The sequence below is a fragment of the Vigna umbellata genome, chromosome 5 (genome assembly GCF_029865625.1).
Source record: "Vigna umbellata cultivar VRB3 chromosome 5, Vumbellata_1.0, whole genome shotgun sequence".
In the NCBI taxonomy this organism is placed as follows: domain Eukaryota; kingdom Viridiplantae; phylum Streptophyta; class Magnoliopsida; order Fabales; family Fabaceae; genus Vigna; species Vigna umbellata.
This window is the reverse complement of record NC_142169.1, coordinates 42,909,796-42,981,884: the sequence shown is the minus strand read 5'-3', so window position 1 is coordinate 42,981,884 and position 72,089 is coordinate 42,909,796. Positions and strand designations below refer to the sequence as shown.

The 72,089-nt window shown below is 36.5% G+C and overlaps 1 protein-coding gene across 1 annotated transcript; it reads left to right on the top strand.

Moving 5' to 3' along the window:
• The first annotated feature begins 26,003 nt into the window (after positions 1–26,003).
• LOC124839321 (uncharacterized) lies at positions 26,004–31,356 on the top strand. The gene is made up of 8 exons (XM_047315091.2): positions 26,004–26,349; positions 27,342–27,449; positions 27,548–28,210; positions 29,211–29,287; positions 29,501–29,977; positions 30,078–30,161; positions 30,313–30,401; positions 30,995–31,356. The coding sequence occupies exons 1-8, from the start codon at positions 26,343–26,345 to the stop codon at positions 31,062–31,064; spliced, it is 1,575 nt and encodes a 524-aa protein (XP_047171047.1). The 5' UTR covers positions 26,004–26,342; the 3' UTR covers positions 31,065–31,356.
• Positions 31,357–72,089: the final 40,733 nt, after the last annotated feature.

The following is a 72,089-nucleotide window of genomic DNA, read 5'->3' as shown; positions in this document are numbered from 1 at the left end:
CATCATACAATGCATAAGCACAGATTCCCACCACAACAGTAAACTTAAACACTACTTGATCATGCGAAACTCTAATCATGGAGAGATTAAATTGGTACACTTACTACGTAATATATATACATACATATATGGCATAGTGCATCCTCATCAAATCTTATCTAGAGAAATTGTATCACCCAAACTTACACTAATGGCATAACATATGCTTACGAATTTATACATCACAACATACATCACGTCTAAACCAAGCAACAGGGAGCACTAACATAGAGAAAGCATAGACTACAACGGAAAGACAATCACAAAAACACAAAACCATGGTTAGCTTCCCTTACCTTCATTAATCCTAGCTTCCTTTCCTTGCTCAAGATTCACAGCCTAAACTTTTACCGCTTCCAAGCTCACGTTCTTGCCACCAAGAAAAATCACTCTTTTGATTTTCCAGCCACTATCTCACAGTGCACACACTACTTTTCTATCTGTTTCTAAACTTTGTAACCAAAATTATCTTTAATCTCTCTTAGTCTCTCCACTTTAATAACCCACGGATCCACTAACCCTATTTGTTTGTCCTCCTGTACCTTTCTTTTTGGTAAAGTTGTTTGTAAAACCACTAAAAAAAACAAACTAACTCTTCTCTGTACAACACCTTAATCCCTTAAAGAAAATGAGCCCCACGCTAACAAACATTAAAAAATGAACAACAAAATAAAATAATTTCCAACCTACGTTCCATAGGAAAAGGTTGAAATAAATTAATAAAACAAATAAATAATTTATTCATTAAGCAAGATTAAAACACAACCACTAGACCAACAGGTAACTATCACCAACAGGACTACAAGACCTTTACGAAAACACGTTTTTACATTAATTTTAAAGATAAGTCAAGACACAATATTATATTTATGCTCTAAAATTTTGAGTGTTGAAGTTGGAACATATTTTAGAGTGTTGAAGTTGGAACATATTTTAGCTATAGGAGTGGTGGTAGGGACAATGGGTATTTATGTGGCAACAGTTGTTATCAGTGTTGGGTATTGAGGGTACCAATAACCTAACATATTACAACGTTAAAATTATTTTATTATTTAATTACTTTTTAAATTTTTTATAAAATAATTATAATTGTATAATATTTATGACATTTTTGTTCTTTAAATAAAATAAAATTATAAAGTAGTTTTCATTTAATATTGTAAAAATGTGTAACAGCAGGGTCTAGGTTTTGTAGTTGGTTATCACGCCAGTCTCACACACTAGAGATCCCTATTTCGTACCTGGGTTCAGAGAATTTAATTAATTTAACTTATACAGTTTGGAATGAAGAAGAAAATTTAGAGTGTTGAAGTTGGAACATATTTTAGCTATAGGAGTGGTGGTAGGGAGAATGGGTATTGATGTGGCAACAATGGTTATCAGTGATGGGTATTGAGAGTACCAATAACCAATAAAGAACATTAACATCATATCAAGCTGTCTAATGACAATCACCATAACATTGAACATTAAGATCATACAAAGATAAAAGCACAAATTATTAAGAAGGGAAAACCCCACAATAAACAGATTAATGAACACATCTTACTGGAGTCCTAAAAATCAGACCAGACACAGCACAACCACACCATACATGCAAGGAACAAAGAAAACAACACAGGGGAAAACTCAGGAGTAAACATACCTTGCTTCAACTTCTGATAGATCTTTTGCTTCATTGTACAACACTTTAAGCCTTCCCAATGAGGTACCCCACACTTCTCAACCACTTCAACACCTGTATCAAAGTCAAAATAAAATTTCAACAAAAAAATAAACACATATCATAGCACAATGGATGATTCCTTATAGATTTCAAAAAAAAAAAAAAACACATATCATCTAATTATGATTCTCAAAAATGGAAGTAGCACCCTAAATGAAATATGTTGTGGATGATTCCTTATAGATTTCTAAATATGTGAGTTAATAGTAATATTGAAAGGTGATGTTCAGAACAAATTGAGGTTAATGATGAGTAAAGGTGAAATCAAAAGGTGGTGAAATTTTGCTCAAGTTAAGATGTCACTCCTACGTCTTCTGTTTAGCCTATAAGATCAGGTAAAGCAGTCTAAATTGGTCTGATAGATGTGGGTTGCTCAAGTCCCTAAATATTAGGTCTGTCAAATTATTTTTTCTCATCAAACACAAGCTGAGTTTCATTGTGGGGGGTGTTTGATGTCAAAGGAGGATAGTAGGTTTCATGTCTCACTGAGAAGAAAGAAAGAGATTGGATTCAGTTTTTCATTTCTTGTGAGGCAGACATCTATTGATTCTGGCATACTAATCAAGTGGACAAAGGGTTTTGCAGTCTCTGGAACTATATGCATTTATCTACCTTTCCTGAGTGTAGAGCCACTGTCCAATTTCTATTATTTAACTTGGTGTGCATTTATTAACATAAAAACTTCAAATAAACTAATATAATAATTGCCTTGCCACTATATTTAAAAACTAATGATAAATTTTAATACAAGGGCATTGGGCATTATGAGGGGCAATGTAAGTTGTGTCATTTAATCAGAGCCACTAGCCACAGTTTTATGTTTTGTTATACTTAAATGGTGACTTAAATATATTAACCCAACTATGGGATGGCTGAAACATCAAACTACTTACACAGGCTGGAAGAGATGTCTAAGCCTTTCAAATGAGGCATCTTAGTTGTTACATGCTGTAGCATTGAACCAAAAGTTTAGATTCATTTAACTTAGTTTTTTGATTGGGAGTAATGAGGTGCTGAATGAATTTAAAAGTTCAATTGATGATTTGCTTCAGTTGGACAAAATTGATAAATGCATAATCAAAAAATATCAAGGATTCTTATAGCTCACAAGAAATAAATCCAATGAGGAAGGGGAACTGTTCAAGGATTTCATAAGAGGAGTGACACTAAGCTAGGGAGGTCTGAACAACCTCAAAGACTTCCAAAGGGAAAGCATGAAAACTATCACAAATATGGGTCACCTTCTCATTTCTAATGTGACCCCTAGCTCCCATGTACCTAGCTTTACCATTGCTTAAGCCCAATTCATATACTACATCAAAAGAGGATACTTGTTGGACATAGCAGATGTATTAACTGAGGAGATTTCAAAGTTTCATCTTCTGAACCTAATGGCTTGGCCTGGAGACAGACCCTTTCAAATGGGGGAATCTAGTGTAGTTATAGTGGTAGAAGAGAAACCACAACCATAACAACTAACACCACCACAAAAAAACATGGTAAAATCCAACACCAGTACCTCAACAACAACAACAATAGCCATAATAGGACACCTCTTGAGAGCATACTTAATTTGTTAGCACTACTCTACAAGAAAAAGTTCCTTATAATGAAGGAACGAAGGAAGGAAGATCTGAAGGAAGCAAACTAGAGTCTTTTGAACCAAAGGAATTCTTTGACTTTACACCAGAAAATTCTAAACCAAATCAAATTAACATATTACACCAGGTTCATATTCAAAAAGGCTATAATACAAGGCAGCCAACTCTAGCAATGCAGAATAGCCACATATTCATGTCCATATATTACACTAACATGTATCATAGCATTCACAACTTCACATACTTAATACAGTCAACAATACTTAAATATTAACATTATATATAGTTTATATATATATATATATATATATATATATATATATATATATACACACACATAGCGAAGTACATTGCATACCGAACCGAGCAAGAGAGGAAATTAAAAACACCTTTTTATAGTTCCTTCGGCCTTCGCAGCACCAAGTTCTATGTCTCAGCATAAACCGCAACACAGCAGCCTCAATCGATGCCTAGTCAAAATCCAACTACGTCTTGCCAGACGAACCAAAAATAGGGAAATGAAAATAAAATTAACACATATTAGGGTTCAATTTTAAAGATTTTTAGGCATTATAGATTACCATAAACATGAGGGAAGAGAAGAATCACTTACCACATTTAAGGCTTGACAAAATAGGGGTGGAGTCGACCGACAGCTGTAGATAAGAGAGGTTCGAGAGGAGAGGTGACTGAAGGTTCGAGACGGAGATCACGATTACCCCACAACGGCACCACGACTGGAACACCACGATTGGAGGCAGGGACTCCTACGGTTCGAGCGATGAAGATGATGGTTCGAGATTAAGCCTATGATTGATGACAATCGCTTGATGACAAGAATGGCCAAAGAAGAACCAAATTTACTAAGCATTAGGGTTTGATTTACTTACCTGATTAAGTTACTCAACGCCCAACTACGACACCGCACCCAACAATGAGCCCCAACCACAGTGTTTGATGAAGGATTGATGAAGGTCACAATAATAGACAGAGAGAGACGAGGAAGAATCAAAGCACGATCTACACCCACACCGAAGAGGACTCCAAAGACCAGCTTCCACTTAATCAGAAATATATTTTTTTAAAATAATTATTTCCTTGATCCGTATATAATATTCGCAGATAACACCTGGTTCTAACTACAAACGGATAATACAACTTATATACGGATCCCATCCTTGGGTAATTTTCCCGCTATCACGCGCCAACCTTATATACGGAATTTATATACGGAACATCCATATATAAATAACCGTATATAATATCCGTATATAACATTTTTTCTAAATTTCGTATATAAATTTCGTATATAAATTTCGTATATAAATTTCGTATATAATATATGCCTTATATATGGATTTAAATCCGTATATAAACTTCTGTATATAAATCTATTATTTCTTGTAGTGTGAGCACCCTACCTAGGGCGGTGAGCGCCAATCTTCATGTAACGTTTCACGACTGGACACCCTTTCTCGGGCGCTGAGCGCTACTCCTCTCGCAAGCTCGCTTGGGAGCCCTAAGTAGGGCGCTGAGCGTTGGCGACGTTGGCCCATGATCCAATTCAGTTGTATATAAGGACTTGGACGTCCGTCCTAGAGGGAGGATCTTTTTGATAGAAGGGACACAAATTCATACTTTTCCAACTCTCTGGAGGCAAAAGTGGATGCAGAAGCTCTCCTATTCGGTTTTTAGGGTTTATCTTTCATTCTCATTCCATTGTTCATCTAGTTTCTCCATGACATGGGGGAACTAAATTCAATTTGTTGTTGAGGGATGATGTAACCTTGTGAACTCTCATGTATTTGATTGGTTTTAATTGATATATGCTTCTTTCATCAATTGTTACATATTTTCTCCTTTGCTCTATGCTTGTTATGTTTTGATCATTCATGGCATGATTTTATGGTCTTCTTTGTTATTGGGAAATACCTAGAAACCACGATTTGGAGAATTTCTCCCAAAAGCAATACTCCTAGGGATGGGGATAAGAGGTTTGGTCGTCTTAAGCTTCTAATCGTAATGCAGAATTAATTATTAGGGATGCAAGGGATTGTGGTCTAGTAATTAAGGATAGGCTTTCTTCACCGAGGGATCGGGTTTTAAGTAATTTAGAAAGTGACGGTAACAATTGAATGAAGAAGATGAATTCTTATATGCATGAGAGTAAACTAGGTGAAATCTAAACCCCAACAACATGCTCATCTCATAATTACTATATCATTCATTCACTCTTGTGTTTTAGCCTCAATTGATCAATTTGCATTCATATTTACTTTTGTTGCATTTGCATTTAAAAACCAACAAAATATCTTTTCAGTCTTAATTAGTTAAGTAATTACACAATTATCTAGTGCCGTGAGTCTCTTGGGAAACGATACTTGGTCTTACCAATTATTATTACTTGGTACGATTCGATACACTTGCCGAGGTTTTAACAAGAGGGATGCTTTAGTTTGCTCTTTTCTCCCTTTCTCTCATGTGACAAGCACAAGCAGATATTACAATGAAGCTTGAGAGACTTTCTCTTATGTTTCACTCTTTCATTCTCTCTTCTTTCTTTAAGTGGATATTCTGAGAAGCTTGAGAGTGTTCTTCTCTTCTTGAGCTCTTCTCTTTCTCCTTTTCTTTGATAGGAGTAATTTAACATTGATATCTCAAAGAGATTTCCTTGCTCAATGGATGATGAGATATCTTCATATCTTCATATTTTCTCTCTTCTTCATCATCATCTCCTTCTTTCTTTTGATCTTCTATTTATACACCTTGTAAATATAACTATTGTGACGATGCTTGTCTTTGGCAGTGTGACCGTTTGACGAAGCTTGGCTTGAGATTTGTTCCTTTCTGGCTATTTGTGTAGGTTTCAGTCATAGGATGTTGTCTTTTATCAAAGTTGTTGTTCTTTCAGAACCTTTATGAAAAGTAATTTTGACTTGTCTTTTGGCACAACTTTTGATAGTCTGATCAGTGCTTCTTTTTGTCTTTTTCTCCAACGTTCATTTTGATATCTATAAAATGACCGATCGTAGTGATTGTCCTACATAAGGTAAAAACATGTATGGTAGTTTTATTTATCTTTTAATGTGTTTATCTTCTGTTTTATGTTTTCTTGTGTGTTGGTATTGTTTGAGTGTATTTTAGTGTTTTACTTCTTTGATGTTTGGATTAGACATGGTTTTATAATTTTTGTTTCCTAGGAGAAAACATTCCGTGAATTTCTTTCCTGTTACCTTCTTCTAATTGGACTTGATTTGCAATTAGTTGATCGTATATCGCTTTTGTTGTGTTTGAACGTTCAACATTTAATGTCATTTAATGCTTGCTCAGAAGAACAAAGTGCTTTTGATACCTAGCATGATATATACTTCATGTTAATATGAGGTATTTGTTAAGCTCATGGTATCGTCTTCATCAAGTAAACGCTTGTTTAGATTTTGTCTTTGCTGAGATAACGTTTAACATGTTAAGCTTTTCATATATTTTAATAGTTTAGTCTTTTAAAGGTTTTTTCAGAGATATTATCTCAATCCATTTTTGTTTTCGAGAGACACTCAATACCTACTCAAGGTATTACAAGCATTGAGCGTTTAACTCAATCTTTCTTGGACGCTTTTAGATAAGACATTGTCTGGCCATGCGTCTAGGTGTTTTAGCCTAGATGTTTTTCTATTCCTAAGTGTTTTCCTTAATGTTTTTCTTTTTCTAAGACTCTAGTATTTTCCTAAATGTTTTTCTATGTTTGGGGTTCAGGTTCTAGCTTGTGTGTGTTTTGGGATTTTGGCTCTAAGTCTTGTGTTTTCATCCTAGGTTATTTTCTCATGTTAAGTTTCTTAGTCTAGTTTTTATGTTGTTTAAACCTTTTATTTAAGATCTTTTTCTTTGTGAAATTGTGATTTCACTAGACCTTCTTGGTTCATGGCTTGGTGTTTTTCTATCTTAGTTTAGGGTTTCCTAGTTTAGAGTTGGTTTCTCTAACCTAGATGTTCTTTCCTAATGATTCATGATTTTTTTTTATCTTAGGACTTATCTTCTAGCCTAGGTCTTTTCTACCTAGCGTTAGACTAAAGTCTGGTTTCCTAATTTAGGTTGGGTTTTCTATTTGAGGTTGGTTTCCTAACTTACGTTGAGCTTTCTACCTAAAGGTTTCTTAATTTAGGTTGGAGTTTTCTATCTAAGGTTGGTTTCCTAACTTACGTTGAACTTTCTATCTAAAGGTTTCCTAATTTAGGTTGGGATTTTCTATCGGAGTGTTTTGTTTCTCTAACCTAGATGTTCTTACACTAGTTGGTTTAGATGTTTTTCTAGTTTAGAGTTGATTATTCATACATAGAGACTTCTTAGTTAGTCTTCTTTGTTTATGTTGTTTAGTTAAACTTCAAAACTAAAGTTAGGGTTTCTAATAGACGAGCTTGTCTTGTAGTGAGCTTGTCGTGCCTTGACATTTCTCTTTTGATGCTTCAGGTCGAGAGCATTTGGCCTTTAGCACAATTGGAAGGGCAACCACATTAGGAGAAACAAAAACTTTCTCAACAGTAGACGTTCTTAGCTATGCTGCAAGCTTCCTAGCCTCATAGTCACGCCTTCCTTGTCTAGCCATGAGCTCATTATGAATTCTAGCAAGAGCTTTGTGAAAACTTTTCACTTCCAATGACTCTTTCAAGGCTTTATTCATGTGGGGGGGGGGGTTCATTCTATTCTTCCTTTCTCAAGATATTTTCCTTGGATCGAAAGGAGGGACACTTTCAAGCCTCTACAACTCTAGATGCATGTGCTTTAGGTTGGTTATCCTGAACTTCATGCCTCGTTGGTGATAACGGTTGAAAATACTGCTATTTGTGATGTAATTTTGATACTAAATGCACCCTTTTCTGCTTAGAAACTTGCATGGAATCATGTTTTTCTTTTAAGTTGCGTGAATAAGAGAGTTGAGATTGAATTTGATGATTTTATGACTAATTCTCCTTGTTTTGGTAGAAAATGAGATAATATGGAAAGCAAGGATGAAGTGTCATGGAGATGGAGCTTAGAAAGGCCTGGGAAAGCACCAGAAGGGAGGAGTGCTCGAAGCTTGGGCACCCGTTTTGGAGGCTTGAGCGCAGGAAACCACCGCTCACCGCTCAAAGCCCGAGCGCCCTAAGTGGGGAGCTTGAGCGCCCTAAGTGGGGTGCTTGAGCACCAGTGACACGGGCCTGGGCTGTGTTTCTGTTCTGTCTTCGCCCTATTTAAAGGACCAACACGTCCTATGTTTTGTATCTCTGGCTAAAGTAGCACAACAACACAATCTTCCACTCTCTGAAGGAGGATTTGGATGTGGAAGCTTCCATCCTCTACTTTTATGGTTTTGCTATCTCATGCTTTTCCATTATTCATCTAGTTTCATCATGTCTATGGTGAACTAAACTCTATTTGTTGTTGGGGATGATGTAACCTCTTGAACTCTCATGTATTTGAATTGATTCTCAATAGCATATGTTTTTTCATTAATTGTTAGAGTAATTCATCTGTGCTTATTACTGCTTTGTTTAACTCATTCATAGCATGATGTATGAATTGCATGAGTGCCAGGAGGTTCCTTACAATTTAGGTTCTTGTTGAATTCTCCCAAGAGTAATATTTCTCAAGGATGAGGGTATGAGTCTTGGTCGTCTTAAAGCTCTTGATCTTCACATTTAATAGCTAGGAATGCTAGGAATTGCATGAATTGGTGATTAAGGACAGGCTTATTTCGTTGAGGGTCGGGTTTAAGTTATTTAGTGAGTGACGTTAACATTAATGCATAAAGAAGAATTCTTACATACATGAGAGGAAACTTGGTGAAATCTAACCCCAACAACATACTCATCTCATATTAAACAACATCCGGTCATCACTGTGCTCTTCTGCTATTGATCAAATTGCATTCATATTTAATTTTTTGTCTTTGCATCTGAAACCAATGATCTCGTTTTCTTTAAGTCTTAATTAATCGGGTTATCACACATCTGTCTAGTGCCAGGAGTCCTTTGGGACACGATACTTGGTCTTACCATTTTATATTACTTGTGCGATTTGGTACACTTGTCGATTCATCAACAGTCGGGTACCATATAGTAGTATATTGTTCCTCACATGCATAGCAACTTCCAGCCACATCAAATGGTCAATAATATTTTCATGCACCATTACTCTATAGATGAAGGATGTAGTACACTAGATAGTTGTCTTCGTAGAGGTTCTTGAGGGACCAAATCAAGTGGATGTTTATTACATGGGGTAGGTTGAAAGTCACCCTCGTAATCAAGTGGTAGATGGTGAATCTGCCAACCTCCGTGACGTGATCACGGGAACTGTTCTTGTGAAGGAAGGTCTTCGAATAGACATGTTGCAAAACCTTGGCGTAAGGGGTAACTCCCTATAGATTAGTTATGCACCCATATATTCTCTTTTGGGTGTACATCTCATCCCACCCATCGAAATAGCAATCTCGATAGTTTTAATGTTGATTATCACCTTCATTCCCATCACCTAGGAGTTGAGTCCATAATGTTGAGATTGTTAATAGGGGAGCGTTGGTTTAGTTGAACCTACAATCTCAGAGCTTCTGGTTTTTTATGATGACAACATAATTAATAACACATGTACTATTTATGTGTTACATGTTCTATTTCTTACATGCTATATGTTGTAATCAATGTGTAAATCTGTTTAAAGCATTGAGAAGATGATTGTGTTGATACATTGCATTTCACTATGCTATATAATTGATTTTATTTGTGAATGCATGTCTGATGTTTCATAGAAAGAAAACCACAAGCACTTATGTTGAATTTTTAATTGTGTGGCAAAACACACTTTTAAGTCGACTTCATTATGAAGTGAGTCGATTAAAACTCGTGGCTTTGCACAAACCTTTTTCAAAGTGTGCTGTGAGATTTCAAAAGTGAAAGTTTTTCAAAACATTGTTTAAATGTGTTACATAGTCGATTACATGCAACCTGCATTTGACTAAGTCTGTTACAATTTTGAAATTCTGTTAATGCTTGTATTAAATGTTACAACAACTATATTTTTAAATATGTTGACCAAGCATTAAATGTGATTCAACTGCATTAATTGTACATTAAATTCATTACATTGATTGCTGCTAACTAATTTAACTGGTTTAACTGAATTGTTATATTCGACTGCATTAGTAGCTAAGTCAATTAAAATGCGTCTGAATTGTGAAAATCTATAAATTGACGTGAACTTGATTTCTGTAAGAACTTTTGTGAATCTCATATATTTGTGATATCTTTTGCAGAAAGTGTATACTTATAAAAAGAGGGAAAGAGATCCAAGAAACAAGAAGTGACCGTGGTGATCATCTCCTTGTGGATTCTTGACAAGAAAATTAACTACACGTACAAAGGCTGATCAAATCTGCACATTGGGTCTAACCGATAGATCAGAGGCTACAATCTTGTAAAGATTGGATTGAGATTCCCTGTTGTGATTACAGGAAGAAAAGTGTGTTGCGTTCTTGACTTTGAGGGTGGCTCAAAGGGTTTAGACTGCAGGAGAGGGGATTCTTGTTGCTAGTCTGTTTGTATATGCCTATATTTTGATTAGAGGGTAAGAGAGGTGTTTTATATTTTTGACGTGAGGTCGCTACAAAAACCTTGTTGTAAAACCCTTGATCATTATAGTGCATTGGCTTCCTGTGGTGGAAAGGACACTGGATGTAGGCTTGGCCAAACTAATATAAAAACGTAGCGCTTGATGTTTCTAACCCTGCACTCTTTTATTCAGTCGACTTCTTACTGTACTTAATCGATTATATTTCCGCTGCATAAACAAATCTTTTTCCTTGCATTTCAAGAAAGCTTTTAAAGGCATCCACTTTGCCAAAAAAATTTGAAGAAAACATTGTTTTTACATTTCACCAATTCACCCCCTTCTTGGTGTGAGAAATTAAGCCATTCTATTTTTTGAACAATTGGCACCAGAGCTGGTTTTCATAAGATATTTGAAAAACAAGTCGATTATCTTTTTCCTTAAATCGACTGATCCTGAAAAATGGCTTTAAATTTTCAAACCTTTGGTGAAGGTGCATCCAAAAATAGACCCCCACTATTTGCTGGAGAAAACTATGCTTTTTGGAAAATTAGGATGCAAATCTTTCTTGAATCCATGGATAAAGGAGTTATGGATGCAACTCTAAACGGTCCATTTGAGCCAACTCATGTTGTAAATGAAAAAACTGTTTTGAAAAACTTTTCTGAGTAGACTTAAGATGAGAACCGAAGAGCTCAATATGATGTTAAGGCTAGAAATGTTATTGCTTCTAAACTAACCATGGATGAATTTTTCAGGATATCACAATGCAAAACTGCGAAGGAAATGTGGGAGGTTCTTGAGGTGACACATGAACGAACGGTTGAAGTAAAAAGGGCTAGAAAGAATTCTCTTAAGCAAGAATATGAGTTATTCAAAATGAAGGTTGGTGAGACGATCTATGAGGTACAGAAACGATTCACACACATAGTCAATCACCTCATGGCTCTCGGGAAAGTGTTTCATAAAGAAGAAATCAACATAAAAGATCTTGAAAAGGCTCAATAGAAGCTGGCAACCGAAAGTCACTACTATATATGAATCAAGAGACCTTACAAGCATGAATATGGCAACCTTTTTTGGCAAGCTAAAAGAACATGAATTGGAACTTGGAAGGCTAAAGGAGGAAGAAGAAATTGAAGACAAGAAATCGATTGCTCTAAAAGCCACAAGCAAGAAAGCTACAAAAATTCATGAATCTGAAACTGATTCAAATGCAGATATACCAGAAAAAGAAATGATGAATATGATGGTAAGAAAATTTGGCAGATTCATGAAAAATAAAAATTCTACAACTAACAATGCAGGTTTCTCAAGAGGAGGAAAGAAGAATTCAAGAAGCAACTATGTTCAATGTTATGAATTTGGAAAGGATTGTCATATCAAGCCTGACTGTCCAGTGTTGAAGAACAAGCAGAAAGAATTCTCCAAGTATCCTCACGATAAGAACAGGAAACAGAGGAAAGCTTATATTGCTTGGGAAAACAGTGATGAAGATTGTGATCGTGAAGAGGAATCAAATATATGCTTCATGGGAGGATCTACACAATTAGACTATGATAGTGATGAAGAATTTGAAAATGAACCAATAGAAGTCAAGTACCACATGCTACTGGATGCATTTCAAGAGGTTCATGCAGCGGCCATGCGACTTCAGTACAAGGTCAATCGAGTATCATCTGAGAGAAGAGATTATGAATACATAATTGATAATCTTGTATAGGATAATGAAAAGCTTGAAAAATATCTTGAAGTAGCTCTCAAATCTACAAAGACAGTAGAGACTGAAGTACAAATTATTGAAAAAAAGTGTGAGAATTGCCCTCTACATATTGAGAAAATTGAGTACTTAACCAGCACATTGGCAAAATTCACTCAAGGTAAAGAAAATCTTGATGTTGTGTTGAGATCATCTGGAAGAGCTATCTACAGACAAGGTATTGATTACAAGGCTAAAAGTAATAGGATAAACTCAAAGAAATTTATTGATCTAAGTAAACCTACTACTAATGCATCCTTTTACTACAATACACTTGGTCACACGGTAAGAAACTACTATTTTAGAAATATTGGTGTTCCAAAGGGAAGATACAAATGGGCTCCCAAGGAACAACTTCCTGCTACTAACAAGACAGGACCCAAATTCAAATGGGTACCAGCGTCAAAACCTTTTAACTGTTGTACAGGAAAAGAGAAGTAGTTGTTGTAGCAGTGCAAAACTCAAGGATAAGCTAACTTGATGATATCAAATTTCTTGAGTATCTACGAGCGGTAACAATCATTTTCACATTGCATCATGAATGATATGTATCTGAATGATTGTTTGATGATTGATTGATTGTTTGTTGATTGATTGATTAAGATTGCCTTCTGTAAAAATCATTTTTATGACTTTAATCGATTGGATTAAGTACTTAATCGATTACATGTTGTTGTATGAATGTTTCTATTTTGTAAAAACCTTTTGTCATACAGTAGTCAACTTTGCAAAAAATGAAATCGATTAGATATCTCTGTCTTGGGCTTTCTCTGTTTTGAAAATTTAAATGGGCTTGAGGTGAAGTTGTGTCTTTCGCGCCTGTATATATGCATACCATGACTATAGTTGTAATATGCAAAATCCTTGCTTATGTCAAAGAGTTTCTACATTCTTTACCAAGTTTTGGCAAGATGGTCGCCTCATCTTCTCGCCTAGGGAAGCGCTCTACATCTTCTAAAAGAGAAGCTAATCCTTTTGGGTGGTTCAGTGATGGCGATCAACGCACTGATTTCATATGCTAGTGCGGGTACAAGGAAGTGATCAAGCACAAATGCATGGATATTCTATATTTCCGCAATGAAGGTTTCGTGTTTCCAGAATGGTTGGAGAAATTTGGTCTGACCAAATTTGTTGAACTCCAAGGGGATTTCTATCCAAACCTAGTGAAGGTCTTCTATTCAAATCTGAAAAAGGAAGGTAATTGTCTCACGTCCAGAGTAAAGGGTGTGGAGATAAGTATTGATTATAAAGCATACCTTTTTTGTTAATGCACAAAGGGGGAGAATGGTAGAGTATTGCTCTGATATTTTTCTCTGATATGAACTGATATTTTTTGCTCTAATTTGTTGCTCTGAATCAAAATGAGAAATTTCAACGTTTGCTCTGATACATTTTGATCATTTGATCTGATACATTTTGATTTGATATGATTTGATTTGTACAACATGGTTCTTTATTAATCATGGTTGTGCATCATCAAAAAAGGGGGAGATTGTTGAGATTGTTGATAAGGGAGCACTGGTTTAGCTGAACCTACAATCTCAGAGCTTCTTTTTTATGATGACAACATAATTAATAACACATGTATTATTTATGTGTTACATGTTCTATTGCTTACATGCTATATGTTTTAATCAATGTGTAAATTTCCTTAAAGCATTGAGAACATGATTGTGTTGATACATTGCATTTCACTATGCTATATAATTGATTTTATTTGTGAATGCATGTATAATGTTTTATAGAAGGAAAACCACAAGCACTTATGTTGAATTTTTAATTGTGTGGCAAAATAACAGTTTAAGTCGACTTCATTATGAAGTGAGTCGATTAAAACTTGTGGCTTTGCACAAACCTTTTTCAAAGTGTGTGCTGTGAGATTTTCAAAGTGAAAGTTTTTCAAAATTTTGTTTAACTGTGTTACATAGTCGATTACATGCAACCTGCATTCGACTAAGTCTGCTACAGTTTTGAAATTTTGTTAATGCTTGTACTAAATGTTACAACGGCTATATTTTTAAATATGTTAACCAAACATTAAATGTGATTCGAGTACATTAACTGTACATTCAATCAACTGCATTGATTGCTGCTAACTGATTTAACTAAATTGTTATATTCGACTGCATTAGTAGCTAAGTCGATTAAAATGCGTCTGAATTGTGAAAATCTATAAATTGACGTGAACTTGATTTCTGTAAGAACTTTTGTGAATCTAAAAATTTTGTGATATATTTTGCAGAAAGTGTATACTTACAGAAAGAGGGAAAGAGCTCCAAGAAACAAGAAGTAAGCATGGTGATCATCTCCTTGTGGATTCTTGACAAGCAAGTTAACTACACTTACAAAGGCTGATGAAATCTGCACATTGGGTGTAACCGAGAGATCAGAGGCTACAATCTTGTAAAGATTGGATTGAGGTTCCTTGTTGTGATTACAGGAAGAAGAGCGTGCTGCGTTCTTGACTTTGAGGGTGGCTCAAAGGGTTTGGATTGTAGGAGAGGGGATTCTTTCTCGTAGTCTATTTGTATATGCCTATATTTTGATTAGAGGGTTAGAGAGGTGTTTTATATTTTTGACGTGAGGTCCCTATATAAACCTTGCTGTAAAAACCTTGATCATTGTAGTGCATTGGCTTCCTGTGGTAGGAAGGACACTGGATGTAGGCTTGGCCGAACCAGTATAAAAACTCAGCGTTTGATCTTTCTATCCCTGCACTCTTTTATTCAGTCGACTTCTTACTGTACTTAATCGATTATATTTCCGCTACATAAACAAATCTTTTTCCTTGAGTTTCAAGAAAGCTTTCAAAGGCATCCACTTTGCGAAAAAGATTTAAAGAAAACATTATTTTGACATTTCACCAATTCACCCCCCTCTTGGTGTGAGAAATTAAGTCATTCTATTTTCAACACATAAGAATACAGCTCGACGTTGTGCAATAACTACCTTAGAAGTTCAGGCAAGATGGGAGGGTCCTATTCGAAGAACTTCATCAGGCTGCAGCGGTGGATGTCAGTCAGTTCATCCAACCCATAAGCACATAGTTCCAACAAATAAATAAGTGCTAAAGATACATTCTTACAATTTTGTCGATGGTGGTGCAGATGGCACCGACCCTTTTTGCGGCACCATAGATTTCCTCTAGAGACAAGGCAACTTCATCAATAGTGGCCATGGTAGAGTTTAGGCTTGCATAGAGAGTTGGAGATATTAAGGGTTTTTTGAGAGAGACAGAGACAGAGACAAAGACAGAGACAGAGAGAGAAACCACTTTTTCTAGAGGTGGATGTTACTTCGGGAGCAAGGTGGTTTTTTATTTCAGGGTTTTGGTTATATAAGGAAGAAAAGGTTTTTTGGGAACAATAACTAACAGGTTAATGATGTCCATCAAATCTCATTTAATGTATCTTGTACGGTTATGCTTAGTTGGAAAAATTTGAATTGCTTTTTGACCTAGACAATCCTTATTGGGCCAACTTGTTAGGCTTAACACTAACCACATGTTATGCATGCAATATGAATTGTCCATAGACGATCTATCTTAGATGATACAATTAAGCATTACATCATTAGATGATGTGTCATTTGACATTTATACTTAGACACTATATGACAAGTGATAAACACATTGATTAAAATTCATTCATTCAACACTTTCATGCCTAAAAGAGTTCTTAAACAATTAGGTTTTTCCTTAACCAAAAGTTTAGTGAAAATATCAGCAAGCTAACTTTTAGTATTTATGTATTACAAATATATAGTACCCTTCTAAATATGACTACGAATGAAGTGATTTTTGATTTCAATGTGTTTAACTCTTAAATGTAGTATTGGATTTTTAGAAAGACTTATAATATCAGAAAATATAGGAATTTTATTTTCATAGACATTATAGTCTTCCAATTGACTCTTGATCCATAGAAGTTAAGAGCATTAACTTGCAATTGAGATGTATTCTGCTTTAGCTGTTGAGAGAGCGATGGTTCCTTATTTTTTGCTTGTCATATAGACTAGATTTCCTCCTATGAAATGGAATCCTTCACTTGTTATTTTTCTTTCAATCATGTCTTCAACATAATCAGCATCACAATATCCTTACAATCTAAAAGTTTCTCTTCCTTTGAAACACATACCAAATTTAGTAGTGCCAATAAGATAACGGAAAATTCGTTTAATAGTAGTTAAATGTGTTTCTCTAGGACCAGATTGAAATTTTGCACAAAGACAAACCTTATACATGATATCAAGTCTAGATGTTATAAGATACAAGAGTGAACCTATCATTTGGCGATAAATGGTGTTGTCCACTTTTGTAGAGCTTTTGTCTAGCGCTAAGCTAGTTGTTGGATGCATGAAAGTCTTCATCTCTTTTGCTTCTTCCAACTTTAACCTTTTAAGTATCTCTTTAACATACTTTGTTTGATGTATGTAGATAACGTCGTACTTTTTCTTGATTTGCAACCTTAGAAAGAACTTGAGTTCTCCCATCATGCTCATTTCGAATTCATCCTGCATTATATTAGAAAAATCTTGGTAGAGAGATTCGTTAATGACTCAAAAAATAATATCATCAATGTAAATTTGAACTATAATGAAATCATAGATGACATATTTGCATAACAACGTAGTGTCTACCTTCCCTCTTGAAAAATGATTTTGGGTTAAAAAAGAACTTAAACGCATACCAAGCTCTAGGATCTTGTTTCAAGTCATACAACACTTTTTTTTAGTTTGAAAACATGCTTAGGAATTGTAGAGAACTCAAAACCAAGAGGTTGTTCCACATACACTTCCTCTTTGATTTCACCGGTTAGGAATGCACTCTATACATCCATTTGAAATAATTTAATTTTTCTAAATGTTGTAAATGATAATAAAATAATAATAATAGGAGTGTATGTTTTTGTGTAATCAATATCTTCCTGTTGGGAGTAACCTTTAGCAACAAGTCTTGTTTTATTCGTCACAACATTTCCATCCTTGTCTAGCTTGTTTTTGAATACCCAATTGGTTCTAATGACATACTTCCCTTGTGGTAGCTCAACAAGTTTCCACACATCATTCTTTTAAAACTGCTCTAACCTTTTAATTATTTGTTATTCTTTTTATCTTTAAGGTACCATCAAGCTTTAATTTATTTATTCTCACACCTATAAGAGCTCAACTTAGTTGTAACTGCCCTAACAAACATCAAAATATTCAAAGAACATTTATGCAACCAAAATAAAAATTTTAACACCTCATGCTCAATAAACCAATTATAAAAAATTCTAATAAAAAATATTTCAAAACATAAAAACTAATTAAGAAACCAATATTAAAGGCTAAATAAGGATATAAATATGTATTCATCAATTTTTTAATGATATTATTTTGACAATAACTTGAACATTATAATTAACTATTGTTTAGTAACAACAATGAAACTATAAGGATGGAAAGTTGACTGTAGAGGAGCATATAAGCCAAGGTGTCAACCTAGCTTGCTCTTATTAGTTTGAGAGGAAATGGTGGGAGAATGGTTAGACGATGTGTGTTTTTCCTTTTTCAAAATAAGATATTTGAGCAAAAAAGACACATAAGTTTTTACTAGAAAGAAAGAAAAATAACAATAATATTTTGAAGTTCAAATATAATCAATTGTTTTATTTTGATCATGATAATAATAATAATAAAAAATAAAATTATTAATAACAAAGAAATTATTTTTTATTTATTATCTTTAATTTCATTCAAACATTTATTATGTTTGTTTATTTCATTCATACTCGTTCACTTTCTATTATACAATCAAAACAAAGTTTATTGAAATTGTTAATATTTTTTTATTTATCATATTTTATATATTTTCTCATGAAATCCTACTTGACGTAGTCCTTCTTTTGTATTTTTACCTTTCCTAGCTTAGCTCTTAAGAAGCATGGGTTACTATAAATACCCAACTCCTCTATTGTAATTGGCACTTTTGAGATGAATGAGAATTATATTTCTGAAATCAGAATAATTCTCCTTGAAAGTGAGGCTAGATAGTCCAAAGACTCCCTCTAGCCACCTTCCAACCACACTTTCTCACTTCCATTTTCCAAAAATCCACGGTGCTTACTCTCTCATTTCCACGCTGATGCAGCACCAGCCACTGGGCGCGCACATCAGCGCCACATCCTCCTTCAGCACGCGTCAGCAGCCACATCTTCATTTCTCCTTCATATCACAACCGCGCCTCTCATTTCTTCCTTTGTGCATCCATCGCGCATCCCTCCACATTTCAGAGCGTCTCCTTCTCGTTCTCGAGAGCTCCATTGTCGCCGAACATAGATCCACACTCCATACGTGTCTTTGAAGGTATTTTATCTTCATTCATCACACTACCACATCTTTTTCTAGGGTTTCCGCTCCCTTCCACCATTTTCCATCGTTCAAACACCTTAATCTCTTCGATCTTCACTGTTCACCGAACATCCAAGCCTTTGAACCGTTTAATCGGTTCATTTTGAGTTTCCTCACCGTTATAGAGTTTTGTCGCGTCTGGTTAGGGTTTTGCACCGTCCAAAACCATCTTCCTCCTTCATACCTTCAACTTACACCGATTAAACCCTAGATCCTAGGTTTTCCTTATGTTTAATCTCAGTTTCCCCTTCAATCTCGTGTTTCCTTTCCACTCCGCTACGTCTTCACTCATCGGAGAAGCTTCGAGGATCCAGATCGCACTTTTGCAGCCTCCGTCGGTCCGAACTCCTCAGGCTCTTCCATCAGTTGGCACTAGAGCTCAGGTTGCGTTCACGCTTCAAAGATAAGTATTGCTTTCCTTGTTTCTTTTTGTTTTGACTTGATTCATGTGTTGTCCTGTGTTGCTTTGTTGTAATTTGTGTTTGTCTCTCTGTTCTGGTTTAACGCTGTGAGTTTAACTTCTTTCATTTTCACATTTTATATTTTGTTCATTTGATTCTTAGTCGCGTTTTTATTTTGCATTTATTTTTGTTCTGTTTTCAGCATTGTTCATCGTTTTTCCTTCATTGTCTTGCTTTGATTCAATCTCTTCTTGATCTGTTTGTTGTTCTGCGTTTAGGTTTCAATATTGTGTTGAGTTTAATCAGTTTGGTTCAACTTTGATTTACACCTATTTGCATCTGGTTTAATATCCATTTCCATTTGTACCTTGCTGAAATTTGGTGTGAAATTTTAGTGTTCAGAGCTCACCTGTTTGGGAGTTTAGTTGGAATTACATAGCTAAAAGCAGTCTACTAAATAGGGAAGTTGCTTAGCTTACCTACTTCTAGTTTGCTTACCTATTTCTGAATTTCATTTGACATTGCTTTGCATTGTGTACTCTGCTAAACTAGTTGTGAATTTTCTATGTAGTTTGGGAAAAGCCATACTGATTGTACTGTAGCAGATTGTAAATTGTGAGTTGATTCAGTGAAGACAAGTAGCATTTGCAACTTGATGTGCAAAACTATTTTGGGCTTACAATTTAAGAGCAATAAGGATCTTTGCGCTGCACTAATTGTATAAGACCAAGAGAAAGATAAGTTCTAATTGTTATACCTTTTTTTGTGCAAACTGGTTTGACTAAGGGTGTAAGTGACAACAACCTTGTTCATTTGTGTTACAGGATTGGACAAGCTAGTTTCTTGATTTAGGCCGAGAGTTGAAAGGAATATTTGGACTCTTGAAGATTTTGTGCAAGATGAAGAAGTGGAGCAGGACCGTAGCATAGTTTGTTTTCTTTGTATTTGATTTGTTCAAATTGTTTGTAATAGGCTTGTGTTAGCTCACTTTTAGCTTTAGCTTTTGTTTTGTAAAAGGCCTTTAAAAAGTCCAAGTATTTGGAAGAGTCCTTGGTGCTCTTTCAAACTCTTGGCAACTTTACTTGCTTTACTTATAGCATGGCTAGACAGGTGAGTGTGTCTTGTTAGCCAAAGCTACAAGCCTCACCATAGGAGTAGACTTTAATATTGATTTGCTTTGTGTTTCACATTTAGGGGTGACTTAGGCTAAAAGGGATTAAACTCTAAGCCTTGTCACAATATAGTCCGAAAATTAGGAGTCTAGTTTTGTTTGTTTGTGAGTTGTGTCCTTTGATTTTAAAGGTGATTTTAGTTTAAAGGGTAACTAGTAGTAACCTAAGACATCTCTGGCAAAGGTAAGACTTGGTACTTAAGCAGTCTTCATGGCTCACCGCTCTTACTTGGGACTTGTCTAAGTGTGAATCTTGTATATCTTTTACACTAAGAAAACTTTTAAAAAACAAAGATGTCTTGTTATTCATAAAAGAAAACTTGACAAAACTAGAAGAAGAACTTGTTCATCTCATGAATTTGATAGGATTGATTGAGGATGATTTGTATAAACAAGCTAAGGAAAATATTCCATTCTTTGGTGAGGATATTGGTGCATTAACATACCTATCCTGGGAAAGGGACATTGATGACATGCATCCATTTATTGTTAGAAGAAGTATATCTTAATGCTATTTTAATTCTAGAGATGATGAATCTTATTTACTTAGTCTCTACACTTATAGTTTTGAAGAGCATGCAAGAGAATGGTGGGATGAAAGACAATATTATGTTAGGAAATGTAGAAAGTCTCCCATTTGTGATTGGCATGATTTAAAAGCTTGCATGAGAAGAAAGTTTGTGCCTTCAAGCATTAAAAGAAACCTAGAATTAATTAGAGATTGCATTGAAGATGGAAAAATATTTCTTGAGAGTCTAAATGATCGTGGGTTTCTTCGTAGAGAACTAGAATTTGGGGCAAGACTTAAAGAGATCAAGGATAAAAAAAAAGAGAGATTGAGAGAAAAGAAGAGGAAGAAAGGAAAGAAGAAGAGAAGAGAGAGAGAAGAAAAAGAGAAAAGAGAAGAAGAGAAAAGAAAAGAAGAGAGAAGAGGAAAAGAGAAAAGAGAAGAAGAAAAGAGAGAAAGGCAAGAAAGAGATAAGAAAGAAAAGGAGAAATTGTTACTGATGACAAATCCTATTCTTTCAAAGACCGTGGAACCTAAAAGGGAAGGTTTCCAATTCTTTACTACTTTTCCAATAATTGTTTATTCTTCAACTATTAAACTCTCTTTTAAACAAATTGTCATTCCATATTCTATGCATACTTTTTTAAATGGTAATTCAAATCTTGAGTTATTGTTATCTTTAAGAAAACAAATAATACAAGACAAAAATGAATTTGGAATTCTAAAAATTCAAAAGACTACAAAACAAAATATTAGAAGTCTTTATTTCCTTGTTTTTATAGAAAATTTCTTTCTTGGATCAATATTAATTGAAGATATATTTGATGTGTATTGCAGATTTGTGTTTGGTCCAAGAGGAAGAAAAGTAGACCTACAAGAATAAGGCCAGTCCAAGATGGCCATGCTCCCAAGACTGTGTGGAGTTTTTTTTTTCATAAGGCGATTGTCAGATTTGAGGACAAATCTTTTTTTTAAGAGGGAGGGTATGATGGAATCCTGCTTGACGTAGTCCTCCTTTTGTATTTGTACCTTTCATAGCTTAGCTCTTAAGGAGCAGGGGTTACTATAAATACTCAACTCCTCTATTGTAATTGGCACTTTTGAGATGAATGAGAATTATATTTCTGAAATCAAAATAATTCTCCTTGAAAGTGAGGCTAGAGAGTCCAAAGACTCCCTCTAGCCACCTTCCAAGCACACTCTCTCACTTCCATTTTCCAAAATCCACGGTGCTTACTCTCTCATTTCCACTCTGACGCATCACCAGCCACTGTGCGCGTACATCAACGCCACATCCTCCTTCAGCACACGTCAGCAGCCACATCTTCATTTCTCCTTCACATCATAATCGCGCCTCTCATTTCTTCCCTCATGCATCCATCGTGCATCCTTCCACATTTCAGAGCGTCTCCTTCCCGTTCTCGAGAGCTCCATTGTCGCCGACCATAGATCCGCACTCTATACGCGTCTTCGAAGGTATTTTATCTTCATTCATCACACTACCACATCTTCTTCTAGGGTTTCCACTCCCTTCCACCATTTTCCACCGTTCAAACACCTTAATCCCTTCGATCTTCATTGTTCACCGATCATCCAAGCCTTTGAACCGTTTAATCAGTTCGTTCTGAGTTTCCTCACCGTTATAGAGTTTCGTCGCGTCCGGTTAGGGTTTTGCACCGTCCAAAACCATCTTCCTCCTTCGTACCTTCAACTTACACCGATTAAACCCTAAATCCCAGGTTTTCCTTGTGTTCGATCTTAGTTTCTCCTTCAATCTCGCGTTTCCTTCCCATTCCGCTGCGTCTTCACTCGTCGGAGAAGCTTCGAGGATCTAGATCGCACTTCTGCCGCCTCCGTCGGTCCGAACTCCTCAAGCTCTTCCATCAGTTTCTCTTCCTAGTCTCTATTTGACTTAACTTATATATCATTGATTCAACTTTATTTAGAATAATGTTGTCTAAACTAAGACTAGAAATTCATCAACTTGGTTGACAATAATATTGCATTAGCTCAATATCTTTTTATGTCTTATGCATGTCAAGTTTTATTTATTTTTTTTATGTTGAAGTTGATTGTAATTGGTTTTTAATTTAAATTACTAATATTAATCTTTTTCTTAATAAAGTAGTGTTATATTTTTAAATGATATTACTAAGAAATTTCTTTGTCAGTTTTCAATTGATGTCAAACAATTTCTTTTCTAGTTAACCTTAACTAAAATTATTTTGGGTTAAATATGTTTTTAGTCCCTAAACTATTGGCCGTTTCTGGTTTTCGTCCCTCTTTCAAAGTAAGGTACAATTTGGTCCTCATTCTTTTCTAAACGTTCGTTTTAGTCCTCGAAATTTTGGTTTTAGTCCTCATTTGTTGCTAAATGAGGACCAAAATTTTAAACAGTGTTTAGTTTTCGAGGACTAAAACGAACGTTTCGAAAAGAATGAAGACCAAATTGTACCTTACTTTGAAAGAGGGACGAAAACCAGAAACGACCAATAGTTTAGAGACTAAAAACATATTTAACCCAATTATTTTCAATAGAATTACCGTTTTATGATAATAAATGGTAATTATTGTTTATCCAATATTAGTAAGCATTCTTTTTTGTCAACATTGACAATTGAAAAAATTGTTGTTTCAACCCTAGCTTTTTGTCAAAGATACTGATATTAATTTTGGACCAATGTAAGTAAAGGTTTTTTAATTAAATAAAGATAATTTTTTAATTGATATATTGTTGTAATTATTTTGTGTTGATTAGTCCAAAGTTATTTATTGGTTAATGCTAGATAAAATTCTCTCAACAGGCATGACTATATTTTAAGTTATTCAATCTTTCATAACTAGGATTACCTTCATACATACATCACAATCTTAACTTTTGTTCAAAGTTATTCAAGGTTTATTTTATAATAGGTTTAATACGTATTTTGGTCCCTCTTTTCGTAGGGTCTGTTCAAAGTGGTCCTCCTTTTTTTCAAAAGTTCACTAACATCCTACTTTTCGCAAAAATGATGCACGTTAGTCCTTTTTGGTTACGGCGTTAAAAAGACTAACGACACAGCTGCCCAACTGGCACAAAACTGATGAGATGTACATTTTTCGTTGAGGTGGCAGTGTGACTAATGAGATGTACATTTTTCATCACATTCCTTCCTAACCTATTCCTAATTTCCTTCCTTCCGCAAGGTTAACATTATCATATGAAGAAGACAAACTGTTAGAAGCATCACCAGCTGCACGAATTTCAGGATCACCAGGAAACAACTGATGACTCCTACAATCTGATGGCAGTGAATTAAGTTGCGTAACAGTGAAAAAATCCCCATCCCACTTCCAATCATTCAAATCCCACTCCAAACTTCTCTTCCCGACACTCTTCATCTCTGGCACCACAGGTCCATACAAATACTGATTTTTCCCTTCTAATTGAGCCTCCACGAATCCAGACACCCCAAGACAAAAAAATCAACAAATCCCAAACACCCAGATTCTAAGTCCACCAGAACACAACCACCCAATTGAATAAATTACAGCATAACCACAAAGACTTCAAACCCTACCTCCAAAAACACAAATTAACCACCCAGAAGACCAATAAAAGGAACAATAAACCCCAAAAGCAAGCCCAACTCACATGGATCCGAACAACAGCTACATACCCAACACAAGCAGAGATGCCAGAATCAACTCTTGAACTATGGGGAAGTAACCCATAATTGAAAAATCCCCCATAATTGAAAAATCGAAACTTGCAGCATGATTTCACGTGGGCCAAAAGCTCAATGTCAAAGGATTTGAAGGGTGGGAGAAATTGGCATCAAAAGTGAAGAGAAATTGAAAGGGAGAGAAAAGAAGCAAAATAGGGAGTGGAGAGAGATGAAGAGAAATAAGAATATAGGAGGTGGCCACAGAAAGCATGCGTCAAACAGAGGGAAATTAGGAATAGGTTAGGAAGGAATGTGATGAAAAATGTACATCTCATTAGTCACAGTGCCACCTCAACGAAAAATGTACATCTCATCAGTTTTGTGCCAGTTGGGCAGCTGTGCCGTTAGTCTTTTTAACGCCGTAACCAAAAAGGACTAACGTGCATCGTTTTTGCGAAAAGTAGGATGTTAGTGAACTTTTGAAAAAAAGGAGGACCACTTTGAACATACCCTACGAAAAGAGGGACCAAAATACGTATTAAACCTTTATAATAATTAGTAGGAAATTTTTCATCAAATCTTTACTAAGATTTTTTTACAATGTTAGCGAGGAATATTTTGTAGTGAACTAAAACATTTATTTAACAAATAAAATAATGAAAATGAAACAATTTAAATTCAGTATATTTTAAAATTGTTAAAATCATGAAATTTCATAAGATTTTAGTAAAGAAAATATAAATTACTAGCTTTTATTTCTAGAAAACTTATATAGATATGTCTTCAACAATATTTTTAACTAATAAACCATATCATTTTTAACTTATATAGATATGTCTTCACAATATTTTTAACTAATAAACCATATCATTTTTAACTTATTATCATTAATTTTCTAATCTGAAACACAGAAGAAAAATCTTTGACTTATGGATCAAGATTCAAGAACGACTGTAAAAGAAAAAGAGCATGCAATAATATTTTTTTTTATAAATGAAAAGAAAAATGAGAACGCATTGTCCTCCAGATCATGTCGACACGTCCATTTATTAATTTTTATTTTATTATTTTGAGCAAAGCTGCATAATTTTCTTTCAGCGTTCATTCTTTCTGGGAAAAAACAAAGCACAGTAAAATTCAATTAACAATTAGAAAAAGGAAAAAACGTAGCTTGATTTCTCTGTTCAATCAGAAAGTTAAAAAAAGAAAATGTAAAAGCTGATTGGAGGAAGAAACAAATGAAATAAGCAGAGAGAGAAAGGGAAATTGTTCTGCTGTCTCTATTGGCTTTCAACTTTCCCCAGAAGTTACTTTCTCTCTCTTTCTTTTTCTTTTTTTTTTTCCCTGAGATGAATTAAGGGTCAGGTTGAATGAATCACAAACACCCACTTAATAATTTTGCATTTTCTTTTGGTTTCTGTCAAATGGGTCTCATTTTCCTGAGAACCCAGTGAAAAAGTTTGCACCTTTGACTCCAAAACTTGTCAGAGAAGAGGGAGATTCATCACAATTCCTCACAACCATGGAAGGTATTGTGTTATCAGAGATTTGGGATTTTTTATGTGATATTTTTCTTTACAAGATTGTGTCTAATTCATGTAGTGAATGCCTTTGTTGGAATCTAGGTCCTGGATATGAATTGTTTGCATTATAGGGTAGTTGTTGTTTTGATGGTTAATATGAAATCAAGGTTTTACATTTGGGGTCATTTTGCTCTGGGATAGTTAATCAAAGTGAAGGGAAATTAGGATTTGGTTGAATTTCTTTCATAATTTGGAATTAGATATTTGATTTGTGCATAAGGAACGGCTTTTGTTTGCTTTGTTAATATCATGAAATGATGCCTATCGTTGGATCTACTTCTTGTATGCACACCTTGTTCCATTGCAAAATTCTGGTAATTTTGCAACTTCTTTTCTACTTTTTAAAGTGTTTTTTCTTTAAATCTTAAGTTTTATTTTATAATAATATGCAAGTATGAATTATATACATTAACTTATACAGGACGTAAGTTCTTAATTTTTAATAATCATTTTGTTGACAAAATTGTGAGGATAGAAAGAAATGGCTGATTATGATCTGTTTTTTTATATTTATATGCATAGAAAACAATTTTTCTTGCCAGTTAGAAATAAAATTCATCAACTACATGTTCCCAGTGATCTCGTGTGACAACCTCTTGAAATTCATAAACCTCTTCTTTTGAAATCATTTTCTTATACATATTTGACCAAAACATGAATCTTTCTTCTCAAATATTTAAGGAAAACAGATTTTTCACTCTTGGGAAAATTTCCCATCATAAACTTGACTTCTTATGTGTTCATGCACACGTCCTTCTTCATATAGTCATTGCTGTTAAGCATGTAGCTGTATGATTGATTTCATAACAGTTTTTTCAATTGAACTGGATGGTATGACATTAGATTCTTTTACTTTTTTATTGGTATATTTTTTATTTCAAACTGCTGTTATTTTTTCCATCTTAACTCATGTACTCTGCTTTTCTGTTGGTATTCAGAAACAACCGAGATGCAATCAGAAGAAAATAAATTGTCAATGGAGAAAAATAAGAAAAGAAGGCTCAAAACACCTGCGCAGCTTACAGCATTGGAAAGTTTTTATAATGGTAGGTTAAGATCTTTCTGTCATATGGGTGTTAATGCATCTTGCTGAGTGATGATTCTCAAGGAATTCCCCTTTCCACTTTTTTTCTTTTTTTTCCAGATCACAAATATCCCACGGAGGAAATGAAATCAGAACTTGCTGAAGAGTTAGAATTGACAGAAAAGCAAATATCTGGATGGTTTTGCCACAGAAGATTGAAAGATAAAAAGTTGTTGAATGATGAAGTAGGTGCCAATGGACGACAAGATCGTTCAAGTGGTGTTATCCAGGACAGAGGCAGTGGTCTAGTGCAGGATTCATGCGGAAGCACTAAACATGGTGATTATAGGTATCTTGATCCCAAAGAGGTTGAGAGTCATGGCCTCTATAACCATGAATTTTCGGCTGCAGATATGACCTATGCACACAGAAACCATCATTATGCAGAAAATGATAGTGCAACTGATAACACGTCATCTGAGAGTTGCTCATCTTTGCAAGATCGATTGCTTCCTCAAGGACAGGATCAATATGACATGGAGCCTTCTAGTCATTTGATGCCTAATGGGTCTCTTCCGCCGCTAAATCCTAAGGGTGCAAATAACATGGGGTATAAACCATCAGGGTATTTAAAAGTGAAGGGAGAGATAGAACATGTTGCTATTACTGCTGTCAAAAAGCAATTAGGAAATCATTTTCAGGAAGATGGACCATTACTTAGTGTTGAATTTGATACAATTCCTCCAGGAGCATTTGAAGGACAAATTGCAGATCTAGCTAATGGTAGGTTGTACTATATGTGTTCAGTTATCACATTCTTTTCAACTCTCACTAGGCTTGCAACGCTACAATGGTTTTTTGTTGATTTAGGTTAATGGAATGTTGTTGCTCACAAAAGGTAGTGGGAAAGATATTTGGAACACATCACATTGTTTTCTTTCTTAGGTGGTAGCTTCAAGTATGTTCTTTCTTTGAATAGAAAATAAAAGCCCGTGGTTATTTGTCATGCATTATGATTTGGATGTTTAGATGTTTTGGAGAACTTTCAAGGGATGACTTCTTAATATGAATATTAACAGGTTCAATGATAATTAATCTGATCAGATTGGCTCTGTGGTCTGCAATAATTTTCAACATTTCTCTGAAGATTGCTAGTTGACATTGGATCTTGTAAATCAGGAGCTTTATGTCACAATTCACTAGCCAATGTCTTTTACAATTTGAGGTCCTGAATGAATGTTAGCACCTACTTATTTGAAGTGTAGAATGTAAGTGGTGTATAAAATTATATTGTTAAATGGGATGTAAGGGCTGAGGACAAAGAATAAAAACTGAGAGCTTAGCTTTTAGAAGTTGTAGGCATAACTAAGAGCTCAAACTGCTTTATTAATTGATGCATTTGTATTTTCTTTAGAAGGATCTGCCTTGAAAATATTATTTTGTTTTGGTTAATCATACTCATATTTTGAAGGAGGTAAGGTTCTAGTTCTTCTTAAAGTTGAAAACTTGTTACCACCAATGAATGCCTTCTTTTGGGATATGCATATGACTTTTGTGTACTCATCTTTGTGCAATATGCCTTTTTTTTTTCTGGTTCTGGTGAGGAGAGTTCATGATCTTTGAACGTTTACTTTCATAGATTTTCATCTTAGCTTGTGTGTCAAGGTTTATTGTCTTGATTATGTTGACTCTCATAACTCTAAATCTAATTTCTTCTTGCATATGGTCATTTGAAGAATAGATTGAGAATCTTACCCTTCTAATCTGATGAATGCTATGGCAGAAGGGTACTATGCTGCAAATCCTGCTCTTCCAAATTCACCAGAAGTCTCTGCTGGGAAAAAGCAATCCAGTAGCTCAGTAAGTTGAACTTTTGAATGCATTCATCTTCTGCTCTGATTATCCTAGTAGAGCATGATATGTTCAAATTATCAGATAAATGCTTCATAAATTGGGCATTTACTTGACTTTTAAGGTTAAATCTTACAAGCCTAGGATGAGTGTTGTTTTCTTTAAAATTAGTGCTTAATTTTTACTGCCTGGTCTCTCACTTTCTTTTTCTTGTGTGGGCAGAGATATGATTCATATTTTACCAAATTAAGGTCCCAAGATTCACATATGGTTGGAGGTGACTTTGGCTCTTTGCATGGTCCTGATTTCCAGGATAAGAAACCCCACAAGCAGATAAATCAAAGAGCAAGTTTTCACAGTTTTACCAATCATTTGCCTCACAAGAACTCTTCCCTGGATTTGTATGTAGACTCTACTGGGGAAGCATCTGCTTATAATGGTGGTAAAAACCATAGGATGGGTACTAAGCATGGTTTTGAGGGGATGAGGTCAGACTCGGCTTCCTACCCCAGTGACCACTATGAAGAAAATGCCGTTGCAGTTAAGCAGATAGATTCGCTGTTAGATCTCTACAATAACATCAATCTGAAGAATGTACAAAAGAATGAATATGTAAAATCTAAGCCTTCAAATTCAATACATAAGTCTCAAATTTACTTGAATGCTGAAGAAAAAGGGCTTACAAAAAGGATGGCCAAGGTCTGTGAATACACTTGCATTTCTTTATTTTTTCATGTAATCATCAAATTGTTTTGGTTTCAAATGACTTAACAGGCTTGTTTGGCTTAATTTGTTGCAGGAAGAGAAGTTTAATGACGAGAGAAAGTTAAGAAAACAATATCATGTTCCAGATGGAATTAGGGTGCTTTCAAATGAAAAAATGGTGAGTTTTAGTTGCATTGCATAAACTTCCTGCATTTGTGGCTTTTGGTAACATTATTTTCTTGTCAACTTATTCCTCTCTCATTCTTTGATAATGCACAGGATATTTTTCTTTACTGTGTTCTTATTCCATTTTTACATTAACATCATAGGTTGCAAAGCGAGCTAAAGTTGACCCATTTGAATCATATGATGTTAAACAAACACCTCTTTCTGACCTGGAACCAAGAAAAGTTCAAAGGTGGCTGTTTATAACCTTTTTTATTTTCTTTTTCTTGATTACTGGCTTCTTCTGGTCCTCCTGAAATTCTGTGATCTTATGTTCCTATCCACGTCTGTTTATTGTAGAACCGATTTGACTGTAATTCTGTAAGTAGATTATGTATAAGTGTTTATATTCACAGCTTAAATATTAGAGTTTTTGGGTGGAGTTGAAAAGAATAACTTCTGCACATGATGTCTAGTTCAACATGTTTCTGAGAAACAATCGTTTGTTGTTTAAATTATCGTTAAGGAACAAACTGCTTTTAAAGTATAAGTAAGATATAATTTGAATGCAACACCCCAAGATCAATTCTTATCACCCCAGATTTGAAAATCACTAAAAGAGAATTTAAGAAGTGGAAAGAAATGGATATTGAAGAACTATTTGAAAACTAACCATACACTTAGCCTCATTCCTTCGCTTTTCACTTAACTGGATATATAGTTCATGAGTTTAACACATTAATCTTAAAGCTTATAATAACTTAATCCTTGGAAGTTTTTATCCTACTTGTTATTGACATATGGAATGTAGAACTCTTTCTAATACTATCATTCATGATCATGTAGGTCTGCAGCAGAGATGCCATCTAGATTTAGTGAGGATGAAACTGCTGAAACCAGTTCCTCGGTGGATTAAGACTTGTGGACAGATATGATATTTGCAGGGTTTCTCTGAGGCACTGGTTTTGTACAGTGTAGAAAGAGAGGTCCATTTTGCACAGTAACATCTAGAAAGACACTAACATCACTAACTTGATTTGCTGTTGTGCTTACCTAGTAGCTTCTGTAAGAACACAAATCCTCCCACTACCCCTTTTTCTTAAAATTTTGGATGTAAATCTCATTTTCATGCAGCTGTTTGTGTTGGGTAGGAAGGATCCAAATGCAATTTATAATTATACATAACTTCCTTTCTTATTGGTTTATGATATGTTTGGTTCATCATTTCACCTTGATGAAACAATCTAATGTGAGAGGAAGATTGATGATTAGAGAGTGCATTGGATAGTGAGATTTTGCCTCTCCAAACATGTCATTAGCTATTTTAGTTGGATCCTTGGTTGGACCAGTTATCCACCGAGCTTTTGGTGTTTGAGAGAAGCAATTTTGATTCATCTTCAATGGGAAAAAAGAGCATCAGAAGACCTAGTGGAAAAGTGATTAAATTTATTAAACCTACATTTTTACAATAATTAAAGTAAAATTTCAACACTTGTGGTGTGCAACATTGCAATTATAGCACCCTAAATCTTCCAAACATTTTTTATGTTGTGTTTTGAAATTAATTGAAAACCATCAGTTTTGTTGTTCATCGACTCTTGATTTTGGTGGATCCTAGTAAATTTAGACAATAGTAAATAGGTTGTTTAAGAGAGAAAATCTGTATTATTTCTCTGAAAAAATGTTAGCTAAATATTCTTATGCTTTTAAATTAAGGTGGATAACACTTTATTATAAGTGCAATTAAGGATTGATTGCTCAAACTAGATATAATATTTACACTATGTTTTTACTAATTTCTTTTTAAAAAATAAAAGTGAATTCACAGTTGAATTTCGTAATATTTTATAAATTTTAAATATATAAAATTTTGAATTTTTATAAAGATAGATTATATTATAATTAACACGCAAATTTTTAAACTTTGTTAAACAATCAATTGAAGCGATATAATGAACCTATAAATAATTTTTACATTGTATGAAATTTTGTATTAATGATTTAATTAATAAAAAATATGAAATTTAATAAATTGACTTGATTAAATTAGCATTCCAGGAAAAAATATTGAATGTGTAATATTCCTAAATTACACTTATATCTATAAAAGCAACATATGAAACACTTTTTCAAATTATTAAATATTTAAAAAAAATTAAAGTAATATTATTTATGAATCTTATTTGAATAAGGTTTTTCATATGCTTCTTATGAAAGAGAAAAACACGAAGCAAAGTTAAAATTAGTTTGGAGAAGCTTTCTTTCTTTATTTCTTTTTATCTTACAAATTAATTTAAGTGTCAAACTCAAAATTTTAAGAGTAATACTTTAAATTAAGAATAGAAAAATTCCTATATTCGTAACTCTTAACAGCACTAAATCCATAAAATTCAAAATATCTGAACCAAAATATCAACGTCATCCTTGCAATTCCTTCTATATAATAAACACATTATAGTTACATTATTTAGTACTATTTTAAAATTCTATTTATTTTCAATAGTTTTAAGAAAATCTGAAATATATAAATTATTTAAGTATTATTCTTTTTAATGTATGATTGTTATGAAATATGTAACATCCCAAAAATACAGTAATTACCATAAATCAGAATTAATTACAATTAACAGTAAATCAATGCAGTCTTTTCATTAATAAAGAGAAGAGTGAAAACCGAACGGTTTAAGTACATAAATACAATAGATTGGGACGAACAGTTTTACAAGATTCAAATAACCGAACGTCCAATCACAAAACAAATTCCAAAAAACTAAAAGGAAAACGGACGTCCTACTGCTCCGCTTTCACTTCAACTTCCACTAAGTTTTCTTCCTCGATTACTTCCTCCAAAGTGGCCTCGCCTTCTGCTCACATCCACACGGATGATCATTGCAAGACAGGACGAACGTACAGATACAATGGACAACACAAGGAAAACGAAAGGGTAAGCTTATATAATTTAATTTATAATTCAACACATACAATAGACATTTCATTTCACACAAGCACATAACTTTAACATATAACATCATCCAAATTCTATATATATATATATATATATATATATATATATATATATATATATATATATAAGACGACCGTCCGGACTGTATGAAACTATGTAGTTACAAGCGTCCTTGCACCCGAGTGATGTAGTAACTGGGATACACCAAACAGCTGCCACTCGAGGTTAGTCCGTTCTTACGTCGCCCATGTTAACTTATGGACTAAGGACCTCCTGCTGTTCCCACACATGACATACTCCCTCTACATGAGGATGAGTACTCACGGAACATCAGAATGGACAGCGAGTCTTAACTTATCCACAGTCATACTTTACCAAATTTAATATTCAATATAAGTAAGAGTCGTTCCTCCCTGTAACGCTCGTTCAAATTCCACAATCATAAATTTAATTCTTATAGTGTTCGCACATCATAATACTTCCTCTTAAATACACTTTCATTCTTTGTTCCACTTTCATAAAAGACGAGCGTTCAACCCTCTGAAGGACGAGGACGAACGTGAACAATGAGATCGATTAGAACTCGTTACCAATTAGAATAGAACGACCCATGATTATTTGACGAGCGACACAGTTACTCAATTCATTTGAATGCAATGACTCTAGAGTGATACAACCAATATCCAAAATATTCTAAGTACCACGGTGTTAAGTCGAATCCAATTGGATGAAGATTCAACAAGACAAGAAATTGACTATACTAAGAATCATTAGTTTAAAGGAATTGATTGCCAGTCAATGACCGAACGCAACCATATACATTTACTAAGTAATTGGACGAACGCTAGTTACGTCCGTTAAGAATTCAAAGATAAAGACGAGCGTTCGGTATAAGACCGAACACTACATTACAACGAACGCTGGGTAGATGACCGAGCACCAATCATGACAAACGCTTGGTACAAGACCGAGCGCTATTTAGGACGAACGCTTGGTATAAGACCTAACGCTATTTATTTTAATATTATTTAATTTAATGTATACGACATCTCTATGCTGAGCCGAACGCTCAAACATAGTAATTCGAATGAGGACGCTCGTTCTCAACCCGAATTCTTCCCGAATGAAAGAATTCCACTCTAAGTCATTTTCAGGGAAACCGAACGGTATAAGACCGTACGATGACGGACGTACTTTATCATAGAGAGTAATTTACATTCAGAATTATCATCAATAACAGATTCCAAATTTCAACATTTCAGTTCATACTTTATACTTCGTATATCTGACCATTTATAAACTTTATAACATTTATTCTAAATAATTCATATTTAACCTCATCATATAGATTCATTTCCAACTCCATAAATATCCATGTTCATACTCATACATTTCAACCATCATCCATCATGCATTCGTGATCATACTGCACACATACATTCATTCATTCATCAACATGCATTCGTTTTCAGTAAACATACAACAGCGTATAAATTAAATCAATAATCTTCCCTTACCCGGATTTGTGAGTGAAACGTCCTAATGCAAGGGTATGGTTCGCCCTCTTACAGCTTTCTATCCTCAGATTCACTTAGTCTAATCACCAAAATAAGAAATAACTCAGATATATAACCTATGCATGAAACCAGAACCTGGTTTCGCATGAAACCAAATGGACGAACGGTCAGAGACGAGAACTTACCAGTTCAGATCCCAAATCTGTTCGGTCCAGAATGACGCTCACGTCTCAGGAATTGTTTCTACGGTTCTGAAACGTGATCGGAGAGGAAGGTGATGAGTTACAGTAGAGAGAAGGTGAACTGGTTCTAGAGAGAAGGTGGAGAAAATGAAGAAATCAGTTTTGAGGAAGAAGGTGAGTGCATGCAGAGAATGGGAAGGAGTGTTTCAGAAAATTCAGTTCTCTTCCCCAAGTCAACCGGACGTTCTCTCACATGCGGACACCTGTCTTCCACTACTGTTTTCAGAATGTTCCAACTTGACATATGGCAGACGCGCAACAGAGAATGTGAGTGCGTTTTTAATAATACTGAGCAATGACGTGGGTGTATTAATTGAGATTTGACATATATTTGCAGCGTTAATTATCTAGGGTCTCACAAAATATATAAGAAAAAAAATTATAATTATATGGGTATTTCTTTTTGTAGTCCATAATTTTTTTATTACTTTTAATTTATACTGAAGTGGACTTGTAGAATGTTTTTATACATTTTAACATTTTATTCCAAAATTAATGAAAATTAATTAAAAAATAATGTGATATAAAAAAAATTCAAACCCTAATCATGTTGACCTTGATAATTTGTTTATTTATTACATTTACTATGATATTTACGTTTAAATAATAAGTTTTTAGTTCTATTAGACGAGAGTTTAATTTTAATTCTAGTTTCAGCTCCTTATTGTATGTGATGTTTATAAATAACTATCTTCTCTCGTGTTCTCCACCCTCTCTTCTATTTTTATGTTATTTTCACATTCCATTGAGTGTTAAGCCTCTAGAGTTGATTATGCTCTAATTTCTTAACTAGATTTTGAGGTTTGATGAATAAATTTGTTTGTTTTTTTGATTCTTATTGTGATTTATTTTTATCTATCTTTTGCTTCTTAATCAAGTAAAATTATTTGTTTCTACATTATAACAAGTTAGCATGGTGTTAAATATACATAACATATCAATCATATGAGCAAAGGGTTTTTAATTTTAATTGAGAATTTGCTTTGATTAAAGTTAAAACTTTCATATGATTGAATGTGTTTTTGCCAATAATTGAGAATTTCCTTTCATTAAAGGTGAAAACTTTAACAAGAATTAATCAAGAATGTACTTTGGTTAATTAGTTTTTTACTTGATATAAGAGTTAAAAGAATAGACATGATTATGCATAGTAATATTTAATTGAGAATGTGAACCTTAACTACGTGTCTAAAGTTGTCTATAACGTTTGCCAAAATCTTGATGTGATCCTTGAATCCCAATCTAGGACAACACTCGCAGGCACCCTATGTAACCTTACTATCTCACGGATATACAACTCTGCTAGCTTCTCCAACGACATCTGCTGATTGATCGACAAAAATTGAACACATTTTGTTAGCCTGACAACGACTACCTAGATGGAATCATGAACCCTCGATGATTTAGGTAAGTGATGTTAAGACCACATCTTCTAAAGAATAGTCCGTCTAAGAAACTCAAGTTTTGAAGTTTAACAAAAGCATCAAACGAAATATCGTTGTGTATGGAAAGCTATCCTAAAGGAATAACGTCAAAGAGAAAATTATTTTGTAACATCTGTTTTAGATGATATCAAGCTTTGAACAACATTTTCTAGACATAACTATCTAATGAACTTATTTTATGAACAATGTATAAGAAAAGAAATAATCTCTTTTTAGACTATTGATGAACAAATCTTAGATCCCCGAAAACGGAGTCAAGAACTTGTTAACCCTCGGTAAGTGTAACCGAATCGTATCAAGTAATAAACTTGGTAAGACCAAGTATCGTTCTCCCAAAGGACTCACGGCCTAGACAGTTATGTGATTTATTGATTCATTAAGACTTTTGAACAAATTGTCATAAGTTTCAAATGCAAAAGACTGAAAAGTAAATATGTATGCATGTGATGATCAATGGGCAAGAAGAAACAAAACACGTGAATTGAAATATATGGATGAATATGTTGTTGGGGTTTAGCAATTTCATCCTATCTACTCTCTTGTATTTAGGAATTCATCATTCTTTTCATTAATGTTAATGCCACTTTCTAAATTACTTTAAACCCGATGTCTCAGCGAAGAAAGCCTAATCATGATCACTAGTTTACAATGTCTTGTCTCCCTAATAATTAATCATGCATTATAATGAACAGAAGCTTAAAGGCAACCAACTATCATACTCCTATGTCTAGGTTGGTAATATACTGATGGGAGAGATTCCCCAGATCTAGATTTCCCCGTATGTGTCCATATCAACAAAACCAATGATCATGACATCGAATGAGTTAAACAATGCATGCTTTGAGCAAAGAGGAAAAACCCTAACTATTAATGAACGAAAGCATGTATCATAAAAATGATCTTGAAGAACAAATTCCATACAAGAGAGTTTCTAAGGATTTACATTGATTCCCCAACAACAATAAAAGTTTAGTTCACCATATTCATGGTGAAACTAGATGAAATACAATGGAAAAGTGAAGGAAAGAACCCTAGAAAGTTGAGATAGGAGCCTTAGAATCTAAAATCCTCCTCCAAGGGGTGAAAGAGTGTGTTTCTGCTTCGTTCCAGCCAAAGATCCAAACTCTAGAACGTCCTAAAGCTTATATACTATTCTAAAAATTACAGAGAAGTAGGCCCAAGCCCAGAAAAGTGCCGCTCAGCGGCAAGTGCGACACCTTAGTTTTTTCCATCATCTGTTGTTTTTGCCCCTCAGTCGTGATTTCAGCACCTGAAAACTGGCGCTCAGCGGAAATTACCGCTCAACGCCACTCGGTCGCAACTTTTTCTACACTCTGGTTGACCTTTCTGCATTCTTGTTGACTGGTTGACTGGTTGACTTTTCTGGTTGACTGGTTGACTTTTCTGCATTCCAATCATTCGATACTTCAACTCCTCTTTCAAACCATTCAATTGGCCTACAAAATCAAGGGAATCTAGTGCACAACCATTAAATTCACCATCAACTCTCTTATTTCCAACAATTCAACAAAATCATGAGTTCAAGCTAATTTCTAAGTCATAAAGGTTGTAATTGACGTCAATTTTAAGTATAAAAATAACAGTTTTTCAACGGTTATCACAACCCCAAACTTAGAACTTTTCTTGTCCTCAAGCAAATAAAATGTAACTCAATTTTCCACCAATCCATACAATGGTTCACCACATTCAAAAATCCTTCTTTCAAATACTCAATTTAGCTCATTATCAAGACTTCAATCAAGATGTGCACATGCTTTTAGTGTTCACTCAAACACATATTATCCAACAAATGCTATTTTCATGAATGATGAATTAACTAAGCAAAGATGTTCTTATGTGTTCATGGAATTTATCCTCACTAGATAAAGTGTTTCACTCAAACACACAAGTGTATAGGAGATATTCACTCATTCACTCTACTATTACAATGTCACATGAATCAACTTTGCCTTTCATTTAACCATAATCAAAAACACTTACAAGCAAAAATCATCACAAGGACTTTTCAATGGCTTATAATGTGGTTGGGCTAACAATAACAATTGGTTTTTCTGGATCGCAAAACCCTTGAGTTAAGAGAATCATCTAAACACAACCATTCTTGATTATTCCCAACTTTCTTTTGCATTGAGCTTTTCTTTTCTTTTTCTTTTGCTTTTCACATGCTTAACTTTTGGCTCAATGCTTTTTATCTTCCCTTTCTATTTTCCAACAACCCCAAACTTGAACATTTATCAATACCACAAAATATTTTCATCTTAACTCAAGGTAAAGTTTTTCAAAAGGGTTTTCAAATTATGTTCATGGTTAAGGGTTGAAAGAATAGAACACATTGTGTTCTCTTTAATTGGGCTAAATTCATGCATTTGGCTAACAAAATGGGTTTCCAATAAATGGCCTTGATCATATGATGCAAACAAGCAAATGATTCAATCATAGCAAACCTGGGCAAAGTCATTCATGCTTTCAAAGTAATAGCATTCAATCACAACAACTCTAGAGCTCAAAACCTCACATATAAGCTCATTCACATTCCACATATAACATCCTGCTTAGAATCATAATCATAATCACAACATCTTGCATTTGTTCACAAAGCTTGTGAACCACCTGTATAAGCATATACTACGCACAATCTCAACATCAATCAATATCAAAGCATCATCAAGCATTACTTATCACACAATAGTCACAAGCAAACCATCATAACAGAGAAAGTTTCAAATTGAGTACATCAATCCTATTCTAAAAACAGAAGTAAATAAGTTCACAAATTTAAAACATTGGATAGAAAAGATCCTGCTCTAGTGCTGATAGCATCCATTAGTAAATGCTATCTCAGATCCTCATCAGCATGTGTTGTCATCTGTATCTTCCTCCTCTTTATTATCTTCAGCATCCTCAAATGCGTCATCATTATCATCATCTTCATCTTCCTCCATACCTGAAGCTTCAGCTACTCTAACTCTACTGGCCTGTGCCTGCTCCCCTTGCCATGCTATCTTGGGCAATGAGAAGTGTTGCTCATGCTTGTAGGAAAGGAACTTGCTGGAATAGGGTTGATCTGGTTCCTTCTCCTTCCTTTTGAATACTGTAGTCTTGAATCTCTTGTCCGATGAGGAGGCCATCCCTACATCAAACACCATTCATAAAACCACAAGAAACATCATTAAGCATTAGTAAACCACAAACAACACCATACAATCACTCCTAATCACCGCTGAGGGCAATCAAAACCCCTCAACTCAACCTAACCCCAAACTTGGATGGAACCCTAGTGAGAAAGTGAGTAGAATAAAGGTTTTGTAAATTGGGATCAAGGGAAAGGTGTAGAGAGCTCTTGGAAAAGTGTTTAAGAGTGTGTGGGAGGAAAGAAATCTTAAAATAAAACCAAAACCGCACCACAGGGTATAAAAATACCCTAATGGACTTCGGTCCCGCTAAGGGCAACCCAAAAACCCATGTTGCAGTGATACCGCTCAACGGAAATTTTCGCTGAGCGGCACTTGCGTGACATACTCTCCTTCTTCCTAGCTTGCCCTAGGTGCCTTATACTCATGCCTCTCACTCACTTCATGCATTTAAGTTCTCAAATCACTCATACATTCAATCCCTAACATGCAACTAAAGCAGAATCAAAACAAACAAACAAAATATAGTAAATCAACTGGGTTGCCTCCCAGGTAGCGCTTGTTTAACGTCATGAGCCTGACCCAAAATCCACCAACACCCATCAGTAGGTGCAAATCTTTCTTACCAACACCCATCAGTAGGTGTAACAAACCTAGTATCCTTCAATAGATACTTAACCACCTAGAATCCATCAGTAGATGCTATACCCTGTAGAAAAAAATTATAACTAAAACAAAAATAAAAAAAGTTCATAATTACATCACCAAACCAAAAGCAAAAGTTCTTAAATCATTGGGTTGCCTCCCAGCAAGCACTCTTTTAATGTCATTAGCTTGACCCAATAAAGCTCAAGTTCCATCTTCTTTTTCTTCTTATTTCTACTGAACTTCTTCAGAAATTTGATCAAACCAGGAACTTGTTGCAATGTCTCAATCATAGGAACTTTAATCTCCAATTTCTTGAAGATTTCCTTGAAGCACTTAAATTTCTTTTCCTTCCTATGATACTTCTTTGGATGACGAAAGGGTTTTTCATATGATTCTCTCTCTCTTCCTCTCGTCCTCGTAAACTTTTCTCTCACTTTCTTGTTCCTCTTTTTCTTTTCTCTTATTTTTTTCTTCCCTTCTCTTTTTCTACTCAACTTCTTTATTTTCACACACATTCTCTTTTTTTCTTGTCTCTCAACCACTTCTTTTTCTTTCTCTTCATCTTTATCTTTCTCACTCAACCTTTCTGTTTCTTTTTCCTCTATCTTTTCCTCATCTCTCTATCTTTTCCTCATAAAAAATCTTGTCACTTTTAGTGACAATGGCTTGACCTTCCTCCCTAGGGTTAACTTCAGTATTAACCTCAACATCTTCTGTTATGTAGTAAGGATATTTATGTAATAACATAAATATCTTAGATATTTTAGACAATTAAGATATTTATCAAAGCCACTAACCACATTTTTAGGTAAGGTGGTTATTTTTATTTTGCTTATAAATACAGTGACAGGACCAAAGTCCAGGTACGTTCTTTTTATGCTCTAGAAACCCTAGACAGTATCATAATCAGTCTCTTGAGAGCTGAGGCTCCATAATTCACATCTGACTTGAGCGTCGGAGTATCTTTGCAGGTACCTCCCCCTCCTTTGGCGAGTATGAACAACAATGGGAGAAAAGCACGCGTCCCAAACAACCAGCAAGCAACCCAGACAGCCAAGAGCAACAAAGACACACAGGAAAGAGCAACAAAGACACACAGGAAAATGTACACTGAAACATTTTGGCGCCCACCGTGGGGCCGAGTGCTAACCCAAAGAAGCCACAAGAGGAGCCTCGGCCTTGACGAATCACTTCTTCGGATAAAGCTACTCCACCAAGACGAAGCTGCCGCATCACCGCCAGAGGTCTCCTCCGCGAGCCATTGACGCCACCACGAGCACCTCTGCGAATTCGCGCCAGTGAGCACTCCTGCGAAATCACACCCCTTTGCGGGTCAGATCCGGCGCAAAAACATTCTTAAACTCATCGTTCACCTCCCTCAACAATGGTGGACAAATGAGAAAAACTCTGTAAAACCTAACCAGGATCGTTTCTCAGAAAGCGCAGGAAAAAGTGAAAACTTAAATCCCCAAATTGAGCTCAGGTTCTCACTCTTCGTCTTCAATGGCAACATCTTTTCTGAAAACTACACCCAACGTGTACCAAAGACAACCCCCAAATCGGGTCCGCCCATCACCCTCCATCGCGCCACCAGACGCTGTATTGTCCCCAAGATTCACCAACGTGAGCCATTGACGCCACCGTCATCGCCAGACCGAATAGAGCCTCCGGCGAGTTTCTCTCCTTCTTCCGCCACCGCTGACGTCGTCTTTATCAGGATACCATTCCCAGACCAGCACCAATTGCCACGACAATTGGCTCGGCGTCTTCTACGACCATGACTCTCGCTACACTGGCGAAATCATCCTCCACCGCCGCCTCGACTCAGACAAGCGCCGCCTTCACCAGCGGCAACACTTGCATCTCCAATTTGCGCTGTCTCCAACACTTCTTCCCAACCTAAATACTCACCGCCAAACAAGGCCACCACAAATCCGCCAGTTCATCCCAAGCCTGGGGACTCCAGGATCTTCGATCACCTTGGATCGCGGATTCCATCGACAACAAACTCATAATCGGCTGTTCCGCAATGTGGCTAATTCTAGGGTTTTTTGGGGTAAAAAGGGATTTGACAGAAAGGCGAGAAGAAGACGGTTGTCACCCAGAGACAAACCCTTTTCGGCGTCTTGTCAGACCCATTCTCCATGTCTTCCGCAACACCCGCCCCATCACGCGTCGTTCAGTTCTGCCTCCACGTCATCCAACCCAATTTCTATTCCCTTATTGTCGTTCGACAATTTCCAGGTCGACCATCTAGGCCGACCGACAAGACCGAATGTGTATCGAGACCGATCAGCAAAGCCTTCCTTATTGTCGTTCGCCAGTTTCCAGGTCTACCATCTTCTTGCCGTTCGACCCTTCCCTGGTCGACCATTAAGAGCGAGCCACACACCTTTTGTCGGTTCTTCATCATCAAATACTCCAGCATGCGGACGCTCGGCTCAATCAGCGTTCGGTCATTCGACCAAAATGATGCTCGGGTATTGATCGGTCCACAACGTTCGGCCACTCGTGGCCTCAACCATTCAGCCATTCGTGGCCTCAACAATTCGGCCACCTGTCTCCATAGCGATCGGCAATCCGCGGCCTCGATCACTCGGCTACCAGTCTCAATAACGTTCGGCCATCATCCTTTCTCGTGGCCGTTCGGCCTAGAGCGTTCGGCACTTCACTCATCGTTGACGCTCGGTTTCAAGCGCTCGGCCACACGTGGTGCTCGGTCGCTCGACAACCTATGTGTCGAGCGTTCAAACAGTGCTCACGTTCGGTCTCACATGTCGTTCGTTCAAACAGTACTCATGATCAGCCTCCTGACGTTCGGCCTTCCGGCCTATATCGCTCGACCATCCATGTCAACGAACGTTCAAGCACTCTGCCGTTCGACCTCAAAAGTGTTCGTCATATGGTTTGAACCGGTCGTGAATCCATGACCACGAGCGTACAATCATTCGGACGTTCGTCCTCAAAGATGGTCATCCCTTTGGCTTAAACCGCTCGTCAATCCAGGGCCACGAAGGCTTAAGTATTCGGCCGTTCGACGCCACCAATGTTATCCATTCGTCCTCAATGACGTTCGTCCTCTTGGTTTCAATCATTCGGCCTCACATGCAACTCAGCCGCTCGACAACTTATGTGTCGAGCGTTCAGACAGTCCTCATGTTCGGCCTCACATGTCACTCGGCCCCTACCGCTCGACCATAAATCTATACGAGCGCTCCAGCATTCGGCCATACTTTTATTCGGCCTCCTGACGATTCGGCAAATTGCACTTGACCGTTCGGCCTTTCTAATTGACATTCGGTGTCTAGCGCACGACCACACATGGGCTCATGTGTTCAAACATTCAGTCGTTCGGCAATAGCACTCAGTCTCCTTGATTTCTAACGTTCCAGCATTTGAGCACATGGCCATCCGACCTTACTGATGTTCAGCCAGTGGAACTCTAACGTTCGTCCTTACTAATGACCACCCATTAGTCCTGGAGTTCGACATCTTGGCTTTAACCATTCGGTCAATAGCATCATTAACGTTCGCCAGCTCGCGTAGGAACCGTTCGGCCATTCGACTAAACCTGATGCTCGCACATTGGTCCTCAATGACGTTCGGCGTCTTGGCGTCAACCTTTCGGCCAACAACTTTCATTGACGTTCGGAAAAAATAAGCATGAAGCGTTTCAGCATCCGTTCTGACGCTCGTTCGGCATCAAGCGTTCGGCTTTTTCGCTCACCGCGGACGTCCGGTTTTTACCGCTCGACAAGCCATGTGACGAGCGTTCAAACCGTCCACGCGTTCAACCTACATGTCGAGCGTCCAAAACGTCCTCACGTTCAACAGCTCGACAATCCTTCGGTTTCAACCATTTGGTATCACGTGTGGTCACTCCTCCGAACTCAAACGTTCGACCTTTCGGCTTCGAGGACGCTCGACAATTCACGGCTACGAGCGCTCCAACATTCGGTCACTCGACGCCAACGACGTCCGTTCTCTTGGGCCCAATCGTTCGGCCATTAAATCTCACGGACGTTCGGCTTAGAGCGTTCGTCACTTCGCTCGACATCGACGTCAACCAGTCGGCCGTTCGGCCTCGCCCTTCGGATTCGAACACTCGACAGTGCTTGTGTACGAGCGTCCTAGCATTCGAGCGCCGCAGTCGTTCGACCCAGCTGATGATCAGCCATCCGGCGACAATAACGTTCGTTTTCTAGGCCTTAATCGTTCGGCCATTAGATTTCACGAACGTTCGCCCATCATCGACGTTCGGCCTCAAACGCCCAACACTCACTCTCCCTGACGTTCGACCAACCCGCCTCAATCATTCGGCTTTCCGTGGCCTACAGCGTCCAGTATTTTGCCTCACTGATGTCGCCGCTCCCATTCTTCCCCATTGTCGTTCGCCACTTTCCAGGTCGACCATACCTCAACACAAGCGTCCCGCATTCGGCCTAATGGACGTTCGGCCACCAGGTTTGCAACTTGACCAAACGGTCTCACCTATATGCTCAATATTATTTCTTACAGTGCAGATAAGCATATCTTGTACGTAACAACAGACACCTAATAGCCATCAATCTTGAAGCACTCCTAGACCTGGTAGATGTTCGCCCTAGAACACCCAGGTGCATTGAATAAAGGGATACACTCCCGCTGGTAGATGTTCGCCCTAGAACACCCAGGTACATTGAACAAAGGGACACACTCCCGCTGGTAGATGTTCGCCCTAGAACACCCAGACCATCAAACCTAGGGGACCATCCTCTAGCCTAGCTTATGTTCGTCCAAGAACATAAAATTTTCAAAGATTCTGACGTTCGACATCGAAAGCGTTCGTCCTTCGGCCTCAACGCTCGACAATCAAATGTCAACGAGCGTCCACCCAGTCCGTCGTTCGGCCATAGCGCTCGACAATCTAATGTCAACGAGCGTCCACTCAGTCAGCCGTTCGGCCTTAACGCTCGACAATCAAATGTCAACGAGCGTCCACTCAGTCAGTCGTTCGGCCTCAACGCTCGACAATAAAATGTTAACGAGCGTCCACTCAGTCATTCGTTCGACCTCAACGCTCGACAATCAAATGTCAACGAACATTCACAAAGTTGGTCGTTTGGCTTCAACGCTCGACCATCAATGTCAACGAGCGTCCAAACATCGCTCGACATTCATTTCAACGAGCGTTCAAGAAGCGCTCGCCAATGCATGTCAACGAGCATCCAAACATCGCTCGACATTCATTTCAACGAGCGTTTAAGAAGCGCTTGCCAATGCATGTCAACGAATGTTCAAACACCGCTCGCCAAGTCATGTCAACGAGCGTTCAAAAACGAGCGTTCAGACTCCGCTCGACAATCCATGTTTACGAACGCTCAAGGAGTTGGCCGTTCGGGCTCAAATTTGTTCAACCTTTTGGTTTTAAGCGCTCGACAACCCATGTTTACGAGCGTCAAAAACAGTCGGCCGCTCGACTTCCATTTGCTTTCAACCGCTCAATCTCACATGCCACTCGACCGCTATTGTCGAACGTTCAAAACAGTCCTCATGATCGGCCTCGCATGCCACTCGGCCTCTACCGCTCGGTCATACGTATCCTCTAATTACAGCGAAGACAGCCTCCCTCAAACTCATAAGTCCTATAGTTACCACGTCCATAAAACAGAACGGTTAACTCGGACTTGGGGGGCATGTTATGTAGTAAGGATATTTATGTAATAACATAAATATCTTAGATATTTTAGACAGTTAAGATATTTATCAAAGCCACTAACCACATTTTTAGGTAAGGTGGTTATTTTTATTTTGCTTATAAATACAGTGACAGGACCAAAGTCCAGGTACGTTCTTTTTATGCTCTAGAAACCCTAGACAGTATCATAATCAGTCTCTTGAGAGCTGAGGCTCCATAATTCACATCTGACTTGAGCGTCAGAGTATCTTTGCAGGTACCTCCCCCTCCTTTGGCGAGTATGAACAACAATGGGAGAAAAGCACGCGTCCCAAACAACCAGCAAGCAACCCAGACAGCCAAGAGCAACAAAGACACACAGGAAAGAGCAACAAAGATACACAGGAAAATGTTCCTCCCTAGGGTTAACTTCAGTATTAACCTCAACATCTTCCAATCTCTATCCTTTTACATGATGCTTCAATTCTTTTCTGAGTAGAGATGGAATTTTGGAAAAATCGTTGAAAGGTGTCATCCAAACTTTCTGATAGCGAGCTTTGTTTCTGCCATTGTTGTGGTTGGTTCTCAAATTGTCCGGGAGCTTGCCAATATTTCTAAGTGGAGATGGACACTTGCAAAAATCGTTGAAAGGTGTCATCCAAACTTTTTGATAGAGAGCTTTGTTGCTGCCGTTGTTGTTGTGGTTGGTCCTCAAATTGTTTGACAGCTTGCCAAAATTGGCTTTGATCCATGCTTGAGTGAGGTTCCCACCAGTGGTTGAGATTACTTTGGTAGAATTGAGTGCCCATATAGTTAAATTCTTGTCCGAATTGCATCCTGCAAGCATTAGACACTAAACCCTAGAAACAATTGTTAGCGCAAAAAGATAAAAAAGAGAAGAAATAATCAAAGGATATAATTGAAAAGATAAGAAGATAGGAAACAAAAACAGAAAAACCGAAAATAAAAACCGAAAATAAAAACAAAAAATAAAAACAAAAAAAATAATAACAAAAAAGCTGAAAAAAACCCGAAAAAAAACCGAAAATAAAAACCGAAAATAGTAACAAAAAAATAATAACAGAAAAAATCGAAAAAAAAAACAGAAAATAAAAACAGAAAATAATAACAAAAAAAATAATAATAGAAAAAACCAAAAAAAAACGAAAATAAAAACAGAAGAACTTGATGAACAAATCTTAGATCACACAAATAGACTAGTTAAACCTCGAATCCCCGACAACGGCGCCAAAAACTTGATGAACAAATCTTAGATCCCCTAAAACGGAGTCAAGAACTTGTTAACCCTCGACAAATGTAACCGAATCGTATCAAGTAATAAACCTGATAAGACCAAGTATCGTTCTCCCAAAGGACTCACGATCTAGACAATTATGTGATTTATTGATTCATTAAGACTTGTAAACAAATTGTTATAAGTTTCAAATGCAAAAGACTAAAAAGTAAATATGTATGCATGTGATGATCAATGGGCAAGAAGAAACAAAACACGTGAATTGAAATATATGGATAAATATGTTGTTGGGGTTTATCAATTTCATCCTATCCACTCTCTTGTATTTAGGAATTCATCATTCTTTTCACCCGATGTTAATGTCACTTTCTAAATTACTTTAAACCCAATGTCTCGGCGAAGAAAGCCTAATCATGATCACTAGTTTACACTGTCTTGTCTCCTTAACAATTATCATGCATTATAATGAACAGAAGCTTAAAAGCAACCAATTATCATACTCCTATGTCTAGGTTGGTAATATACTGATGGGAGTGATTCCCCATATCTAGATTTCCCCGTATGTGTCCATATCGACAAAACAAATGATCATGACATCGAATGAGTTAAACAATGCATGCTTTGAGCAAAGAGGAAAAACCCTATCTATTAATGAAAGAAAGCATGTATCATAAAAATGATCTTGAAGAACAAATTCCATACAAGAGAGTTTCTAAGGATTTACATCGATTTCCCAACAACAATAAAAGTTTAGTTCACCATATTCATGGTGAAACTAGATGAAATACAATGGAAAAGTGAAGGATAAAACCCTAGAAAGTGGAGAAAGGAGCCTTAGCATCCAAAATCCTCCTCCAAGGGGTGAAAGAGTGTGTTTATGCTTCGTTCCAGCCAAAGATCCAAACCCTAGAACGTCCTAAAGCTTATATACTATTCTAAAAAATACAGAAAAGTAGGCCCAAGCCCAGAAATGTGTCGCTCAGCGGCAAGTGCGACACCTCAATTTTTCCCCTCGGTTGCTGTTTTTGCCCCCAATGGTGATTTCGGCACCTGAAAATTGGCGCTCAGCGGAAATTACCACTTAGCGCCACTCGGTCGCAACTTTTTCTACACTCTGGTTGACTTTTCTGCATTCTGGTTGACTGGTTGACTAGTTGACTGGTTGACTTTTGTGCATTCCAATCATTTGGTACTTCAACTCTTCTTTCAAACCATTCAATTGGCCTACAAAATCAAGGGAATCTAGCGCAAAACCATTAAATTCACCTTCAACTCTCTTATTTCCAACAGTTCAACAAAATTATGAGTTCAAGCTAAATTCTAAGTCCTAAAGGTTATAATTGGCGTTGATTTTAAGTATAAAAATTACAAATTTTCAACTGTTATAATCTATTCAACAGAGGATATCAGTAATAAGCTCTTTACCAATATGAAGCATTGATTGTAACACCCCGATTTTTGAGATGTCACTGTGTAAAATATTTTCAAAACTTTTCTGCAAAACATTTATTTCGGATAATTAAACTTTATTCGATTGCAATGCGGAAGCAAAAACATAATATTAAACGTTGTCTATTCAAAATGGAAATCTCCAATAATCTCTTTTACAATAAAGATATCAAATCTGAAAATTTTTACATGGAATAAACAATCATTCCCGAAATCAAATATCCAAACTCTCACATCAACTACTTCAATCCAGTTTTATCTACAACACCCTCCACTCCCGTACAAGTACGATCATCGTAGGTGGAAACCACAACCACAACATTTCAGGGTGAGCAACCAGAAATATCATAACATACAACAGAACATATTCATTTTAATCACACAGTAATATAATCACATAAACATATTCCATCACAACATTCTTATCACAATCAAGTCATTCATGAACCAATGTCGTTTTCTTATACTGTGTCGTCATAATCTGTCATCACTAAGAGGAACCTGTTCCCAACAGGGCAATTCGAGTCGTCTTCCTTCACAACTTCCGACCTATCTCCCCGACTTCTCAAGGACTAACGAGTAAAAACACTGGCACTACGCGCACCAGTGCACTATACTCAGCACAAGTCGAAGTCTTTTGGGCGAGACATCCACCTCCCCGCGTAGAGGGAAGTGACACTCGAATCACTATCTCTAAATGAGAGTCCAACACATTCTTAACGTAGCGCAGTACGAAAATTTCATCCATGACCGACGATAATACAAGGAAATAACATAGCTTCATGTTCACATCACAATTCTATACACATTTTCATTATCATACATTCCCCACAAATCATAAGATTTATCTCACCATTATCAAAATATACATAGTCTCAACAAATTACATTGCTCACGAATTAGAAAACTTATAACACAACCTCAATATCTTTCATGCATAGTGTCAATACTATACATTAACTCACCAATCACAAATCTCAATACATTCCACACTTAATCTCTATAATAAACATCAACTCATCAAACACAAGATTCTACTATACCATATAAAATACGACTTCATATATAAGTCCACAACATCTTATACAAATACTACAACAAATAAATCACATAAAAAACATATAAAATTACTACAACTTTAATAAAGTATCACCACAACACATAAAATAATCAACTTTCATTATATACATAATAATCACGTATATTAAATTATAAAACATTACTCGTGTCATCTCTTAACTTATGGATACTTACTAACAAAAGCAACTAGTTACTTTTATTATGTTTGTAAATAATTTAATTGTATATCAGCCAAAGGTTTAATCACACTCAAACTTTCCCTGTATTCGTATTCTAACATAACCAATGTCCACTCTTCTTCTACCTATTACTTTTCTTTTCACACAAACCCATCTTCCTTTCTTACGCATGAAAACACACAAAATCTCTCTATTTCAATAAATCAAACCCTAGTATATAGCAACCCTATGCTTATATATTATATCTATGCACCCAGAACATTGCTACAAAGTTCCTATTTCTCTTTCTTCCTCCAAACAGAGTTTTAACAGCTCTTCTATCTCTCTTTCCCTCCTTTTTGCTAACCCTAGATTTTCTCCATGTACGAAACCTATCACTCATTCCTTACTTCTATTATCAGAAAACCAAAACCCACAACCACTCAACCCGAAAACTCTTTACCCATTTTAAATCTTCACGCACAACACCACACACCAACTCTATCCCTACGCAAGATTAAACGACCACTGAACAAAAGCAGGAGGCACCAACAACCATATATATACAACATGCAATAAGGAAAGTACATCATCAAACCCTACATATACAAGAAAATCCTAGCTACTTTCTTTACCCTACACACATAAGATAGTTCCAGTTGACCTTGGCAGACGCACTGTTGATGTTGACGGACGCACTGTTGACGTTGGCGGACACAAGGTATGCGAGATGAAAATGGTGTAGAGGTTGTGTGTGTGTGTGTGAGAGAGAGAGAGAGAGCGGAGAGCAGATATTAGAATGAAAGGTAAGTTGTATTATTAAAAAAATAACTAAAAGAAGAAATAGTAAAAGAGTATATAAGCAGTCCAACGAGCGCACAATGACTAACGCTCGTCAATTGGGGCGGTTGCTTTTAGTTTACAATAACACGCCCCCCTAAACTAAACTACTCAGAGACTTAACATTTAACATTTCTATAAGTTTGTCGAATCTAGTTTGCCTAAGGGCCTTTGTAAAGATATCAGCAGTTTGTGCTTCAGTCGAGCAGTGCACTAGTTCAATTTTTCCTTGGTTCACTAAATCTCTCAGAAAGTGGAACTTTGTGCTGATATGTTTGCTCCTTCCGTGGAACACTGGGTTCTTCGACAGACTGATTGCGGACTTGTTGTCCACCATCAACTGAACCGGTTGCCTGTAATCAAGCTTTAAGTCCATGAGAAGATCTTCCAACCATACGCACTGGCATGCCGTTTTTGTCGCGGCTATGTACTCTGCTTCACACGAAGAGAGTGCTACCACGTTCTGCTTTTTCGAACACCATGAGATGGGTGCTCCCGCATATTTGAAGATGTATCTGAAGGTGCTTCTTCTATCATCCTGATCTCCACTCCAGTCAGAATCACTCCAGACTTCCAGAGTACTCTCGAAGTTGCTCGTTGCTTTTGGAAATATAATACCATAGTTGATCGTTCCTTTTAGGTACCTTAGAACATGTTTCACTGCTGACATATGAGATTGTCTAAGTTCATTCATGAACCTGCTCAGTAATCCAATCCCATAGTTTATATCCGGTTTGTTGTTGCAAATATATCTCACACGGTCTGCTGTTGCAGATATATCTCATAGATCCAATGATCTGTTTGTATAGCTGATGAAAAATTTATGAACACCGAAAAACGACGCCACAAACTTGTTTAACAATCGGCAAGTGTGACCGAATCGTATCAAGTAATAAAACAAGGTAAGACCAAGTATCGTTTTCCCAAAGGACTCACGGCCTAGTTTAGCTATGTGATTTGTTGATTATTTAAGACTTAAGAACAAATTGATTATAGGTTTTAATGCAAAAGACAATAACTAAACATATATGCATGAATGTTGATCAATGGAAAAGAACAAAATAAACACTTCAATGGATTATATGGATGAGTATGTTGTTGGGGTTATCAATTTCATCTTATCCACTCTCATATATTTTCAGGAATTCATCATTCTTATCATCAAAGCTAATGCCACTCTCTAAATTACCTTGCAAGAAGGCCTATCCCTAATTACGAGTTCATACAATTCCTAGCATTCCTAGTAATTAGTTCTTAAAGTTCAGGAGGTTAAAGGCAACCAATATGCTATTGGGAGAAATTCCCCGGATCTAGACTTCCCCGTACGTTCCCGTATCAACAAAATCAATAATCATAGCAATGAATGAGTTAAACAAAGCAAGCAATAAGCAAAGAGGAAAAACCCTAACTAAAGATGAAAGAAAGCATATATCTTAATATAAGACATTAAATCAAATTCCATATATGAGGGTTTCACAAGACTACATTGATTCCCCAACAACAATACAAGGTTTAGTTCACCATATTCATGGTGAAACTAGATGAACAATAATGAAAGAATGAAAGATAAAACCCTAGAAAGACGAGGAGGTAGCCTGAGCATCCAAGATCTTCCTTCAAGGGGTGGAAAAGAGAGTGTTTGCTTCGTCTCTGCCAAAGATACAAACCCTAGGACGTCCTAAAGCTTATATACTATTCTAAAATTACAAAAAATTAGGCCCAAGCCCAGCGGCCAAATCACCCCTCAGCGGATCCAACGTGACTGTCTGAGTGCCACTCAGCGGTAAACTGCCGCTGAGCGGCAGTTGCGGCTTCTCCTTTTGCACTTTTTGATGTCTTTTCTGATTCCATCTCTATCCTTCTTCACTTCTTTCACCAAATTCACCTCAAAACCTGCACAAAAACACTGAAATCAAGCATAAACCTGTCCAGCTCTCTTATTTCTAAAAATATGACCAAAAGCATGATTTCAAGCTAGTTTCTAAGTGTTAAAGGTTGCTTTTAGTATCCATTTTAAGCATGAAAATAACAGTTTTTCAACTATTATCAATAGCGAAGCATCCACTCTTTTCTCATCAAGTTGTTTTGTCAACTTCAGGTTAACAGTAACTAGGATAGTAGTGCTGTTACACTCGGTCATGTTGAAACGCTTCAGGACTTCACTGATGAACTTCTTCTGGTGCAGGAAGACTCCACTTGTAGTTTCAGTAAACTCCAGACCCAGAAAGTAGTTAAGTTTTCCAAGATCAGTCATATCATATTCTACTCTCATCCTTCTTTTGAATTCTTCAATATCTATCTTAGAGTTTCCAGTTACGAGCATATCATCGACGTATAAACACACTACCAAAACATTTTGCTGTGCTGCAGATTTTATGTAAACTCCAGACTCCACCGAACACTTCACACAACCAATTTTCAGAAGCAACGTGTTAATGTGATCATTCCAGGCTCGTGGTGCTTGCCTTAATCCATACAATGCTTTGTTCAGCCTGTAGACCTTGTGTTCTTCACCTGTCCTTTCAAAACCAGGTGGTTGTTTGACATAAACTTCTTCCTTCAGAGGACCGTTTAAAAAGGCTGATTTAACATCTAGTTGATGTATTTCCCAGCTTCTAAGGTTTGCAAGAGCTACTATCAATCTCACGATTTCCAACCTTGCGATTGGATCAAACACTTCAGTGAAATCTATTCCCGGCTTCTGTAGAAATCCCTTCGCAACGAGTCTCACTTTGTGTTTAGAAATTTCACCATTTGGCTTATACTTAGTCTTGAAAACCCACTTGACGTCAATTGCCTGTTTATGTTGAGGTAACTCTACCAATTCCCAAGTTCTATTTTTCTCAATAGCCTTTAGTTCATCAATCATGGCTTCTCTCCATTCTTTTACATCAAGTGCTTGCTTCTAGGAGATTATTTATGCATCAGCAAGAAATGCAAGGTGTGCTTGATCTTTAGGGTCAGCTGCATCGTTGTCAGCAAACACTTCATAATTAGCTAATCTGGATGAAGGAAATCTCGTCCTCTGAGATCTTCTGCTATCAATATCATCACATATCTCAGCTTGTTTATCAGTAGAGGTTGTATCTTTCAGCCAGCTTGAAATAGTAACAGACTTCTCATGCATTCAAATCTCACATTTCTGATTTACTTCAGCTTTCTTCCAATCAAATGTGGCTCTCTCATCCCCGATAACATATCTACTTATCACAATTTGTCTATTCTCCATACTATATAACCTGTATGCACCCGTAGAATGATATCCTATGAAGATAAATGTCTCGCTTCTATCATTTAATTTCTTCCTCTTCACGTCTGGGATGTGCCTGTAACATACTGAGCCAAAAATTTTAAGATGTTTAATAGTTGGTTTAATACCTGACCAGGCCTCCTTTGGTGTGCAATTCTCCAAAGCTTTTATTGGGCTTCTGTTCAAAAGATACGTTGCTGTGGAGACAACTTCTCCCCATAAGCAGTCTAGTAATTTTGTGCATTTTAACATACACCGAGTCATGTCGAGCAACACTCTATTTCTCCGTTCAGCCAGCCCGTTGTGTTGTGGAGTGTAGGGAGCTACTACTTCATGTATTATACCTCTGTCACTGCAGTACTTGTTCATTTCATGAGAATTGAACTCTCCTCCACCATCAGTTCTGAGCAGTTTAATATGAAGTCTGGATTGTCTCTCCACCATGACACAAAATTTGACAAAGCATGAGCAAATATTTTTCTTTTCCTTGATTAGATATCCAAATTTTTCTAGTCCATTCATCAACAAAAATAAGGAAATACTTATTACCTCCAATTGATTCTTGCTCGAAGGGTCCACACACGTCTGAGTAAAGAACTTCAAGAGATTGCTTTTGCCCTCTTGTGTGATGTTCTCTTGAACTGTTTCCTGGTTTGCTTTCCAATTACACAACCTTCACACACCTTCTTTGGTGCATGAATCTCAGGAACTCCTATCACCATGTCTTTATCCTTCAACTGTCTCAGGCTTCTGAAATTTAGATGTCCATAACGGTAATGCCACAACCATTCTTCTTCCTCGGTATTGATAGATGATAAACACTGAATAATAGTAGCACTAAGCTTCACCTTAAAAGTTCTGTTCTTAGCTAATGGAGCTTTGAGCACAAGACATTTTCTATCATCAAATATTTCTATATGCTTTTGATGGATGTTCATAGTGTATCCTTTTCCAAGTAACTGCCCAAGACTGAGCATATTTCTCTTCATGTTTGGTACGTATAGCACGTTGTTCATGTACGCGGGTTGTCTGTTCTTGCTTCTGATCATAATCCTTCCGGCACCTTCGGCCATTATTACACTGTTATCAACAAACCCTACTATACTTTTAACACTAGAATCCAGATCTATTAGCCACTCCTTCTTTCTTGTCATGAGATTAGAACAACCCGTATCTAAGTACCAATAGTTGTCATTTTTTGCATGCTTCGTATTGATAGACATCAACACATGTTCAAATTCTTGACCCTTGTGCAATGCTCGTTCACACTTGTGTGACATTCGTTCAGTTTCGTTGTTGACGATCGTTCGATTATATGACCGTTCGATTTCTCCATCAATATCCATTGACGTTTGTCCAGCTTCTTTTTTGATTAACGTTCGTTCATGTTCATTGTTGACGACCGTTCGGTTATACGACCGTTTGATTTCTCCATCAACATTCATTGACGTTCGTCCAACTTCTTTGTTGATTTCTCCATCATCTCCCATTCGGCGAAACGAAAATATCCTTCCGGTCTCTTCAACACCCGCTCGGTTTTTGGCAAGGCTTGATTAATTCAATAGTAGAGACCGTTCGGAAGACAACCATTCTGTCTCATCATATGTCTGCACCCGTTCGATAATGGACATCAACAATATATGATTTGAATCAGAGTCACTTATATCTTGGGCAAGATTTGCCTCATCACTCTTGTTCTTCTTTGCGGCCTCATTGTGCCAGCATTCAGACCAATAATGACCGAACTTACTGCAGGTATAACATTGGATATTCCTCTTATCAACATTCTTTCTTCCTTTTCCTCTCATTTGCTTTCCGCCTCTTTTGCTTCCATCTTTGAGTTCACTATGTTCCTCTTCAGCATTCTGATCAGAGACATTCAGATTTCTACCTCCGGTTCGACCTCCCCGTGCTCAACCTTTGCTTCTTCCAGCTCTTCGTCCTCTAGGTTTAAAGCTGTTTCTTGCTTGTAAAGCTTGATTCGAACTCCTTTCATTTTCGGTTTTCTTTCTTTCAAGAAGGCGTTGTTCATGGGCTTCCAGCGAGTTCTACAACTCTTCCACTTTCATGTCTTCCACGTTTTTGCTTTCTTCAATTGCTACAACAATATGATCGTATTGCGGAGTTAGCGTTCTAAGAATCTTCTCCACGATTTTCTTGTCCTCTACCACCTTGTCGCACGCTCTCATGGCGTTCACCACCATTTGTATCCTGCCTATATACTCAATAATCGATTCTTGTTCTCCCATGCCTAAGAGTTCGTATTATCGTTGGAGCGACTGTAGTTTGATCTTCTTCACCTTGCCTGTGTTGTCGTAGCCTTCTTGAAGAATGTCCCATATTTCTTTGTCGTGCCTGCCTTTGATACCTTCTGGAAGATGGTGGCCGACACGCATTGATATAGCATCATTCGGGCTTTACAATCTAATTTCTTGTTCTCTTTACACTGTCGCTTTGTTTCTTCAGAATCCCCCTTCAATGGCTCTTTAAAACCCTTCTTGACCACTTCATCTACTTCTTGAAATCCAAGAATGACATCCATCTTTACACGCCAGTCGTCGAAATCCTTTTCTGTCGAACACTGGAAGATTACTGTGTATCACGCCAGTCATTTCTTCTTGATCGGTTACTGATCTACCAGGTTTTCGACCCTTGCTCCTGATACCACTGTTGACGTTGACGGACGCACGGTTGACGTTGGCGGACACAGGGTATGCGAGATGAAAATGGTGCAGAGGAATTGAGAGAGAGAGAGCGAAGATATTAGAATGAAAGGTAAATTGTATTATTAAAAAACTAACTAAAAGAAGAAATAGTAAAAGAGTATATAAGTGGTCCAACGAGCGCACAATGACTAAGGCTCGTCAGTTGGGGCGGTTGCTTTTAGTTTACAATAACACCAGTCACTCCCTTACCTTGTTTTCAAAGGATTGCTAACATTCTGTTTGGTTCCTTGCAATGTTGACAAGACGCCATTCTTCACGAGACACCTCCACTTCGTTTGGCAAAACACACTGTATCTAGGGTTTCTTTCCATGTTCTCTCACGGCTAAAGTATATCTTCCCCCGTTTCACCAAGACCACCGATTTTATATCGCTCTTTCTTCTAACCCTAAAACGGCCTATACAGGTAAGCCACCCTTCCGTTTTGATCCAAAAATATCCTCCAACTAACCCAATCTTTTCTATTAATATTCTACTCGCTGTCTCTCGTATGCAACGGCCAAGAAAAGAAAATAAAAACCTAACTTGCCTTGGTCTCATGAAGGAAACAAAACATATAAAACTCACGTTTATCTTTCTCCTAAAACTAAGGAAACTAAATATCATTCATTAAAACAATCCTCCCCTCTGCCACACAAAACAGTAAACCAATTAAAAGAAAATAAACCTCTTTCTCTCTCCTAATTAAAGCCAACAACAACCCAAAATATAAAAATCTCTCCAACAGATTCTTTCCTCAAATATAATTTTAAATATTCTGTAACATATAAAAATATATGTATAAATATTATAAAAATCTATATTATATTAATATAATATATATAAACATACGTAATCTAACTTTCTTATATATATATTATACTAATATAATATATAAACTTACTCATTCTTTCACTGTAAAAGCCTAAACTAAAATAATTAATTTTAGTAATTAAATTTTCATACTACCCTTAAACACTTTTATTTCCCAATTTCATACCACAAATAATTATTTAATATTATAAATATAGAAAATAAAAATAAAATATATTTTTATTTTATCCGGGTCTTACATTGATGCTTGGAAGTGGTTTTGATGATGATACACTTAAAAACTTGAAGAACCTATATTGTAAATCTTAAAAAATTTTATTGTAGAAATCATTGAATAGGAATCATTTTGCAATAGTAAAGCACTTAGAAGTTTCATAAATTAGTGATTCATTACGAAAATAATCGATTATCACAGGGGAAAATCGATTATCACAAGCCAAAACAAAAAAAGGGTTTGTTGTGGCAATAATCGTTTATCATACACTAGTACAGTAAGGGAAAATGAAAGCGGTTATTTTTGTCTATAGGCAGCGGTTTTCGAACCGAGGCATATTCAGGCGAGGTAAAAAGTCTAATACCTTTGGCCTCGGTTGAGAACCGAGGCATAAAAGGAGAGGATTTTGCCTCGGTTCATGCTTAACCGAAGCAGTAAAGTTTTTGGGTTTTTCAATTTTTTTTTGTAGGACTTTATGCCTCGGTTCCCTTGAACCGAGGCAGTATGTCCCACTCTACTGCCTCGGTTGTAGCTGGAACCGAGGCAGTAGACTTTTTTTTTCTTTTTTTTCTCATCCGCAAGACTTTCTGCTTCGGGTGTGACCATAACCGAGGCATATATCCTTGTTGTTTTTTTTTTTAAATGAGGTCTGTTTCTGCAACATTCCCAACCACAGAAATAGACCTGCATATATTTTTTATAGCCAGAACAGTCCAGAATAATGCAGAAACGTATATTTTAAATGAAAATTATATTAAAACATAAATATATTGAATGAAATCATAAATCAACAACTTAGAAGCATAAATCAATCCAATGTAATCATAAATCAAGTTTCAAGCATAAATGAATGCAATGTACAAAGTTAAACTTATAATAATGTAGAAAAGTATAAAACAACTTAGAAACATAAACTTAGAAACATAAATTTAGAACTTAATATATCCTAATATCTACTACATACTATTATATAAATGAATTACATATTTAGCAAGTGTTTTCCTCACAAGTTGAATTGACTTCTCTAGAATTGGAGCAGTCCTATTAAATTTTTGCATAAAACACAATGTATATCCTAATATCTACTACATACTATTATATAAATGAATTACATATTTAGCAAGTGTTTTCCTCACAAGTTGAATTGACTTCTCTAGAATTGGAGCAGTCCTATTAAATTTTTGCATAAAACACAATGATTTCAATTAGTGTATATGAAATCCAAACTATAGAGAAAATAAAATTCAAACCTAAATATTACCGGTTCCCATCCACTGGTGTAATGTGCACGAATGATGGTCATCATCCAAAACATAGCGTAGTAACCACATTCATATGACCCCATTTGTCTATTACACTACAATATATCATCATAATTATAAAATGTTAAGTAACATCATTTGAATGGAACCAAATGTAACAAAGTATGGACTAAAATACCAAACCTTAAGGGTAACCCATGCAAGCTTTTTAGCTGTAGCAGTAGATCTCCCAGATAACATCATATGTGTTGCAAGGGAACTATTAAAAAAAATTCCTTTAGCATACATTTATATAACAAAAAAGTCGAAACATTGAGATTCTTACCAATCTACTACATGTCTAAGAGGGCTGGGAGGAGACCTCTGCAATGAACAAAACCAAACAACAGTGTTCTCCGGTATGGATATCACAAGTAGCTGCCAATGACACCTGAAATTGGTAATAACTTATGAATCATATACCAAAATTAATAAATGAATGTGTTGAAGTTAACAAACTTCACTTACCCATGTATATAAGGGAGAAAATATATCTCCTTCCCCATTCCAAAGCAGGTGGTGATGTATGTTTGGATATCATCAAATTTATTTCTTTCATGAGTCATAGAGGGGTCAATGAACTCATATACATCGTTGAACCCTTTCTTGTTACTAACATCAAACATATACCTAAAATGAAGAAATAATTTGATATAAGTAAGTTGATAAAATAGAATTATATAAAAAAGTTTTCATAAACTTACATCATCCACAGCTGAATGAGTGTAATATTAATTTCTTCTCTACCCGACACAAGCTCCCTAACATCTTGATGATGCAAGTACAATGGGATCTGAGCTTCTCTTCCAAATGTAGTAGAATCCCAGTGTACATTCATTGGCACATCTAGCAAGCTCGTCTACCGCACCAAGAGGGTCATCCTCAGATAAATGAGTCTTCTTTGGTGTAGGACTTCCCTCTTGACTTATCTGCTGTTAAATGAAAAAATGGTTATGTTATAACGTCAATTAGAAGTAAATATAAAATTGAGAAGTATACAGTACGAGTGTTTACCGGGGGATTAGATACATCACCAACCAAATGTCTAGGCCAGGCGAAGAAGGACTTAAATGCTTCTTCCACAGTGAAGAACTCATCTGTAGGCACAGGAAGAACGACATCCGCTATGACAACTTCATCCACCGTGACCTTGAACTCATCTTCTGAAAGTTGTACACCATGCACTATAGTGGCTGTCTGATAAACTGTACCACGAGCCACTAGCATGGTCCCAGTATCAGAAAGAATATATAACTGACATGGACGAGTTTCATCCATGTCGTCCCCTAGGGCACCGGCAGCTGAACAGCTTCCTTTACCGCTTCTACCTGTCAAATTAAATGTTAGGTTATGCAAAAAGTAAATTAGTAACCAAAAATAAATAAGTTTTCCTGTAGGGGGCACATGTTCCGCTACAGGAGATGGCGGAGGACGATTTCCATAATCCTCATAATGTTGTTGGAACTGACGCGCAACCATTTCAACAACTTCATCATACAACTCTGCGCGAACCTTCTTTGTGATCTCCTGCGTCATCTCTTTTCTTATGTCCTCCTTCATCTTTTCGTATGAATATGAACGCGAAGAATACCCAAAAAATTGTCGTATGCCTATGCCAGTCCCAGCACCACGCACCCGTCCTGGGTGCTCAGGTCGTCCAATAGTTGTGGCAAGAATTTCTTGACGACCTTCTTGTGTGAATTGACCTTGGGAGCTCTGCTCAACCAAGGAGTCCTGTCACATAACAAAAGTTCAAAATCATTTGAAAGATCTATGTAATATATATAACAAAATTAATGTAAAAATATAAGAAATGACATCTTACAATTCTTTCAGATATTTCTCTGGCAGACTCGGAAGTGTAGGAGCCGGATGGTCTTATACGGGATAACTTCCGCTTGTCGTGCCGAGATGGTGGTGAAGGAGAAGGAGGAGGGTCACCACCCTCAGAAAGTGGAAGTCTACTATCTGACTTCTGCTTCATTATTTTTTCTTCAAGCTTCCTATATCCACCACGAGACAGTGGGTGTGGATTTTTATTCTGAGCGCTTATTCCCTGTGCTTTTGACCTTTTTTCCTGTGACAAAATGAAACAATTGTCATGGTAGAGAATTATGAATGATGAATTGAATGATTTTACTGCACTTACCTGCCACGCGCGGATGAACAAAGCTCTACAAACTGACGCCATGTTTCTTCGTCAATTGCTGAATATTTGGAACATGGATTTTCATTACTTTTTGGTCCAAATATATATCTAGACGTCAATTTTGTCTTAAACCCTCAAAATCTTTTTGCAATTGCAGATAAACACTTATTCCTTAAGCTCTCGACGTTTGGCATATCAAATGTTATCTGCAACAAAGAAAGTAATAACCTTATATCAATACAGATTTATCAATATAATGAATATAGAATTTGGAGCAATATTGCTTAACTTACCAATAGATCTTGCCAGATGAGATTCCGATCAGCCTCTGAAACATGGTCAAAGGATGGAGTAAGTATAAAGATACGATCACGTGCTAGTACTCCAAGGTAAGAACCTAAATACATCTGCATTTGGGCCAGATGCAATTGTAGTGACCACGTCAATAATGACAGGTGTCCTCTCACCTGCATTTCTTCTAAGTATAAGTTGTCGTAACCTCGTTGCTCCTCTTGTCCGTCTAGAAGTGGTGGGGACTTCATCGCCTGACGAATGAGGTGACTCAACCATATATCTGTCACAATAAATAAGATGAAATATAAATAAAACACTTATAAAATAACATATATTATTTAACAAAAGCCATAAATATTTACACAAACATGAAATTCATACATAATCATATGGATTGGTCATATATATATATTCCCTCATTGTGATCTTCTCATTGATGACAAATTTATGAACATCGAAAAACGGTGCCATAAACTTGTTTAACAATCGGCAAGTGTGATCGAATCGTATCAAGTAATAAAATAAGGTAAGACCAAGTATCGTTTTCCCAAAGGACTCACGGCCTAGTTTAGCTATATGATTTGTTGATTATTTAAGACTTTAAGAACAAATTGATTGTAGGCTTAAATGCAAGAGACAGTAATTAAATATGTATGCATGAATTTGATCAATGGAGAAAAACAGAATACAAACACTTCAATGAATTAGATGGATGAGTATATTGTTGGGGTTATCAATTTTATCTTATCCACTCTCATATATTTTTAGGAATTCATCATTCTTATCATCAATGCTAATGTCACTCTCTAAATCACCTTGCAAGAAGGCCTATCCTTAATTACGAGTTCATACAATTCCTAGCATTCCTAGTAATTAGTTCTAAAGTGCAGGAGCATAAAGGCAACCAATATGCTATTGGGAGAAATTCCCCGGATCTAGATTTCCCCGTACGTTCCCGTATCGACAAAATCAATAATCATGGCAATGAATGAGTTAAACAAAGCAAGCAATAAGAAAAGAGGAAAAACCCTAACTAAAGATGAAAGAAAGCATATATCTTAATATAAGACGTTAAAACAAATTCCATATATGAGAGTTTCACAAGACTACATTGATTCTCCAACAATAATACAAGGTTTAGTTCACCATATTCATGGTGAAACTAGATGAACAATAATGAAAGAATGAAAGATAGAACCCTAGAAAGAGGAGGAGGTAGCCTGAGCATCCAAAATCTTCCTTCAAGAGGTGGAAAAGAGAGTGTTTGCTTCGTCTCAGCCAAAGATACAAACCCTAGGGCGTCCTAAAGCTTATATACTATTCTAAAATTACAAAAAATTAGGCCCAAGCCCAAAATAATGCCGCTCAGCGGTAAACTACCACTCAGCGGTAAGTGCGTAAGTTGTTTTTCTCCCCTCAGCGGCCTTTTCTCCCCTCAGCGGCCTTTTCACCCCTCAGCGGAGCCAACGTGGGTTTCTAAGTGCCGCTCAGTGGTAAACTGCCGCTGAGCGGTACTTGCGGCTTCTCCTTTTGCACTTTTTTATGTCTTTTCTGATTCCATCTCTATCCTTCTTCACTTCTTTCACCAAATTCATCTTAAAACCTGCATAAAAACACTGAAATCCAGCATAAACCTGTCCAGCTCTCTTATTTCTAAAAATATGACCAAAAGCATGATTTCAATCTAGTTTCTAAGTGTTAAAGGTTGCTTTTAGTATCAATTTTAAGTATAAAAATAACAGTTGTTCAACTGCTATCACTCATATTGCTTGTATATCAACAATTAGAGGGTCGTCATCCAAATTTATTATCGTTTTAAATGGATGGTTGTCAGCGATATGAAGATTACTTAGATTCTCTTCTTTATCTTCAATTTGCCTTTTCCCTTGGAGAGCAACATACCAATGGTCAGATGCAGGATCTTTGACATAAAAAACCTGACTTGCTTGATATGCCATGATGAACGGTTCGTCTCTATAGCCAACCTTTCGAAAATCAACAAGTGTCATACCAGATTCATCTATTTTGACACTACTCTTATTGTCTGCCCACTTACATTTGAAGAGTGCAACGAAAAACTTAGTGTAATCAACTTCCCATATCTCTTCAATTCTACCATAATATCTCATGAATCCAACTACAGGATTTTGATCTTTGGATGTGGAAAACTGTAGCGACTCAGCTTCTAGACTAACGCCACTATTTTATATTGTGCTTTTATCATCCAAAGTCTTTGTATAGAATGTGCAATTATTAATTTCGTAGCCTGTACAGCATACAACATCAAACTTCAAGCCATTTGCTAACCACAACAAAGTCTCAGAGGACCGTGATTCTTTCGAAACTTCAGATTTGAACCAGGACAGGAATGTTCTGTTATGCTCCACCAACTGCCATTTCTCTGATTGTCGTGGATAGTTGTCCTTTACAACGACTTTGTGTGCTTCCAAAAATGGGATCACTTCATCTGTGTTGTTTAATATGTACAGATGTGCTTGCATAAATTCTTCACGACTTTTCGTCACCACATTCACACCTCGGATGCTTTTACTTGTAGAATATCTACTCAACCATGATGTCCGAGGGACTCCTATTGGATTTGCTTTAGTCATATACTCAAAGCAAAACTCAATACTTTCTTCAGCAATATATCTTTCAATCATTGAACCTTTTGGACGATATTGATTTTTGACGTACCCTTTCAAAATCTTCATATAACGCTCAATAGGGTACATCTATCTTAACTATACTGGTCCACACAACTTTATTTCTCTGACCAAATGAACAAGTAAATGCACCATGATGTCAAAAAAGGATGGAGGGAAAAACATTTCTAGTTGACACAAGATGATGATGATTTCGCTTTGAAGTTCATATAACTTTGTAGGATCGATGACTTTACTACAAATTGACGAGAAAAATGAGCACAATCGAGTTATGGTCAGCCTAACTTTTTTGGACAAAATTCCACGAATTGCCACTGGTAACAACTGTTGCATTAAGACGTGGCAATCGTGAGACTTCAGTCCAACAAGCTTTAAGTCCTGCATTGACACTAAGCTCTTGATATTTGAAGAGTATCCTTGTGGTACCTTGATACTCTTTAAACAAAGACAAAAACTTATCTTCTCTTGTTTGGACATTGTGTAACATGCAGGGGGCAAATAAGTACGTTTACCAATCTCTCTTGGTGCCAACTCTTCTCGGATCTTCATGTCAACCAAATCCAAACGCGCATTCACTCCATCTTTTGTTTTTCCCTGGATGTTTAGTAGTGTACCAATCAAGCTATCACAAACATTTTTCTCAACATGCATGACATCTATGCAATTTCTAACATCTAACTTTGACCAATATGGAAGATCAAAGAATATTGATTTCTTCTTCCAAGGGATCGTTACAGAAGACTTCTTCGACGTTTTCCCAAATATATGATGTACTCTATTAACTTTCTCAGCAACTTCAAGTCCAGTAAGTGGACTGGGTGCATTGTCTTTCTCTTGTTCTCCATTGAATGTTTCTTTAACCTTCGATATGGATGATTAGATTGTAAAAATTGCCGATGACGCATATACACTGTCTTCCTTCCGTGTTTTAATTGTTAAGCTGCAGTGTTTTCTTCACATATAGGACATGCTTTATGACCCTTCACACTGTACCCTGACAAATTACCGTAAGCTGGAAAGTCATTAATGGTGCAAAATAACATGGCATGCATCATGAAAGTTTCTGAAGCAAAGGCATCACATATTTCAACCCCATCAACCCACAACAACTTCAAGTCTTCAACTAGTGGCCTTAGATAAACATCGATGTCATTTCCAGGCTGCTTTGGACCAGATATCAACATTGACAACATCATGTACTTTCTTTTCATACACAATCCAGGAGATAAGTTGTAAATTATCAGTATAATGGGCCAACAACTGTGATTGGTACTTAAATTACCAAATGGATTCATTCCATCAGTAGCTAAGCCAAACCTAAGATTTCTACATTCTTCACCAAATTGGGGGAATTCTTGATCAATAATTTTCCATTGCTTTGAATCAGCTAGATGACGAAGCAGCCCGTCAGTTGTTCTCTCATCTGCATGCCATCTTAGGTTTTTAGCGTCTTTGTGATTCGCGAACAAACACTTAGGTCTGGCAACTAATGAAAGGTACCAAACTACTTTCAAAGCAGAACCATTCTTTTCTGTGTGACCACCATCTTCACCGTTGTTTTTTGACTTGTATCGTGATAACCCACATTTTGGACACTTTATCAAAACTTCATTCTCATTCCTATATAATATGCAATCATTCGGACATGCATGTATCCGTTTATATTCCATACCCATCGGACAAAGAATTTTTTTTGCATCATAATTACGATTGGGTAACGTATTTCCATCTGGCAGCATTTCATTCAACAACGACAACAATTTTGTAAAACTCTTATCACTCCATCCATTACTCGCCTTTAAATTCATGAGCCTTAACACCGCTGACAACCGTGTGAACTTAGTTGAACCCGCATACAAAGGAGTCTCCGCATCAGTGGACATCGTTTCATACACATGCGCTTGGGCAAAAGCTTCTACGCCAACTTCGCGGATCATGTCCTCTAAGTTGTCTTCTTCTGCTTGATCTTCCATATCCATTGTTACATCATAAACATTTTCATTGGAGAGACAGTTGGAAAGTATGTTAATTTGTCGTGCCATATCCATGTTGTATAACTTCGTATGAAACCATCACAGATAAGATGTTCCCTAATATCACTTGCGTTCAACTTCCTCCCATTCAAACAGTTCACACAGGGACATCTGAACTTCACTTCATCATCACCACTTGTACTCGCATTACGTTGCGCAAACTCTATAAATTCTTCTACCCCTCTCTCGTACTCAATGCTGATGCATGGTAAATTAATCCACCCTCTATTCGTACGCATGTTTACTGAAATTGTTTACACAATTTCAATAATCTTGAATGATCACTATGATCGTGTTTGTATTCAAGGTGTGACCCTATCCCATTCAAGAAGATTCACTTTTTTTAGTTTATTAAACATATCAATTTTAAACAACATATCTTAAATTTCACGAAATTTTGCCAGCATTTCGCATTGGTCTTTAGGATACACGAAATGAAAGTGATTATAAATCACAATCAAATATGCACCCGAAGATCAGTACAAAACACAACGACAAATTTTCATGAAATTTAAGACATGTATATTAAAATTGATATGTTATAATAAACTATGAAAAAGTTATTACACTTCTTAAACTGTCCAACCGGACAATTCAAGATTCAATACTTGTAAATTATTATTACCATCTCCTCTATTTTCATTTGTAAAAAGTACATTTGTTCAAAAAAACTGGAGATGGTAAATAATTTTTGTATTGAATCTCAAACGGGAAACTAAGGCTAAATCACAACAACAATATATATTCAAGCAAACAAATAATTACATATGTAACATGCAATATATTCAAGCAAACAATATATTCAAGCAAACAATATATTCAACCAAGAGTAAATAACATCAATTGGTCTCAAAATCTATCTATCTTGTTATTTTTTATGTCTTATATTTTGTTAACTATATATTTTGTTAACTACCTTGAATTACACTCTTTGAATCAGTTCCTTGAAAAATACTCAGTCTTTACTTTTTTAACTAACTTCACTTCAATTCTTTGAATTCCTTTCTTCTAAAAGATTTAAATTCAAAAATAAACAAAAACCTAAATACATTTTCAATCACTTAACACCAATTAATCATCCAAAATTCCCAACCTTCAAAGTTTGTTAAAAAAACAACTCAGCTTAAATTTTATTAGATAACAATGCTACAATTAAACGTGTCAATCACTACACTGTACATTTCTAAATATATAATTAAGATTTCACCGTTTTTCCCTATCAATTGTTTATGTTCTTTATGTCTTAATCCAACTCCCAAACCCCCAATACACAAACTGCCGAAAAAACTAACAAAGAAAAACTGCCAAAATTCCAAGCAGGGACCAATTTTATTATCAAACACAGCAAATGAAGACTACCCAAACATTACCAACTGAAAATAACCTAAACGTAAAATTTATATATGAGCCTCCACCAATTACTATCAGCAAGAACACAATCAACCAACCTCAATGTAGTGGCGGAGGCTGTAGTGGCGGAGGCAACACCGATAGGGGCAGTAGTGGCGAAGGCAGCGGCGGCGGCCACCAATGGCACGACGGCGAACGGAGGAGGCGCGGCCAAAAATGACAACGAGCAGGGACGTCCGCGAACACTAACAAGAAGGAGGCAGGCGAGACCAAGCAGCACAGCGGTGGCGGCGCGGCGAGCCAAGGAGTGCAATGGTGGTGGTGGTGGACGCGAGGAGGAAGAACGCGAATCCAGGAAGAAGACGCACAAATGAAACCCAGGTTTGGTTTTTGAAATATGAATTGGGGCTTATACCTCGGTTACTCGAAAAAACTGAAGCAATAACACCATGCGTGACTAACGACCTCGGTTCCTTGCTGAACCGATGCCTTATCTCTGGCGTAGCAGGCAAAGTACCTTGCAACGTGGAAGAAGTAGGTATAGCAGAAGCAAGAGCAGACGTTTAGGCCTCGGTTCCTTGTTGAATCGATGCCTTACTGTGACTAACGACCTCGGTTCCTTGTTGAATCGATGCCGTAGCGCTGACGTAGTAGGCAAAGTACCTGGCAACATAGCAGGAGCAGGTGTAGTAGGAGCAGGAGCAGACGTTTAGGCCTCGGTTGCATGGCAGAACCGAGGCAATAGAGCCTTCTCAAAAAGCTGTCAGACAGAACTGTCTTTTCTACAGGGCGTTGTTCAGAGGTATATGCTTCGTCTCTTGTTTTAACCGAGGTAGTATGGGCATTCCACCACGGGCTCTGTTGCAACCGAGGTATACACTCTTATATGCTTCGGTTTTCCCATAACCGAAGCGTATATGGCGCGTTTAAAACCAAAATTTTTACTAGTGATAGGGGATAATGGATTATCTCTGTAAGTTTTGATATTGTTCAGGATTCGACAATAATAAATTATTACTAGGGATAATCGATTATCATGTTTTCTAAAAACCCATAACGGTTTGAAATAATCAATTAACTAATAACAATCGATTATCACTTGCAGTTAGGACTAGTCTATTCATTTTTTGACCCCTGACCTATATATACAACCCCCCTAAACCTTTAACAGGTTACCTAAACCACTTGAGTCACTTATAAAGGTACAAATGATGTGAAACAGGCTAGAAAGAACACGTTAATCTAGGAGTATGAAATGTTTAGAATGCAACTTGGAGAAGCAATAGTAGATGTACAAAAGCGCTTCACTCACATCGTCAACCATCTCACAGGATTTTGTAAGACATTTGATACTAATGAATTGAATGTTAAAATCTTAGAGTCATAAAACTTATCAGGCAGTCCAAGGTGACCACTATCTTAGAGTCACAAAACTTATCCTCAATGTCCATGGCAATTCTGTTTGGAAAGCTCTGTGAGCAAGAGCTTGAGCTCAACATATTGACTGCGAAAGAAGACCAAGGAAAGAAGAAGCCCATGGTATTTAAAACCAAAGTCTCCAAAGGCAAAAGCTGAAGAACAGAAGATGATTCTGATGATGATGAGCACGTGAGTCTCATGATCAAAAGATTTGCCAAGTTCATGAGAGAAAAGGGTAAGGACAAGTTCAGAAGTGAGAAGAAGGATAATCAATGGTCCTCTTCTAGCTTCAAATGTTATAAATGTGGTGAAAGAGGCCATGTGAAAGACGATTGTCTAAACAAGAGAAATGAAGAAAGAAAAGAAAAGAAATTTCACAAAAAGAAGAAGGCCTACATTGCTTGGAATGATAATGACTCAAGTAGCTCAAGTGATTTTGATCAAGAAGCAAACTTGTGTTTGATGGTTAATATTGATTACATTGCAAGTCAAGTAAGTTTCTCTAGACTTGACATTAGTGAAATTGATTTACAAAAGGCTTTTCTTGAATTGCTAAATGAGTATGAGAAATTAGATGCTACATATAAAAATTTGAAAAATGAGTTTAAGGATTTGCAAATTAAATATGAGAAGGCATTAAATGAAGAAGTTATGTTAAGGAATAAAATCTGCAATTTAGAATTGAAAGAAATTACAAATGTTGAACATCCTGTTGAATGTCTATCATCCAAAAGTCATATGTTTAATATTGATATTTTAGAAAACTTGCTTAAGAAGGCTACACAATCTACATCTTGTATAAATAATGGAGTTAAGAAGAAGTTTTTCAAAAATAAGAGTGTGCTTAAAAAGAATAATCAAGTTGCAAGAACACGTAGAGTTTGGGTTGAAAGGCTACTGTTTTGAAAACAAAACTGCATAGTGTTTCCTGTTTTTATTGTATGAAGCTAGGTCACACCTTCAACAAGTGCAACATTAAGAACTATGGTGTACCATGTGGAAAATATGTTTGGATTCCTATTATAAAGTAATTTGTCTCTAACCTCAAATGACCCAAATAAGTTGTTGGGGACCAAAACTCTATTCTTTTGTCTTACAAGTTAAATTTTTCAAAAGGAAAATAAGGCTCTATGGTATCCTGGTAATTTTTCAGACCTTTAAAATAATTTATGAATGTTATAAGTCTTAGGACTGAAATTTGAATCAAATTTGTATTTTTTCGTAAATAATTGTGCAATAATCGATTATCTCCAAGTCATAATCGATTATCTCTAAACTAAGAAACTTTTTTTGATTCGCAAATAATCGATTATTGCATGGCATAATCGATTATCTCGAGACTTTATGTGTAACTGGGTTTTCATACGGTGATAATCGAACATTTGAAACAATAATCATTATCTGCACTTTTTTTGGAAAATTTTTAAAGCCATAATCGATTATCGTTAGTGATAATCGATTATCACTCGACGCTATTTCAAAAAATAGTCATTGTAACGGTCCAAAATGGCTATAAACGGTCACAGACGGCTAGTTTCCTCTTCTCCTCTATAGATACTAACCCTTATTCGATTAAAACCCACATTTGCATCCAAACTCTGCCCAAATTAAGATCTTTTAAGCTCTTTTATGTCAATATTATACATATTCTTTGCACTCTCTTCTTCCCATCTCTTTACCCTTACAACTCCATGGCTGATGCTCGTAGAAAAATGCCTACCAGAAGAAGAACTATAGGCTCTTCCTCCTCTCATCCTCGTGCCACTCGACCTGCAACCATTGAAGGGTGGATCTCTGACACCGAAAAGCAAGCAGAGTTCTCTACCTTTTGGAGCGAAACACTAGTGCAGAAAGGGCTTTAGACGTCTGTTCTTTTGGCTTTTTGACGTCTGACCTGTACCCGACGTCTTTGTAGGTGACGTTAGTCAGACGTCCGTTGTGTCAGGCCGGACGTCTATGTAGACGTCCGTTGTGTCAGGCCGGACGTCTATATAGACGTCCGTTATGTCAGGCTGGATGTCTATATAGATTGGACGTTATGTCAGGCTGGACGTCTATATAGACGTCCGTCAGTGCACTAACCGATGTCTACTGGGCATTTTTTTTTAAAATTAATTTATTTTTGCATTAAAACCACACCTGAAAAGTAGAAAATTGTCCCAGAACAATATATAGTATAGAATATCTGTGTTTCATATAAAGAAAGTTCTACTTAATGTACAAAATAATCCAATACCAAAACTATCAAGATATAAACTTAAACTAAAACTAAGCAATGCTCAACAACAAATAAAATTGTTCCTAACTCCATCTTTGCAAAAGATAAGCTGTCCACTCCTGCCTTATCTACCTAATTGTGTCCTCTGCTATAGGAGATGTACTCTTGAAGCGCTGCAAAATTGAAGAAAGATTCATTATGGTTTCATATATGTTTAAAGATGAATTTGATTTGTAATGTATTCAAGGTATGCATCATTACCTCATTCCAGTCATCTGTAATGACAGCTCGAATGATGGTCTTCATCCAACACATCTCATAGAAGCCAAATTCCCATGAATCCTACTGCTGGTTACACTAAAACTGCAAGTGCAAGTCTTAAGTTTCTTGGATCTACACCAAACTCTGGAAAATTTTCATCAATCTTTTTCCATTGGGGTGAATCAGTAGGGTGTCGAAGAAGATTATCGCACTTTCTTTCGTCAAAGTGCCATTTAAGGTTCTTTGCATCTTCTTGAACAGAAAACATACGTTTGAACCTAGGTATTATAGGCAAATACCACGTCACATTAGCAGGTGCACCATCATTACCTTCATCAATAGTGTTTCTATCAGATTTCTTTTCAAAACGGGATAAACCACATGTTGGACAATACTTTAGCGAAGCAAACTCCTTTGTGTACAAAACACAATCATTAGGACAAGGATGTATCTTTTGATATTCAAGACCCATTGGACATAAAAAAATTTTTGCCTCGTAATTACGAATAGGTAGAGTATTATTTTCTGGAAGCATCTCCTTCAACAACTCCAACAACTCGGTGAAACTTTTATCGGTCCATCCATTCCTTTCTTTTAAACTAAACAACTTTAAAGTTGCAGATAGACATGTAAAGTTCGAGCATCCGGGGAACAACAGTTTCACAGACATCACGTATCATGTCCTCTAAATGATCACTCATCCATTCTTCCACATAATCCGTTCCTCATGACGTGGTTGGCTGGTCCAATACTTCTCCATGCCAAGTCCAAACGGTATAAGTCCTCATGATGTCGAACATGAATAGATGGTCCCGCACATTGCCTAAGTCTTGCCGTATTTG

Bases quoted from the DNA above. Each gene is read 5' to 3' on its own strand.
- LOC124839321 (XM_047315091.2), top strand. The intron at 29,288-29,500 runs GTAAGTTGAACT...TTGTGTGGGCAG, and splicing joins AAAAGCAATCCAGTAGCTCA to AGATATGATTCATATTTTAC. The intron at 30,402-30,994 runs GTGGCTGTTTAT...ATGATCATGTAG, and splicing joins GAACCAAGAAAAGTTCAAAG to GTCTGCAGCAGAGATGCCAT.